Below are 70,507 nucleotides of genomic sequence, written 5' to 3'. Positions count from 1 at the left end.
AGCGGATTATCTGCAAGGCTTTTGTGTTCGCTCATTATCAGGCGTGCGAAGCCCACGGAGGTGTCTATGGAGAACATTTATTTTACTGCAGAGTGCAAGCGCAGCCAAACCGAGTCATGGTATGTCCCTCCAACATTGGCCTCCTTGCTGTCCCAAAGTGGAAATCGGGAGCTGCTGAAGTTGTGGAGTCAGAGGACCCCTAGCCCCGTAGACAAAACTTCACCCCTGCAGAAGGGGGAAGTGATGGCACGAGGCAGAAAGTGCCACACAACATTTCCCTCCTGCTCTTTTTACTATGAACCCAGCAAAACAGAGGAACTGCAAGGGTAGCAGCCAAGTTGCTGTTGGTAGCAAAAAAGACCCATAGCTACTGCTCCAAGACTTCCAGTTTCGGTCCTGCCTGAAAGCCAAGGAGGGTACAGGTCCCGCATTGCTCCTGTGTTTTGAAGCCAGGCAGATGCAGGAGGAAAGCCGGCCCTTTGAACGGAGGCGCTTCTGAGGCTCGCTTCACCAGTCCCCTGCATCGCTCGGAGCACAAAAGACCACGTAGCCAGCTGTTTTCTGTTGATAAGAAACCATAGCCAGGTAATCTGCACTCAGCGCATTGCCACTGTATGGAGCTGGAAACACAAGCGGGGGGAAGAGCTGCATCACAGGTCTTTGCTTTTGAACACCAAGGACCCCTCTCAGCTAGCGAGAGGCAGGAACCACGAAAGCCCCATAAGACGAGGATAAAACGAACCCCTTCTCCGATTGAACCAACTTATTGACTAAGACCCAGACCCCGTAATGCTGATGAAACCCGAGGGGAACGGCCCGATTCCTTCGACAATTCCCTGCGACAGCGGTAACATCCGCTCGCATCGAGGTGCCGTCCTGATCCAACCGGGCTGGGACTAGGACGTAACAATTTGACTCGATGCCAGCCGTCTTCACTTGTTAGTTATATGATGATGCGAAGAAAGTTTCTCTTGCCCCGGGCAGTAACCGAGGTACTTGGCATTTTGTCTCCAATTTCCCAGAGGCGGCGGGAACAGGGAGGGGGACAATCTGGTGCCCAGACAGAGTCGGGCCCTCGCCTTGGGGTCCAACCCCTGCACTTCTACGCTGCATTTGCAAGCCGACTTGGGCCCCGCTGCCTGTAAAAACCCCATGGCCCATAGACAGCCGCTCTTCTGAAGGACTGAAAGAGGAGGGACAGATTCCCATTAGTATTATGGCATTACGGTAAGGCCCAGAGACCCCATCTAAGATAAAGGGCTTGCTGGGTATGCCCTAGAGCATGTTAGTCCCCCCCAAAGGAGCTGACACAAAAATAAGACTCGCATGCACTATCAAACAGCGAATAAATACTGCAATGCAAGTGCCAGACTTCACACCTGGGTTGAGCCTGCTTGGAAATGCTGTAGCTGCTGCTGGATTTGGGCCACTAAAGAGTTCAACCGTGGTGTTGGATGAAGCAACTGGATCCGTCCTCGACCCTCCACGACGTCGCTACGTGCCACGACTCTCATTTCCCTGTAAACTTGGTCTTTACGAACGGGGAGCCCGAGGAGGTATTGACGTTTGCCAGCGACGCGTGCGGATGGCAAAATGCAGTGACCGGCCTGCTCCGAAGAGCCTGCTTGGATGCAGACAGAAGGCAGCTGGTTAGCGGAGGAGAGGGATGCAAGAGCCGCTAAAGGACAATAAAGAGATCATCCCTGGTAAGGAGACAGAAGGGAGAGGAGTGTGCTAGTGGATACTGGGGCATGCCAAAGGGAAGCACGAGGCTATCGACCTGCGCTGTCAGAAACACGCGGGCGACGCAACACTGCAGCACGAAACGCAAGCAAATCAATAGGACGTAACGGGAGAGAATAGCATGTGCATCAGATACAGGAGCTGCCCCCATAGAGATGGCTCGACTCCCTAACTCTGTGCCTTTAAATGGCTTCACCAGCCACCGTGGGTGTTCCTGTATAGGCCCAGAGCTAGATGCCATAAGGGCCTGGGCAGCAGGTAGGCGTTGTCGTGCCCACCTTCGGACCCCTGCCCTGGAATAGCATCCACAACACCCAGGTCTTTGCTGGGATGGCCCCTACTCCAAGGTCCATTAGATATTTTATCCGACAAGCATTTCCCATAGGATGCAAGAGCTGTTCAGAGGACCCAGGGATGCCTAGATCCTGGGTCCCAGCTGGGCGTACCTGCAAGGCAGGTGCCCCAAATTTTACTTTGGGAACTCCTGGCTCTAAACCAGCGATGCCAACAGAGCGTAGGCCCCTCTAAATTCAGCCACGGCTCAGCGGGGACCTTCAGGAACACAACTTCGGACTTCACCTGCTAAATCCTAATCCCACCCAGGTCTGAGTTGATAGCTTTTCAGATTTTTGCTGCCATCAGGAGATTTGCATCCTATTTCCAGGTATAACAGGCTTACCGGAAATAGAGCAGGCTTCACCGGATCAATACAATCTGAGGAGTAACAGGAAAGGTTTTTAATCTGGTGCTACATAAATAGTCCCAAAAGGGATGTAGTGGAGCCAGTTAAAAATATTAAAATCGGCTTATGATTGATTTCCATTTAAAAGTGTCATTACTGCCAGCATGAGCTCATACCTTGCTGGGGGCAATGAATGCTGGCCTGTGCAGAAAAGAGCTGGATATCGAGAAGGACCCTGTAAAATGGGGGATTCGTAGCTGAACTGGCCTATAACAGATGCTGAGATTCAGGAGACCGAACAGCTGATTTCAGTGCCTGCACTTTGCAATACTCGAATGCTCCAATTTGTAGAGAAATTAAACTATAAAAAAGCACCAGTAAATTTCACAAATAATCATTCAATAATCACCTCCCGCTTAAGGAATAGGGCTAGTCACATGATTTGCTGTAACTGTATAAATATATTCATCAAGGGGTCTGAGAGCACTTTATAAACCCACATAAGGATACAGGCTCTGCAGTGATGTTGCATTAGCCATCAAAGAAATGCAGCCACCTTTGGGGAGGAAGGCAGGAGCTATTTAACAGCATTTAGCAACCTTGCAGAGAGGTTGTTCTGTAGCTGCAGAAGGAATATGTGTATTCCCCAAAGTTAAATGTAGTTAACCACTGTTATCCTTGCTAATTGTCCTTCAGGCCTAAGGAAAGGGCTGCCCAGAAATGGTAGCGACACTGGCTACACATCTGACCCAGAGAAATGATTCCCCTCCCTCCGCATAATCCTGCTATAAACGGGTCTCTGTGGGCATTACCAAGAGAGGTTTTGTGCCCCGTCTTATGCACAAGTTCAGACAAAGTGATATGATGGTCCCTTCTGTCCTTAAAATATACGAACCCGAGTGCCAATCTGTGGTAGAGCGGGCTCTCTCGAGTGAAGACAGCATATAAAGCAAAGATGGGGGAAAAACACATTTGAAGATGACTGCACATATTCAGGACAGACCAGAAACATCAGTAACAGCCTTGAAGAGATGCTTCTTGTTTCATAAGGACTGGGAGAAAACTCTGAGCGAAGCCTTAGCAAGGGGAAAGCAAAGCCAGAGAGACAAGGGCGCTTCATATCAGCTTTTCCAAAAACGATGCATGGTCTTCAGAGGTCTTAGCCGTGTTCCCCCAGCAAAATCTCAGCAAGGACACAGACTCCCACTTGGCCCATTAAAATCATGCCAGGTGTAGCCAAAGTCCAGAGCATCCCAATAGTCCAGGGTGCAGGTGTTTGAGCGTGCCGCGTTGCCTCTTGTTCATGAACTTTGCCTGCTGGAGTGAGGAGCCCTCCATGATTAAATGCCTGCCCCCTTTGCTCAAAAGGCAAGGCAGCATCTTGCTCAGGTCTGTACGTACAGTACGTGCCTGCCTGGATCACTCACCCGAAAGACATCTTTTTCCAATGTTTTGCTCGGTCCCGTCGCTCCTCTCCAAACCCTCCCAACATCTGTCCTGAAGCCTGGACTGTGCCTCAACTGGGCCCTGGGAACCCCCAAGCTGTTGGGGAGCTCCCCTGAGGCCTCCTCGCTCCCCTACAGCCTCCCCGGTCCTCCGGATGTAAACTATAACTAAACACTCCAGCCCTCTGGCTATAACACAAATACAGAGGCTCCACACGCCTAATAACTCCAAGCCCCACCAGGGCTCTCAATCCTACCTCCAGTTAGGGCGATCCTGTTCCCTGCATCCTTGCAGCCGGTTAGCACCATGAAGTAGCAGCCACTAACCCCGGCCGCTCAGCTCAGCCGCAGAGCTCCTGCTCCTGCGGCAGCCAGAAGGGAACTGTGTCTCAGGCTCTGGCCTGAGCTGGTTTTAAAGGCCTGGCCCTGCCCCCTTCCGGTCATGTGACCGCCTGGTTGCCCCTGGCAACCAGGCACCTGGGTTGCCTGGGTGATTGGCAGCCCTGCCAATCACCCTCACAATCACGGAGCCCTTCTGTGACTCCGTGACACCTCCCAACATCTGTCCTGAAGCCTGGACGTGACGGTGGGGCAGGATATTCCAGCAGAAGTCATGGCACCACATAGAGAAGTAACAAACCCTCCCGACCTGATAACCCAAGGTTTATACAGTCCAGGGTCGCACGAGTCTTTTTTAGCCCTTTAGGGGCTGGGAGCACCTAGGCAGATGATTATTCATTAGGACCTCAGTTTTTCCAGCCCCATGAATGGGGATAGACCCCCAGTTTGTGACGACAGCCTGCAGTCGCTGTTCCTAGGCAGACATTATAATAGGTGGCCATATGGAAACACTGTCTGTTTGCTTGCTCTCAGCATACCAAGCTGCTCTCCAGCTGAGACCTGTCCTCTTCTTCCCCTGCCAGTCCCCGACATGGCTGCCCAACTGGCGAATAATTTTGTGCTTGATAAAAGCGTGAAATAGCAAAGGGCCAAGAACTGATCCCCACCTCCTTGATGAGAGCACCCCTTCTAGAGCTGAGCTGCGAGACCTCTCCGGTGCCTGCTGCATCACTGTGGTTTCCTAACCGAGATGCTGTATGGTACCAGCTCAAATGCCTTGGACCGTTTCTCATCATTGGCATCAGCAGAGCCTCCTGACTACACACAGCTGGAGCCAGAGGAGTGCAAACAAGATGCACGCGATCAGGGTGGCAGGAATCAACAGCTTCGTTAAGTCAACAGCAAATGACTGAAATTAATGGTAAGGGCAGAAAGACAGGAGTCAATCATGCAACACCAGATGCAAGGGCAGTTAGAGGCAGGAACAGCATTCACACGAGCGTTTCTAAACCTTCATGATACTGGTTATTGCAAACAGTGTCTGCAGCAGGCTTACCAGTGATATAAAGATGGGTTAGCTTGATTAATTGAGTAGGTCATAAGAATAAGTACAAGTAGTTCAGAAGTTTATAAGTTCATAAGTTCAAGTATTTTAATAGCTGTCTAACAAATTGTTTAGTGAGCAGTTTGACCTATGCATGAATAACTAATGCTAAATACAATTTTAGGAAACATAAGTACTCATATAGAAAGAAAACTATTCCGGAGTCGGCTTGACCCAACTGAAAAGAAGAAAGTGCCCCTGTGATGATCCCCATCGCAAGAGATAATTATAACTAACAGAAAGAATTGTGTTATGACTAATCTCATTGCGCGCGCAACTAAGCATATGTAGGAGGAACCATATAAACACGGAAGTTAAAAATTCCTCTGGGTAGCTCTTGGCCCTTAAGGCGGGAGTCTACCCTTCTGCAGAAGCAATACATTTTCTACTGGCACTCCTGTGTCTCTTGACTTACGTTATCACGGCTAGTGCCCACGACACAAGACCAAGCTGTCCTTTCCTGTTTGAGCAACTAACTCAGGTTTTGCTGACAATTTTGGCGACCCAGATGAGACCCTAGCTCTCCGGGCCTGAGCCGCCATCCTCTGCAGCAACACCCAAGCCGGCTACGGGGTAAGTTTGGGGGGTGATGGCTCTGGCCCGGAGGTAAGGTGAATTGGGTCCGAGACAGTAGGAGTGTCAGTCCGGTACCCTGAGTACGGTGTTTCTCAGGAAATAATTGGCATAATGCTAGCACTCCTTTTAAAATACTTGCTATTGGCTGTTTATATATGTGTTTCGTTGGTCTTGTCCAAGTGTTATAGGCCTGTCTCTCCCCCAGTTCCTCACCCCGGTGACACAGGCAATCCTAGTGGGTCGTCCGTCCGACCCTTTTGGGCCGGGAAAGCTGTGTGACGCAGTTTATGTCTCTGTTCGCGCACTGAGGAACCGATTCCTATCTCTGCTCTCTCGCTCTGATAAGTCCCCTTTCCTGTTTGGGGCACCGGTCAAGCTTGTGGTCACTTTGAGAAGTCCCCTTTCCTGTTTGGGGCACTGGTTAAGTCTGGTTTAAAAGTCGACTCTGGTATTCGGGTTTAAAAGAATAAGGGGTACCCCGCCGAGGGAGACAACATGGGACAAACAGGATCCGTCCCTGTCCCTCTAGAAAGTCCCCTCGGAACCGTTCTGTCAAATTGGGCTGAAATCCCGGGAACTAATCAGGTTAAGTCTAAATTAATCCAATTGTGCACAACTGCTTGGCCTCGATATACTTACCAGGACCCAAGTCGACAATGGCCTAGTCTTGGTTCGTTTGACCAAGAAGTTTTAAGATATCTTAGAGGGTTTTTAGAGAGCTCTCACCCTCGTCAGATGGATTTCTGGTATGTTTGGGCAAATGCGGCCATTATAAAGAAAAAAGATCGTAACAATAATAATCCAACAAAAACTGAAGCCCAGCATTTGGCCCCTCTTCGAGTTAGTCCAGAGAACGCTCTCGCAGCTTTACCACCTCCATACGTCCCAACAGCTCCCGCTCTGAGGAGGATGAATGGCGCCCGGCTGGATGGCCGCCTTGCCCTGTCCCAGATCCAGACTCAGCCTCATCCCCAAGGTCATCGTCGTCCTCAATAATGGAGAGCGATCTTAAAGTTATAGGCTCTCCAGTGGATAATCCTGCACCCCGAGCACTGGTTGATAGCTCTCCAATGTCCACCCATATGAGGAGCCAGAATAAAGCAAAGGTGCCTGCCTGTCTAGCCCCGTTGCATCAGTACCCCGTCCCTACTCAAGAAGGGGTCAGCTTTCCATGTACAACCCTCAGGACCTCGTTCTCTGGCAAACTAATACCCCCAAGTTTAGGGACGACCCAGAAGCGGTGAGACGCAGGGTAGAAACTATTATTGACACCCACAATCCGACTTGGACAGATATGAATCAGCTCTTGGACACTCTTCTTAGTAAGGAAGAGAAAGCAGAAATTATTAATCAAGGCAATTTGTGGGCCATAGAAGGCGATGGTCAGGACCGTACCGCCTGGCCCCTAAATCCTCCAAACTAGAACCCAAACGATGATTGCCATGGTGACAATGATTTGAGACTTTTACAACGGGCCCGACAAACCCTCCTTGAGGGATTAAAAAGAGCAGGGCGGAAAAAGGCGGATTGGACTAATGTCCAAGCCATTAAACAAGGACCAACTGAGCACCCCAGTGATTACTGTCAAAAACTTTTGAGTGCTATGATTAGACATGGTGGGGATTTTGACCCAAATAGCCATACTAACCAAACAGTGGTCAGTTCCGCCTTTGTCAGCCAGGCAACTGAGGATATAAGAAAGTACATTACTAAGCATCACCCCGACTGGAATACCACGACGCTCCCTCAGTTAGTTACCCTAGCTACTTATGTTTTTGACCGACGTCTGAAGTGCAGAGACAAGAGAAATTGAAGTTTAAGCAAAAAGAAGTAAACGTGTTAGCTGCCGCCCTCACCCAACACTTTCAAGCTGCGCCTCACCACAACTACAGCCAAGGCCGAGGGAGAGGACAAGGACAAGGAGGATTCCACCCTAAATCACCCCAAATGTAATCCAACAGCAGGGCCACGGCCAAATGACACCTGTAATTATTGCAGGCAGAGAGGACCCGGGAAGAAAGCTTGCCCGGTTCGTCCGCGGGGGCCCCCCATACCAGAGCCGACTCCGCGTTCGGCTGCCGCGCCGCCTGAAATTGACCATCGCCAGCGACTTCGAGGAGATTTACTTGAGTCTGATGAGTGACTACAGGCGGCGGGAGGCTTTTCCACAAGATGAATTGCAGAAATTCAGATGTAACCACATATAAGATGAAGTGTCCTTCTTCTGAACCGTACGTTAACATAAGAGTACGAGGCCAAGTGTATAAATGTTTGGTTGGCACTGGCGCAGATCTTTCTTCACTGGGTGTTTCCCCAGGGCAGGCTAATGTACCAGTAAGGGGGGTCAGGCGAGTAATGGGAATATCAATAGGCCTTTTTATGCCCCGTATAGTGGCCCTACCAAGGTCACCATCGGACCCTTTCCACTGAACATGCTTTCTTATTGTCACGTGGGTTACGTGTTGGTTTACTAGGAAGAGATTTATTATGCAAGCTGCGAGCGGTTCTGGAACGTAGCCCACCCGGTATTCAAATTACCATTCCTAGTACAAATCTTTTAGCTCTCCAGGCCATCCTAAGTGACGCAGAGCATTCTTCTCTCCCAGTGGACCTCCTAACTTTACCTAAATCATTGTGGGGCTGGACCCCCACAGCAGTGGGGCCCCTTAAATCTGCAACCACAGTCATTATTCAAACCAAGGCAGGTCCACCTCCATCAGTACCACAATATCCTCTGTCCAGAGAAGCAATAGAAGGTTTATAACTTCTGGTCCACAGCTATTTAGAGCAAGGGATATTAAAGGAATGCCTCTCGCCTTGCAACACCCCCATCCTCCCAGTTAAAAAACCCAAGCTTGGTCCTGACGGAAAACCTGTATATCGATTTGTACAAGATCCGAGCAATTAATAACTATGTTGCCCCACGACACCCTGTGGTACCCAATCCAGCTCCTGTCGTGACCACCATACCAGTGTCAGCAATGTATTATACAGTTATTGATTTGTGCGCAGCTTTTTTTAGTATCCCTATACACCCAGATTCACAATACTTAATTTGCTTTCACCTGGAAAAAAAAAAAGACAATTGACTTGGACACGGTTACCCCAAGGATATGTAGAATCCCCCACGCTCTTTTCACAAATCCTCCGCAAAGATCTATCTACAGTTACCTTATCCTCAAACACTGCTTTGATTGTTTATGTAGATGACCTCTTATTAGGTCATGGACTCTTGTAAGGAAGATACAAAAAACACCTGCTCTTGGCCTTGGCAGATAAAGGGCATAAGGTATCACCCTCAAAGCTGCAATGCTGTCAACCTAAAGTTGAGCATTTAGGTTATATACTCAGAGGAGGCACGAGAAAATTGTCCCCCAAGCGTTTACAAGCTATCCAAGATCTACCGCGACCTCAGAGTAAAAGGCAGGTCCGTGCACTTTTAGGTATGGCAGGATTTTGCAGGCCCTGGATCCCAGCCTTTGGAGAAATAGTACAACCCTTAGTCCAGGCCACTACAAATGAAGCTGAAGATCCCATACACTGGTCTAGAGATAAGAAACAAGCTTTCCACAGAATAAAGCATGCCCTTATGACTGCACCAGCCCTGGGTCTCCCTGATTACACTAAACCTTTTGTCCTGTACGTTCATGAGAACAGAGTCGTCGCTTCTGGAGTGCGAACGCAGCCCTGGGGAGATCGGCCTCGACCAGTTGCATACTACTCAGTTCAACTGGGCCCTGTCGCCCAAGGAGCCGTTGCGTGCCTCTGCTCCGTCGCCGCTGCTGCAATGCTGGTACAACGAGCCCAAGATCTGGTCTTAGGCCACCCGCTCATCGTAAGAGTACCACACTCGATTGAAGCTCTCCTCCTCCAGCATAACACTCAACATTTTTCAAACCAGAGACTAAACCGATATGAAGTTCTTTTGCTAACATCTGAAAACATCACCATACAACGATGCGTGCAACTCAACCCAGCTACCCTCCTGCCAAAGGCAAATGAAGGACTCCCCCACCATGATTGCTGCAAACTGGTTGAATTTGTAGAAAAACCCCAGAGTGACCTTAAAAGATCAACCCTTACAGGACCCAGATTATATCTTTTTTTTTTCCAATGGATCATCACCAGTCATCAAAGGTAAAAGACATGCAAGGTACGCAGTGACCACGGTGCAATGGGTTTGGAAAGCCAGGCCCCTTGCACCGGGTACCAGTGCCCAAGCTGCAGAACTTATTGCCCTAAGAAGGGCTTGTGAACTTACTGAAAATTGTTCAGTGACTATTTTTACTGATTTTCAATATGCATTTGGCATTTGTCACACAATCAGACAATTGTGGAAGCAACGAGGTTTCCTTGCCTCGAACAGACATGCTATTGCACGTGCCACTGAAGTAAAAAGACTCTTAGATGCTATTCTGCTTCCCAGAGAAATTGCTATTGTCCATTGTCCGGGCCATTCTAAAGAAAACACAGAAATTGCAGTTGGGAATAATAAGGCTGACGCAGCAGCAAAAGCTGCAGCCATTCAACCTATCCCTGATAACTATGATTCTCAGTTCTCTTGTATCATTTTACCAGATCTCCCCTCCATATATCAATACCTACAACCAGCAGAGGTTCAAACGTGAGAAACTAAATATGAAGGGAAAAAAGGAGCGGATGATGTTTGGAGAGTGCCTGATGGACGTCCTATCGCTCCTCGTGCCATTTTACGTATACTGGTCCAACAAATTCATCATCTTAATCACTCAAGAGCAGAAAATCTAGCACACAGTGTACTCCGAGATTGGCTTGCTCCCGGCATCTATGTAGAAGCTACCAGGATTGTAAATTCCTGCCCCATATGCCAAGCCCATAACCATTCGACAAAGAAAACCTCTCATATTGGAGGAAGACCTTGGGCGTATTTACCATTCCAACGATTACAAATTGACGACATAGACTTACCAAAAGCTTATCATTACAAAAATTGCTTGGTGATAGTTGACCAGCTTACAGGTTGGCCAGAAGCTTTTCCCACAACGCGACCAGATGCTTGTGCAGTAGTCAAAGCTCCTCTTAGAGACATCGCACCAAGATGCGGGCTTCCCGAAGTAACTGTGTCAGACCAAAGGTCACATTTCACAGAAAAGGTGTTACAGGAGACCTATAAAGTTTTAGGGGTTCAAGCACGGTTCCATACTCCTAGCCATCCACAATCTTCAGGTCAGGTAGAAAGGCTAAACTTATCCTTAAAAACCCTTTTAGGAAAGATCTGTGCCGAAACTAAATTAAAATGGCCTGAGGCCCTGCCTATTGTACTTTTTGCCCTTAGGACAAAACCATGTAAACCTCTCAAGCTATCACCGTATGAGTTACTATTTGGTCACCCAGCACCCTTGTATAAAGGATGGAAGAATCGGCATGTGAGCTTGTTAGGAGGAGATGAAAAATTAACCGATTATGTTAATCAGGGCTGCGACACTGGTGCAACCGGTACCTCGACCCCAGTCTTCACCCTTATAAACGAGGAGACTAGGTGTGGATCGAGATACACCAACGCAAGGATTCCCGAGCTCCACGTTGGGACGGGCCCTTCCAGGTTTTACTAACAACTCACACTGCGGTCAAGATTGCTGAGAAGGAAATTGGATCCACCACAGCCATCTAAAACCGGGACAAGCACCTGTAGCTGAATCAGAACCAAGTGGTATTCCACCTGTAAAACTTAAAAGAGCAGCAGGAAATATCTGGAAAATTCAATGAACAAAGAGACTCAAACTTTTCCTCGTTAGGGCTAAATAGTATGCAATATATACCCTGGGTTATCTTTTTCCTGTTTCTTCCCCCTGTCCTGATAATTTTCCTAGTACTTTGTTGGCTATGGAAGAAGGGGCGACTATAAGAATTGCTCTTTTGCTTAGGATTTAATTTTACGGGAATTACTGCTTATGAGAAAAACGTTGTGTTGCAACTAATACAATCATGGGCCAAAACACTTAATACCCCAAGTCTCACGGCTTGCTTACCCGTTCCCAAATCGATAGAAGATAGCCCACTCAGAGCATATGTAACGCCCCTTGACGTAGATAGGACCTTATCTAAAGGCCTTAATCATAGTAAATCTATAATATTAGCAGATTTTCACTTGGGAATAAAAGCAAGTATTTCTTGGCCAGCCCAATCACACAGCTTAGATTGTTTTAAACCAAAGAGTGATTCTGATGAAGGGAGTGAGAAATGTCGAGTTACAATCGTTCCTCTAGCGTCCAATGGATCCACTGCTAAAGAAATATGGAGTTTTGATTTAAATTTTTCACTTCCCTTTTCCGCCATACCTTGCGGAAGAGCAGCTACTGTTAAGACCAACTGGCCAAAGGAAGATCACTCCCTCCCGTGGGACCCTCTAACAACCCCGACCCCTCCATGGTGTATCGAACGAACATGCACTTTTAATAACACCTATGAGCCATGGAAAAAAAAAAAAAGATTAACCTCAGTCCCCTTATTCTTGTGCGGCCTCAAACTATTTGGAAATGTAACAGGACCATAACCGGTCCTCAACAGGTACAGTTCCCTAATTTCTATTTCCCAGCCATACAAGCACAGTTACAAGGTTTAGCATGTCATAACAGTTGCCTTGAGTTTAATAAAATAAATTTGTGGAATAATACTGGTGAAGCCTATTGGCTAAACATGACCTCTGACCTATTTAATTGGGAAATTGAGGAAGATCAGGAAACTTAATGAGAAAAAAGGTCCCAGATTTTGGATTATTTCTAGGGCAATAAGACTAGACAACAAACCCGTCTCCTGCAATGAGATCAGTGCCCCTGCCCCACCCGGACTCCCATGGGCTTGTACTGATGGAAAACTCTGGACTGAGTGTGAGGAAGCGGGGCCTAGGAGTGGCCGTGAACTCCCTAGCGCCCCTACCGTCACTCAAGGTGGACTCAGCACCCCCGGATTCTCGCCCACCACGTCTTTGATGATAAATAGGTTTAGATGGGAGGCTGCCTTTATCCCCGGGTGAATGGTACGTGTGTCCCTGCCCCTACTCCATATGGGGTGCCTCTGTGCACCCCTTGCCTTAAGGGCTATGCGTGCCTCCTACCTCCCCTTTAGCACACCCCAAGCCTCGCAGCTGTTCCCTGGGCGTTGTTCAGGCCCCTGCCCTCTAGCGCTCTCTCTGGCACCCCTTCGGCTCGTCCCGCCCTGGTGCCCCTCTCTGGCACCCCAGGCTTGTCACCCACCTGGCACCCCTGGGCCTGGCCCATAGCCGCCGCCCCATTACCGGCACCCCTGGGCCTGTTACGCTCTTGGGCTAGCACTCGGCCCGCTGCCCCACTCTGGGGCCTATGATGCGCTCTCCGCGGCCGTTGCCCCCTTCTGGGCCTACGCCGCGCTCTTCATGCGTGCTCGCTGCCCCCTCTGGGGCCTCGCCCTCTCTGGGGCCTATACTGCGCTGCTCGCGCTTGGGGCTCAGGTGGCCGCAGTCGTGCCTGGCCCCTTGACCCTTTTCTGGGTCGTTTGCCCCACTGGGCAAAATACCACCCTTATGGGCTGGGGTCCCAAACCCCACACCTCTCCGGCGCAAACAGCAGTACCCCACTGGCACCGCTCGCCCCACTCTGGGGCCTGTGCCGCGCCTCTCGCAGCTGGGGCTACAACCCCACGCTCCAAGTGCCTTTCTGGCACTCCTTGTGCTGTGCCCACAGTGGCACTATGCACTTGGGAACCCCCAAGCTGCTGGGGAGCCCCCGTGAGGCCTCCTCACACCCCCACAGCCTCACCCGGTCCTCCAGTTAACTATAACCGAAACTTGAGCCAACTGGCTACAACACAGACAACACAGAGCCCCCCCGCTCATAATGTAAACACCGAGCCCCCACCAGGGCTCCCAACCATACCTCCCTTTAGGGTGCTCCGATCCCCGCCATCATCACAGCCGGTCAGCGTGGTAAAGCCGTGACCCCCAACTCCGGCTGCTCAGCTCTGCCGCAGAGCTCCCGCTCCCGCGGCTACCAGAAGGGAACTGCTAGCCAGGCTCCGGCCTGGGCTGTTTATAAAGGCCCGGCCCTGCCCCCTTTTGGCCACCTGACCCGCCTGGTCGCCCTGGCAACCGGCACCCGAGCTGCTCTGGTGATTGGCAGCTCTGTCAATCTCAATCCCAGTCTCGGGGCACCTACGTGACCCCGTGACCCCGAGTTACCTGCAATTTTAAGTAATGTCCAATGCACCTTAGGAATAGTAACCTTGTGCCCACCTCTAGTATCTACCGGTCGGACACCTCCTGCAGTTCATAGTAAAAGAAATCGACGGAGCAACCCGTCAATTCCTCGATTTCCCAATGAAGCTTGGAGTCAATTAACATATGGTGAACAGGGTAACAAGGAGCTGGCATGGGGACTTGAAAGACAATTCCTATAAGAAATAGGAATTGCAAAGGCTAGAGTAGCACTAGCAGAAACAGCAGAGCAAACTGCAATATTAGCTAATGGATTCAGCTTAAATCGATCAACAACTACCGGCCACCTCCCGAATGACTCTGCAGAACAGAATGGCCATGGACGCTCTGCTTATTCATGAAGGGGGCTTATGTCACTATCTCAACTTGTCTAAAGAATATTGTTGTATAACTATTCCCAATGTTTCAATCCCACTAGACCACCAAATAGAGCAAATTAAGCAAATAGCTACTAAAGTGAATAAAGTGGCCTTGGCCAGCAATAACTGGCTCAGAAGATTAGCCGGCTCTTTTGGATGGACAATTAGTGGGCGGCTCAGTTCCATACTAAAACCCCTTTTTTCTGTTTTAGTAGTAATAATCATTGTGTGCATTGTTTGCTCATGTTTGTGGTGCATTTTAAAGGCCTTCCTCAAAATGCTAAACGTCGGGGTCTATGTCGAACTTAGACCATTCAGCCAAGGTACGATGACCTAGGCGTCAGCCAAGGTATGTACTGCAACCTAGGCTGAAAGCGGGGAGTTGATATAAAGATGGGTTAGCTTGATTAATTGAGTAGGTCATAAGAATAAGTACAAGTAGTTCAGAAGTTTAAAAGTTCATAAGTTCAAGTATTTTAATAGCTGTCTAACAAATTGTTTAGTGAGCAGTTTGACCTATGCATGAATAACTAATGCTAAATATAATTTTAGGAAACATAAGTATATAGAAAGAAAACTATTCTGGAGTTGGCTTGACTCAACTGAAAACAGGAAGACACCGAGGTCGGCTTGACCCAACTGGAAAGAGGAAAATGCCCTTGTGATGATTCCCATCGCAAAAGATAATTATAACCAACAGAAAAAATTATGCTATGACTGATCTCATTGCGCGCGCAACTAAGCATATGTAGGAGGAACCATATAAATACGGAAGTTAAAAATTCCTCTGGGTAGCTCTTGGCCCTTAAGGCGGGAGTCTACGCTTCTGCAGAAGCAATACATTTTCTACTGGCACTCCTGTGTCTCTTGACTTATATCATCACAGCTAGTGCCCACGACGCAAGACCAAGCTGTCCTTTCCTGTTTGGGCAACTAACTCAGGTTTTGCTAACACCAGGGCCTGGATGAGGAGCACGTAGGCCCTTGGCTCTGTATATTATGAGCTGTTTGGTACCTTAAGGAAGAGCCGCAAAATACCTACAACTAATAAACTCCCTTACAGCCCTCATTCCTTAGACCTACATTTACTCTCTGGCCACCCAAGAGGAACTGGCTGGCCACCTGAGCCGTCCTAGCCAAAGTCAGGAGTTAATCCACATTGGACTTCAAATAATTTAGTCTTCCCCAGCTTTCCATTAACTCCTAACTCCCGCAGATTGCATCCTCAACTCATTCTGCGTGCAAGTCCCTTACTACACCTTTTAAATAATTCTCTCCCAGCCCAACTGACTGCAGGGAGCTAGGAATTAATAGTTTCCATGTAGGAGGAAGAGAAAAACAAGTGAATCAGTCGCTGCTGTCAGTAATATTGATTCCAGCCCATTGGCTTTGCCCTTTTGCTTTAAGGGGAATACAACCAGATCACTGTGGACGTTTGGCCAGGCAGCATCATCACATCTTACTTAATACCTCTGCATGGGCGGATGTGACTTCCTCCAGACTAAAAGCAATTTGCTGAGCAGCTACCCATCACCTTCCTTCAGCCCTGTTGTAAGCAATGCGATAAGAAAGCCTGTAATAATTTAAATGAAGAAACCACAGAAATACTTCTCTGATCTGGCTGGAAACAAAGGGTGGGGTGGGGGGTGTAGCTGATACATAAACATGGCATGTATTGCATTTAAAAAAAAATCTACAACTAATAATCAAATGCAAAAGCTGATGTGACACTAATGCAAAATTGAAGAAAAAGAGAAAAAGAAAAGACTGGAAAAATTAGTCCTTCTGAAAAAAATCCAGTTCAGGTCTCTAAGCTTTTGATAGAAGATCCTCAGTGTACAGCATGCCGCCAGCACCAGGGCTGTAGCATGTGGTACAATAACCAAGGTAAAATTGGAAACCCCTTAAAAGTAGCCATCATATTTATGATTTTAAAGTCCACTCAGGTATTCTGAAGCTACTTTGAGAGATGGGGCTAGAGGGTTGTATAAGTTTATTACACTTTTTAAAGTATTTTTTATTCTCCGTTGTATTTGCCTGAAATGGCCCTCAGTATTTCAGACTATGCCCATCTGACAGAATTAAAAGTGAAACAAGGGTAACCAATAGCAAAGGAGTCATTTTTTCTCCTTTGGAGAGGACAAAGTTACACTCAGAAGGAAAATAGTTAAATATACACACATTATATTTTACACACACACACACCCGGTGGTAATGATATTTGCTCCATTTCACTGCCTGCTGGGATGACCATCCTAGCAAACAGGAATGCTGAGTCTCACATCCCAACCCTTGGTTTTCCAAGTCAGTTTTTTTCAAGAAGAGCTCACTTGAAGAAATGAGACATTTGAGTGAGTCTGCTGGAAGGGTCCACTGCAAGGATCGATCATCAAATCACAGTCAACGAGGTCTCATAGATTCAAGATGTAGGGTGGGAAGGGACCTTGTAGATCATCATGTCCGACCCCCTGCCCTGGGCAGGACAAAAACCTGGGCTCAAGTGACCCCAGCTACGTAGACATCAAGCCTCCTCTTAAAGCCCCCCAGGGTAGGGGCCAGCACCACTTCCCTTGGAAGTTGGTCCCAGACCCTAGCCGCCCCGACCGTGATGTCGCGCCTCCTGATATCTAACCTAAACCTGCCCTCTGCCAGCGTGTGACCGTTATTCCTTGTTACCCCAGGAGGCGCTCAGGGGAACAAGGTCTCTCCCAAACCCTGCTGGTCCTCCCTAGCGAGTTTAAAGATGGTCACCAGGTCCCCCCTCGGCCTTCTTGTGTGGAGGCTGAACAGGTTCAGGTCCCGTCGCCTCTCCTCGTAGGGCCTGCCCTGCTGCCCCCGATCATGCGAGTGGCCTCCTCTGGACCCTCTCCATGTTGTCCACGTCCCTCCTGAAGTGCGGCGCCCAGAACTGGACGCAGTCCTCCAGCTGCGGCCTGACCGGTGCTGCATAGAGGGGGAGGATCACCCCCCTGGACCTGCTCGAGATGCATCTGTGGATGTATGCCAAGGTGCGGTTGGCCTTCCTGACCACGTCCCCACACTGCCGGCCCACGTTCATCTTGGCATCAACGATGACTCCAAGATCCTTTTCTGCCTCTGCACTGACAAGAAGGGAGTTTCGCAGCGTATAAGCGTGCTGCTGGTTCCCACTGCCCAAGTGCAGCACCATGCACTTGCCAGTATTGAATCCCATCCTATTTTCGTTAGCCCACCCCTGTAACCTGTCCAGGTCCTGCTGTAATCTGTCCTTCCCTTCTGGCGTGCCCACCTCACCCCACATCTTAGTGTCATCAGCAAATTTGAGCAGGTGCTTTTTACCCCCTCGTCCAAGTCGCTGATGAAGATGTTGAACAGCGCGGGCCCGAGGACCGAGCCCTGGGGGACCCCACTGCCCACGTCCCTCCGGGCCGAGACTGACCCATCCACCACCGCCCTCTGGGTGCAGCCCTCCCGCCAATCTGCGACACATCTGGCTGTGTAGGCATCAGTGCCACAGTCACCTCGTTTTTTAATGAGGATGGGGTGGGAGACAGTGTCAAAGGCCTTGCTGAAGTCCAGAAAGACTACGTCCACCGCAACACCTGTGTCCAATGCTTTTGTGACCTGATTGTAGAAGGCCACCAGGTTGGTTTGACAGGACCTGCCCCTAATGAAACCGTGCTGGTTGCCCTAGAGCATCATCCCTGCTGCTGGCCCATCACAGTTGTGCTCCTGGATAATCTTCTCAAAGAGCTTCCCCAGGATTGAAATAAGACTAACAGGCCTATAGTTGCCAGGGTCCTTCCTCCTCCCTTTTTTTAAAGATGGGGACCACGTTGGCTGTCTTCCTGCACCTGGCCTGAGCACCATGAGCGCTCGTAAAGCTGTGCCAGGGGCCCTGCAATAACCCCTGAGGGTTGGAAGGGCCCTCAGGATGTCACATCTAGTGCAACCCCCTTCTCCAAGCAGGACCAGCCCCAACTCCATCATCCCAGCCAAGGCTTTGTCTACCTGCATCTTAAACACCTCCAAGGATGGAGATGTTACCACCTCTCTGGGTGACCTGCTCCAGTGCTTCACCACCCTCCTTGTGAGAGAGTTTTTCCTAATATCCAACCTCAACTTCCCTTGCTGCAACTGGAGCCCATTGCTCCTTGTCCTGTCGTCTGCCCCCACTGAGACCAGCCCAGCTCCATCCTCTTTGCAGCCCCCCGGCAGGGAGGTGACGGCTGCTACTCAGTTCCCCCTCACTCTTCTCTTCTGCAGACTAAAGCAGCCCAGGTCCCTCAGCCTCTCCTCACCAGTCCTGTCCCCCAGCCCCACAACCATTTTCATTGCCCTGAGCTGGACTCTCTCCAATGTGTCCACAGCCTTTCTGCAGTGGGGGGCCCACAGCTGGACACAGGACTCCAGATGTGGGCTCCCCAGTGCTGAAGAGGGGAGGAATTGCTGCCCTTGATCTGCTGGCACCGCTCCTGCCGATGCAGCCCAGGACGCCGTTGTCCTTCTTGGCACGAGGGCGCACTGCCGGCTCCTGTTCAGCTTCTTGTCCCCTGTCCCCCCAGGTCCTTTTCTGCAGAGCTGCTGCCCAGCCTGTCTCATCCAGCCTGTCCCGGTGCAGGGGATTGCTCCTCCTCAGTGCAGGACTTTGCGCTTGTCCTTGTTGAACCTCAAGAGATTTCTCTTGGCCCAATCCTCCAATTTGTCTAGGTCACACTAAATCCTAACCCAATCCTCCAGCGTATCTACAGCACCCCCAGCTTGGTGTCATCTGCGAAGTCTGGAGGTGCTGGTTAAGCAGCAGCTAGCCGTGCGTTGAATCACACCACGAACTGGTAGAGAAACAGTAGCACAAAAGGTCAGTAAGAACTGCAGGTTTGCGAGGATCCAAATCCATACAAGTGCCTAAAAACCCAGTAAGTCAGTGGGAGATGGACGCTTCACTCCCCGCTCTGGGGATAAAAGCCTCCCTGCCAGGGCTGCTGCATCTCCGCTAGCCTGGAATCAATTAAAACGGATAAGTCTGGAGACGTGGGGGGAAAGATACATCTGTCATTTTAAAACGCTGCATCCCTTAGTCTTAGCATAAAAGAACAATTATGAAGTCACTTTAATAGGAATAAGCCACTCGCTGCATACCATGCTGGAGCTGAACCGAAGCCCCAGGACAATGATCCCGGTCTCAGGCAGCCGATTTGACAGTGTTTCACAGTAAAAACAGCTTGGTAGCAGATCCTCCGCATTGCAAAAGCTGCACCCATTGCACATTTCTCCTCTGAGCCAGCTGTTTAGCAGGGCAAGCACACCTGCCCAGATGATCCCCAGGACGGAGCAGGCTGGGGTCTCTCTGACAGTGGGGGCACGTCCCTTGGAGGAAACCCTCCTCCTCCTCTTCCTCCTCTCCAGCTCCCCATCCAGCTAGATCAGCTTTCACACAACAAAACAATTCAGTGCGTTTCACATAACTTTATTATTCTGACTTTCCAACTCGTTAACTGCCCTGATCAGCAAATAAAAGCCTCCCGCGGCAGGCGAGGAAAGCGATTGAGAAAGCCATAAAAGCGGAGAGGAGAAAGCTGCCTGGAGCTAAAACAAGCTGGTGCTCCCATCCTCCAGAAAGCTCCCTCCGTAAATAGAGAGCGCCGACAGGTGTATTACATATCATTATTAATCATTGTTTCTGCACAGACCCATTCCTCCTTAGTTCATGCTTGCAATAAAACAAGCAGATTTGGGGTTGTTTGTTTTTTAAAGATTTATAGGCAGAGCTCACCTGGCCGTGCTTCCCTAGGACAAGGACTGAGGCCGAAGGAGGCTGCCATGCTTCGCTGGTAGGCAACCGTCGCCCCTGGCGTACGCGGAAGAGGTCTAAGACAGGTACTGGATGAATCCAGCTGTGGTTTTCAAGCCCAATTGAAGAGCAACGCAGCTTGTTACAAGCTTCACAGAGCCACGTGTTGTCCAAGCTGGAGCCCAACTCAGCTCACTGCTTGCTTCTCTCTCGCTTTGCTTCCGTCCTCTGGATCACAGCTACTTTGCGCCGAGCTGCACCCAGCGCCAGATGTTCCCTCCAGACCGGACAGGATCCCGCGCAGATGTTGTGCAGCGCGTGGCATGGTCCTGTTAAAGTGGCTTCACAGCTGCTCCTTTCTTCTGAGGCTGGAGGAGTTTTAAAATGGCAGATGCATCTTTACCCTCGCCTCTCTGTGGAACAACTTCACATCATTTTCGCACATCTTGTGGTAGCACCATCACGAATCCCCCTACACAAAATATTCTGGAGGATACAGCCTCTTTCCCCTGATACGGCTCATCCATTGTAACCTCCTCTTCTTGGTAGCGGTTTCTAAGCACGTCAGTCCTGAGCCGTCCAGTCCCCGCGTCTGGACATCCATCTTCCCACTTCCTTCTCAGGATCTTACACAGCTCTCTCATGTGCTCAATCTCTTGATGTGCCTGGCACGTGCTCCTCATTTCTGAGCCCTAAAGCAGGGATGACAGCACACAAGTTTTGTAGATGTGCATCTTCACCTCGCCGTTATTCCACGCTCCCTTCTGCAACAGCCCAAACTCGGTAGCTGCTTTTCCGATTCTGTTAGCCACCTCGGTCCGAAGGTCGGGATTCCTGCTGATCCCGCAACCCAAGCGGCAACAACCTTCAAAGACACGCAGAGATTTATCCTCCAGAGCAATATGGTACTGGTTCTTCCACCCTTTGGTATGTGATCAGTCTCCTTGAGACTAAATCGCCATCCCAAAGCTCCTGCATAACTCAGAAAATCAGCCCAAGAGATTCTGCAAGGAAGATGCACAGTGGGCAACCAAGGCTGCATCATCTACAATCAGGAACTCTCTCCTTGGGGGGGTTTTAAGACCCGGCTGGGATGATGTAGTTGGAGCTGGTTCTGCTTGGACTAGATGTGACCTCCTGGGCTCCCCTCCAACCCTAATTTTCTACGATTTTATGACGGTCCAGTACAGGAATGCTAAATGGCAGACGCTGTACCTGCAGTGGCTACAACCCCATGCACTGAACTTCTCTCGTGAGCTTCACTTCACTCATCGCAAGCAGATCAAAAGGTTGGGTGGGCAAAGCGGAGAGTTTGCAGCTGGTAAAGAGCGGCATGCCTCCACTGAGCTCAGCGGTGGACGCCAGCCCGGGAGATGCTCTGGATTCGGGCACAGTGGCGTCGTAGTTCAAATGTCTGCCCCCTCCACTGTGTGAATACACACTCAGGGCTTGAGGAGCTGGGGAAACCTCTGCTGGAGAGGGGGTCTGGAGGTCTGCCATGTCACAGATTGCCTCCCAGAGTTTAATCGCCCCAAATGGAGGAAGAGTCTGCCGCAGGGATCTCAGGACTTTGAAACCTCATAACAACAAGAGATGGGAAATCAGGAGCGACAGAAACAGCGCATCATGCACCGAACCAAGACCCCAGAGCTGCCCACCCTGCACAGAGACACGCGCCCCAGCTGCAACAGAGTCTAGCAATCCTGGACCAGCCTCGTCCACCATCTCCAGGCCCACAGAGAAGACAATCATCCCGACTGCGAGGGACTGCCGACGATGAACGCTACAACCCTTCCCTGGGGAGCTCCAGGAGCAGAGTGCAATGTCCGCTTACTCGGAGGATGCTCCCACTTGGCTGTGGGCACCTTTGCAATAAGTGTCTGCAAAGGTGATGGTGCGCTGCCCACGCCCTAAGGGGCAAAGGGGCCAAGAATCAGGCCCTGCAAATATGCACATAGCACACGGGCTCTTTCTAGCCTCTCTGCTGGCTGCCATAAGGGGAGCACCCAGGATTTCTCCATCTAGCCCTTTACCTTGGCGTGTCTCACTCTCCCCCCTGCAAACCAGCGTGGGCTTTCATGACAGCCCAGTAGCTGAAGAGCAGCGAGCTGGAAAGCAGCAGGGTCCCATGTGCCCGGCTGGGGAAATGCTTCACTTCAGCTGGCGTTCCCAAGCCCGGGTTTAAGTATTCCCCGCAACGTCACCGAGCCTCATGAATTCCTCCCGTGTTCGCGTGGCTCTTGCATCCATTTCTACCAGCCTCCCGGGGTAATTTATTATTAGTTAAGAATTAATAGACAGTTGGAAGTATAGTGTTACATTTTTCTCTTATCTGCTGGTGCTCAGAAGCGTTTCGTGCAGCAGATCAAGCATTAAATCTGTCATGTAAACACATTATTTTGTCATGTAATGCATTATGATTGCACGCTTCCAGGAAAATGAACAGCTCTTAATGGCTCGTGTTTGATGTGCACTGTCAACAAAACTCAGGAAGAATTTATAAAGGTGTTGTACTTTAATGAGCACCTGTTTAATAAGTGTCGGTGTATAACTCAAAGTGTAGCTCTTAGAAGAGGCATGCGGTACAATGAATTTCAATGTGAATGATAAAGCTTGATCTAAATCTCCAGGCTCTCTCACAGGAAAGATAATAAGATACAGGGAGTTGTTTATATGCAATAAATCAAGGCTGCCTCTCATTTTCGCCTGGAATTTTCCTCTCTCCTTCATCAGGATTTGTGAAGCTACAGACATCACCCTGGAAAGTGCCACATGGTATTATTAAAGCCGAAAATTCATCTCTTTGGCGGGGGGGTGGCAAGTCAACCGTGCTGGGGAAACGGATGAACAGCCGGAGCTGGGAATACGAACCGGTGAAGGCCAGCCCTGCTGAACAGGCGGCCACCGTCGGGCCTGGAAAATCGGCAGAGGGAGGGCATTAACCGGAGGGCCCGGAGAAGCACCGGAGAGCGGGTCGACATCTCAGCACGTTGCATTTTGTTTGCTTCCTATAGCAGAAGCAAGGGACCTGCGCTCTTTGCAGCAGTAGGGGTTTTCTGCACATCTGTAAAAATGCAGGCGCAGTCACGACTATTCCTCGAGTTGTCTTGAGAGCTAAGGGTCGCTTCTCCAATAGAGAGGACTCCATAAATAATACCCAGAAGTGGTTCAGCAATTGAGTCCTAGACAGGTCGGGATTTCCCGTCCAAAAGGGGGGAAAAAAAAGTGTTCAGGACTAGTACCCTCAGTGCTTTATCCTCCCCTCCCACACGAGAGGTGAAGAGCAGATCTGATTTTCAGGCACTGGTCTCTAGATAAGGGCATGTATGGTTTATCGGCTTAATTCACGTATCTTCTGATGATCTGTTATAGAGATGAAGCACTCGACAGCACTCTGCTCTATGAAAGCGTGCACTGCCGAGACCCTTGGTGCCTGGGGAGGGGAGGACGATTTTTATCATCCCATTCCTCCTTGTGCATTTCTCTCATGATCACCACTCAAACCTAATAAAACGGCTCCATTTATCACTGGCGTCGGAGGGTTTTTACTTCCTCTGAGCGCTGACGGATGAATGCCTACCCTAATGCAAAGCGGCGGAGAGCAGGGTTAGGCAGGAGATAGCGACGGCCGATTGCAGAAAGTGCATCCCGACTTCTTCCGTGGGGACATCGCTCATTTTGATGGGAAGAGACAACAGCGGAGTAGGAGGCGCTGCAGCCTTATTGCTTTGTGGCGTGCATCTCTCAAGTCTCCGGGGCTGCGGAGGAGGACTGGACCGCCTCAGTCTCGGGAGGGGAGGGGAGGGAGGACTCCAAGGGACCATCTGGTGCAATTCCCCATTCTCTGCAAGCCCCAGCCCCTTGTGCAGAAGCTGTCCCCCATCAACTGGTTTGTGATAGGAGCCGACCCCCAGGTGATGCACGTAGATGAGCTATGTAGCCATTTTGTCCTGTTTTGCAAAAAAATAAAAATAATTTTTTCATTTAAAAATAGCATTAACCCCAACACCCTGGCCAAAAAGCTCAGCGAGGGATTTCTTTTCAGGAGAGAAAGTCCTTACAGAAGGGATAGGCTCCATCTTAGCTGAAGCCAGCAGCTGGCACAGAAAACACATGAGGTTTGGGGGCGGATTTTGAGCCAGGAATTGGGAGCAAGCTGGCAGGTGTGCTCAGGTCAGGCAGAGACAGCTGCTAGGGATGTCTCTAGGAAATGGTGTTGGCAGCTCAGAGAAGCTGCCGGCCTCAAAGCCCAGCACACACAGAAGGGGCACTGGCCTCCTGGAAGCAGCCTCTTCCAGGAGAGACAGTAGCCAGAAGTCATCAGCAGTTTATAGGATCCCCGGCAGCATTTTTCAGCGCAACACAAGTACCCTGGGCAAATTCCAGCTCGTCTAATTAGATCTTCCCTAAGTTCTCCCTTGCTGCTTCATCTAGTTACAATATTCTTCATTTCCTGCCCAAATCTCCTGTACCTTCCTCGCAGGGATGTCGGGAGGTTTTGCTAATTGATGTTTATAAAGTGCTTTGAGAGCCTGCGATGAAAGGAACTAAAGAACAAAGCCGGGTCTATGTTTAAGAAGCAGCGGAGGGAATTTTAGCAGCGAAATCATGGGGAGAGGGGGGGGGAAAAAAAAACAAAACCCACAAGCAAATTAAACGAAAGATAGGAAAGGCCAAGCGTGCTGGAGGATGCTGCAGAGGAGTTGTGTAGGCTCACGACTCAGTGCATGATTGATGAGACTTTCTGGGATCCTCAGTATCTGAAGCCAGCTTTTTGAACATAGATAGAAAGAGAGAGGCAATAAGCAAGAAGCTGGATGGTGCAATTATTTTGTTACCAAAAGCAGAGCGAATAAAAAGCAAAAAAAGGCAGCTCTGAGATTTGTGCATTAGCTTCCAAGGATGACTGAGATTTACAAGATCTGGTGCAGCGAGATGGGAATTTGGGACCTCAGATGGAAGACAGCTTGAAACAAAGTTTTCATAACAAGGCAGACATGAAGGGGACTGTGGTGGATCATCGTCATGTCCCCCCCCCAGATAAGCTTAAAAACTTTGATGGGTTTCTCTCACCATAGGTGGCTCTAGGGTGATTTTCAAGTGCATCCGTCCACCTCTCGACATGCAACAGTCCTGGGGCCTTGATCCAAGACCAGGAAGGGCCACCACCAAAGGGGGGTGCAAGCAGCAGCAACAAATTGGGGGCCTGGAAGGGAAAGATTCATTGCTAAATGCTCGAGCGACAATGTGCTATCACCCACTGGCAAGGGAGAGAAAGTGCTGAACTGTCCAAGCCAAAGCCCCTCATCACAGGACCCCAAAGCACAGGAGCTCCTCAAAAATGCAGCTAGCTCACACTGCTTCTTGCATGCAGAGAGTCACAATACAACCCCGAGAGCAACCAGCACTGCTTCTGGACACCATCGGCTGACCCCTTAGCCATTACTCAGCCATGCACCCGCAAACCCCACTTCTGCAACGGGACCCCAGGCTTCACCCCCAGCGACCATGACCTCGGGCCCAGCCCGTCAAGCAGCACTTAAACGCAGACAGATGGCAACCACGGGCATGCAGCATCCTCTGTCACTTCAGGCTTTCTACACTGATGAGACAGGCATTAAAAACACTTCAGATGCAACAGGAGTTACGGCAGAAGGAAGGTTATAAACCGCTGCGCGTCACGTCCGCTGGAGATGGAATAAGTAACGGGCTTAAAAATCGGCAGCCAAGGAGAGCACGCCAGGCCTAGGAATTTAAAACCCTCTCGCTGGGAAGTGAGTTACGTACTGGAGTAGATTAGCAAGGCTGCAACATCCCCAATGCCGGAGTTCAAGAGCAGGACAGGCAAGCATGGTCTAGGTATACCCAGGCCAGCCTTGGGCAGGGATATGGTCCAGCTGCCCATTAACTGCAATCTGGTGGTCGGGGAAGGGCCTGGGAAGCCAGAAGTTACAGCGCCTCATTCCAGCATTGCCGTAACTCGTGAACCGACCTGGGTAAATCTCTCCCCCGTTCATAACCCTGCTTGCTGCAGTGGCTCAGTGCTTTGCAGGTGGGAAGAGAGACAGGGTCCATCTGCATTGCAGCCCTGGCGTGTCCGGGGAGGGAGGCCCCTGTTTGCACGTGCCCAACCCAGGAACAGCCCACGGCAGGTCTCACACCTGCTAGGGGCAGAAGAAAATAGCACCGTGCAGCCCGTGGGCGAACCTGGGTGGGAAACATGCTCCCATCAGCTCATGGGGACAGTGCTACAACCCAGCTTCTGTTACAGCCCAACCACCACCGGAAAGCTTTGTTCAGATGAGTGTGCAAGGGAAGAGCCTTGGTGAGCACGAGCTTTCCACTTGCAGGGCGGGTCCAGAGAGGATGGAGCTGGGGGTGGCACAAGGAGCAATGGGCTCAAGCTGCAGCAAGGGAAGTTGAGGTTGGATATGAGGAAAACAAACAAACAGTCTCCCTAGGAGGGTGGTGAAGCAGCGGAGCAGGCTACCTACAGAGGTGGTGGAGTCTCCATCCTGGCGGTTTTTAAGCCGCAGCCACACAAAGTCTTGTCCGGGATGATGCAGTTGGGGCTGGTCCTGCTTGGAGCAGGAGGCTGGACTAGATGCGACCTCCTGAGCTCCCTTCCACCCTCATTGCCTGCGATTTTATGACTGTCCGGTACGGGAATGCTAAATGGCAATGGCTACAACCCCGTGCACTGAGACTTAGCTTTCAAGCTTCACTTCACTCATTGCCAAGCAAAATCAAAAAGGTTGGGTGGGAGAAGTGGAGAGTTTGTCTGTATGTCTGGGTTCAGCATGCATGGGCAGGGCTTACAGAAGATCATCCGCCCCGATGCCCGGTGGATACAGTACTGATCTACTTTAAGTGCTGGTAAAGCTCCCCCACACCCCAAGAATTTGACCCCTGGCTGGGCATCGTGCTGTATTTGTGCACGGATCTGCCCAGTGCAACCTCACACACAGACTAGCAGCTCAGCCAGAGAGTTCAGGGGCCAGACACTTCCACAGAGCAAACCAAGGACCCGGCTCTGCTAACGAAGCCAACGGCAGGATCGCACCGGATCCCGACCAGCCCGCAGGGCGCAGGGACAGGAGCGAAGAGAGACCCGTTACAAGAGACCTCAGAGTACGAGTCCCAGTTCAGGGGCTGGAAGGGACACCCTCCCTTCACCTTGCAGGACTCGCTTTGCAGACTGCACTCCTGAGAACGTCTCCTCAAAGCCCTTTGGTTAGAATTCAAATCGACCTCGATGCGATTGCATCAATGATGACCAAGTTATTAATATTAAACGGTATTTAGTGCTCCTTAGCCACAAATGAATTGCAACAGCATGCGTTTTTTAACATGGGTCATTGTGGACATCTTTGGCATTCATGAGGCCGCGATTTGCATGTTGCCATCATTACCTCATCGTACCCTCCATTAGGCAGTGGGCAAAGGGCACAAGGCACCAGGGGGGATGCAAAAAACAGCATATATGGGTAGGTCAAATGAGATATTGATTCCTTTTGCATGTGAAGCAGTGTTAAGAGGGTAGATGATACTGGTGGTGTCTTCTCCCTGCCAGGGAATTTTACCCAATAAAGCATTTAATCCAAAGAGCGAGGCTTCAGGTGGTGTTGGTGGGCACAGTGGCTCTTAATGAAGCTCAATGTGATCCTTGCTGACTATAGTGATTACATTGACTATGTGATCCTTGCAGTCAACATAATCGTTATAGTCGATGTGATCCTTGCACAGTTTAGACTTCAGAGGGGCAGATCACCAGCTCTGCTGGCACGTCCCAGGTGCTCGTTTCCAACCATGGGCCAACTTGAGCTCTGCAGAGTCAAGACAACCCAAACACCATGCATAATTCACTAGCAGATAAAGGGGGAAAAACAGATTTCGTCTACGTTAAATCCTTGTTGTGCATATAGGAATGAATATGAACAGATTTAAAATTAAGCAGCTTAATACGCTGCTGGGCAAACGATCCAGAAGTCCAATAAATAATTCATCCTAGCAACATACATCACGGTGCTGTCAGATCTATGACGCAGATCATGTCAGGGGTCTTGTTTTGTCTGAGAGAGACAACTTAATTCAGCGCAAAGTGAATAATCCAAAATCCCATAAATGATTCATCACTGGATTAAGAGCTATAAGATTTCTTCATAGAAATTCTCTGCCTCGTGTTAAATATGCAAACGAGGATGCGGTGCGTATCAAGTATGGGGAGGGCTCGGCAAAGGGGACACCAGTTCTGCTGTTCTCGAAAGCAAGCCAGAAACCACAAAACCTGATTGCATGTGAACCTAGGCAAGGAGAGGGGCCGACTTTGCTGGGCAAGGAGAGTACACGGCCTCCTACGTATTACCACGGGGCCAATAAAATGATGTGCTGAAAGATAGCGAGCTTCTCTTCTGACTTCTCTCCTGTCTGGGTAGAAGTCCATCCTGGAAATTATAATTATTACACTAGTCTGAACAAAAGGCTCAGGCTGAAGAGGTTGCTCAGCGCACATCCGAGTGCACGCGTGGGCAGGGCCGGACAGCCTGGCCCGGGCCCTCGACCGCCCGGACAGCACCATGCAGCAGCCTGTCCATCTCGCCAGGACTACACGAGCCCCCTGTCCCGACAGTAAAGGACTATTTTCTTGTTGATCTCCGTGTGCTCCAAGCACCTGTTGCAGCCAGAAGAAGAGGTATCGTTCTTACGGCAATTTCCTCCATTCAAAAAAGTGTTGCCGTTAGCGGTCTGTGCATTTTATGGAAGCTGGAACTACCTGGAAACGCAAGGGTGAAAACCCAACTTTCTCTTCACCATTTTCCAGCAGGGAGAAAGTCCTACTAACCCCTATTTCAAGCTAAGCAAGTGCGCGTGCATACTTCCCTTTTATAGTTTCTTTTGAGAAACTCTGCCTCTCCCATGGAAGCCAGGCATTTTATCATGCTTTGATTTTTATTTATTTATTATTTTACCTACACCGGAAAATGTTGGATTTCCCTCTCTCAAAAGAGATGTCCATTTTTTTTAAAAATTAAAAAAATATATATAAAGATTTTGAAGAACGTTGCTAACACCCCTCACCCCTTCATCCCTCTCCATTTTCAACACAAATCCCTGCTGGGTTTCTGGGCCTCTCTCCCTGGAGGTCTCCTTTTTGGGGCTGAGTACTAAGGCTATTTTAGTTAGAATCATAGACAAGGAGGGTTGAAGGGACCGCAGGGGTCACATGTAGTGCAACCCCCTGCCCACAGCAGGACCAGCCCCAACTCCATCATCCCAGCCAAGGCTTTGTCTACCCGGGGCTTCAAAACCTCCACGGATGGAGACTGCACCACCGCTCTGGGTAACCTGCTCCAGTGCTTCACCATCCTCCTGGGGAGAAAGTTTTTTCTAATATCCAACCTCAACTTTCCTTGCTGCAACTTGAGCCCATTGCACGTGGTTCTGTCCCCAGTGGGGGCAGGTGACAGCCCACCTCCATCCTCTTTGCAACCCTTAAGGTAGTTAAAGGCTGCTATCAAACCCCTGCTGAGTTAGCAAGAACTCCTTGGTCCCTATGGAGGCCCCCCAACCTCTGTAACTCACTCCTCCCTTTTGGTCCAACACAGCCCAAGCCTGGTCCTTTTGACAGCAGGCTGCAACGCGAGGGGAGAGCACCACGGCCGGGGTCAGAGGTGCATGCTGCTTTCTGCGGTCAAGTTATTCCGAGCTGGAGAAGCAGGGCGAGAGATGCAAATCATTAACTGACTATTTTTAAACCCAGGCAAGGGCCTTCAGCACCAGAATTTGCTCTTCCTGGAGGTTGCAAAGCAAAAAGGAATAAGGGGGTAATAAATAATGCAATGCGTGACTAATGTTAGACTGTCACGGAGCACTTCAGGATGTGAGCGCACAGCCGAGATTTGCAGGCACAGGGATATTTTAGGGTTAGATGAATTGCAAATGAAGACCAGCACAGCCAGGAGGTTGGACTGACCCAGAGTCTGCTGAAGGCAAGGGAAGAGTCCCAGGGATCAGGCCAGGGAAACCCCTTCCTCCACCCTCACCCGAGACTCGGTCTGTGTTGGCTCTGGCTGCCGCTCCGCCGAGCATCCGCAGCTCGTGCGCACCATCTGCTGCCGCTGCGGTGAAAAAAAACTTCATTGTCGTCATGTCCCCCCATCACATGCTGTGCCAGTCTCACGCTGCGGTGGGATTTATTCCCATCTCGAGTTTCCCCCAGATACCGAACCACATCACTTCCTTCTGCTTGCCCTGCTTCAGATGCCAGTTATAATCCTTCTTTCATGTATATTTGACAGAAGAAGGAGCAATGGGCTCAAGTTGCAGCAAGGGAAGTTGAGGGCGGCTATTAGGAAAAACTCTTATTAGGAGGGCAGTAAAACACTGGAACAGGCTTCCCAGAGAGGTGGTGCAGTCTCCATCCTTGGAGGTTTTGAAGCCTTGCCTGGGATGATGGAGTTGGGGCTGGTCCTGCTTGGAGCAGGGGGTTGGACTAGATGTGACCTCCCTTCAACCCTCGTTATCTCCGAGTCTACGACTAGCCTTAACAAAATAATTAAAAACAAACCCCAACCAACTAAAGCCAAGAAGCAAATGGCTAGGATACACAGGGACTGTCAGAGCTGTTTCCTACGATGCGGGGTTAGCGAAATCTCATATTCATGAAATAATCTTTTCATTCATCCTTCCGGTTTCTCTGCAGAGGATGGGGGTGGGAAAAATCAGGACTCGTGGTAGAGGAGATCTCTTTTAGTAGACCAACTATATATTCCTATTTAAAAGGCTGCCTGCCCTCTTGGCATTTTTCTTTCCTGTTTTCTCATTATCCAATCCCATTCCCCCAAATATTAATATCTCAGCTTTTAATTACTTTTCTATCCCTCCTCTATGCTTAAAAAAAAAAAAAAAAAAAAAAAAAAAAAAAAAAAAATCAGGAGTAAGGCCATTATCTCCCTGCTTCAGGCCTTCTTTAGCCAATTAAAATGGGTCATTTCAATACAGACAATCGCCAACAAGTGCCAAGGTCCACGTAAAACCAGGACTTAGACCCAAGCTGAATCCACGGTTAATTAAGCACATTGCTTCATGCAGCCAAGCCGCCCTCCCTTTAGACTCCCCAGATATAATCCTGGTCACTAGTCTGAACAAATTAAAACCCACTTGGGCCCAGCTGCAGCCTCCCACTGCGATGCTTGTAACAGCAGCAATACATTTTTTCGACCGGGAGGATTTTTTTCTGCCCCTGACTTAGAGGGAGCGATCTCGTGGGATCCTCAGGCAAGCGCATGGTCACACTGCAGCCGAAAAGGACTGCATGTTAATGCAGAAAGGAAATGGCTATGCAAATGTAGAGCAGAAGTGCTGTTATTACCTCTCCTCTTCCTCCTCCAGGTAGCCGGCTGGAGAGGGAGCAAACAGCCAAGCCCTCCATCACTTTGAGGGGGAAAGGCAGCTCCTTTTGATAGGTGCCTTTGGCCTCCCCTTCACCCAGGGCCATGAAGCAGGCAGCTGGACGGAGCAGCCCCATCACCAGCCCTATGCGAAACAGCTCCCTGCCCCCCCCGTTTTCGGTAACACCGACCCTTTAAGCAGCCACGAGAGAACCGAGAGCGTGGAGCTGGGTACAGAGAAGACCAGGGGGAAGGGGTGCAAACTGAGAGCAATACCTACACAGGACTCTGCCCTCAAAGCCACAGGAATTCCTGTATCCCGAAAAGGGCCACGTTGCAAACAGATCAGCAGCATAATCCATTGGCAAACTCCTCTGAAGTCTGCCTTTCCCAAACAAACCCCCCCAGGGTAGCACAGTGCTAATAACAGACCCTTCCCCTTCCAACAGCCCTGCTTTAAGGCACTTACCTGGGTCTCTCCTGGCAGCCACACATCCTTTATCTTCTGTAATACCCACTCAAGGGCTCATTTGACATCCAGAAAGCAGTGACAGGGTTCCCAGAAGCTAAGGACTCATTTTCAGATGGGCTTCCCAGCAAGCTGCTGCTACTTTTGCCCGGGGTTTTCACTAGGCCCAAAAGCTGCGTTTCTTTGGCTCCCATTCTCTCAAAGAAAAGCAGCTTCAACCTTTCCTTGGAGGGCCTCACACCTGGTATCAATGCCTGGTGATTAGCTCAACAAATATGCCCCACCTGGCTTCGTCAGGGTCCAGCCAGCTGCCTTTGCAAATGCAGATCTGAGCCTGAGCAACTATCCAGGGTGCAGGGGGAGACCCAAGCAGAAACTTGTTAGGTTTTTATAGCTTCTTTGCTGCATTTCTAGGAGAGCTCTTACGCGGGGCAAGGCAGACTGCTTTCTGTCCCCAGTTTTGTGCTACTTTCTGAACCTTTGGCGAGAAAATGTTAGAATTAAATTTGTTGCATGGCCTGGTTGAGATGGAAGAGGAGACAGGACCCAAAGCAGGGGCTGCTACAGAAGTACCTCAGTGTTGTATATTAAGACAAAACCACACGGTTATTGTTACGGCAGAGAACGGACTATATTCTATGTCGGTGCCAATTGTCGCAGCTCCTGGGATGGTCCCTGGAGCAAGGCCAGTTATCCCTGCAGATCTGAAAGCTCAGGTTCAACCTGAAATACCCAAATGACTGGCTTGATTATCAAAGGCTGCTTGATATTCACTTCTGGTGTCTGAAAAATGGCACCAGGGTTTTGGCAGGCTCCCCTCCTCCAGCCCTAACGCGTGTGTAATGTTTGCACTCGCTGCACCGCATTGCCGGTGGATGGGGGCACGGAGAGGAGCTGCACCGCTCTGCTCCTCCGGTCCGGCAGACAAAACCAGCTCAAATGATACCGGAGTCGAGGCAGGGGGCCCGATTCTCTGCTCGGCTTCGCCTTGCTGCCGTCTCACCGAGAGGCAGAGCAATGCCCTGGGCAGGATGGATCGGGAAATCGGCGCCCATCAACCAGAAGGAGCCAATCCCGCCACATCCACGCCAGCTCCAGAAGGCACTGGCGGTGCTTCAAATGCATTGTTATTCCCCTATGCCTTCACTTTCCTGGGTGTTTGTGCCTGAAAGCTTGCAAAGAACAATTTTTTCCAACTATTTAGTGGGTCTAATAAAAGAGATCACATCTGCCCAAAGAACCTGGTCTCGTTATTCCCCTGGCTTGGCTATTTTGGGTTCATCGCAGGCAAACTCATCCTCTCTCTGGGCTGTGCAGCAGACTCGCCTCCCCTCTCGCATCTCAAACAGATCCCGTCACGTTGTAAGCCCATGTTCAAGTGTATTCTGCCTCCCACACAGACAAAAGGAAGGAGGTCGTATCTCTGGAGATGGCTGCAGTCGTGCGAATACCCTCCGCTCTCTGGCAAGCTACCAGTCAAGCTGTCCTGCAATCCTACAAGGGCTGTGGTTTCCAGGAGAGGAGTCGAGGAGAGGTTTAATGGTGCAACTCTTCCATTGCAAGCAAACCTGTGCCAGCATTTACAGGGATTTGCATGGGAAGGGAAGAGAAGGCTTTGACCTTGGCCTGATGATGATAGCAACACGGCAGGCGGATGCCAGCGCAGCAAGGCAAAGGTTTCTGTGTCCATTTAAAGCCCCCCAGGTGTCCCCTCCCTGCGCTAGGCACATAGCACCCACTGTCCCCTAGGAGAGTCCCCTAATGCCCCTTAAATGCTCTCCCTGTGCACACCACCCTGGGCACCTCCTCTACCGACACCATCCCTCCCGAAAGCCCCTGGGATGCCACCGTCAGGAGATCCTCTCCTCCCTTCACCCCGTTCGAGCAGTGCTATGAGGAACAGAAACCACCTTGCAGCCTCCGGTGGGGAAACATTGTGGTCATTGATGACTCAAAGGCTTTCACAATGCCAAGGTTGGGCTCACATCTTCGTTCAGAAAAGGCTAATTCTCACGAACCCAGCCTTTTCTGGGAATTACCATGCGTGCGGGCCATGCTCAGGGCCTCGTCTACACGCTCTCGCTTCAGACCAGTGCTGTTCGTGTTGCGATTTTCACTCCAGGTATAAAAGTCATAGGTTAATGAAGTTTTGCACTGGTTATTTTTTACACAGCAACACTTGTTGATCACCCAGGGGCTGCCTCTTGCCTGTTTGCCCCCCCACAGGCTGCATTCAGGCAGGAAGGTGAGTGCAATAAGGGGGAAACAAAAGGTAGCAGTAAGACAGGACCCAGTGCAGCAGCAGCTGTTAGTAGCAGGCACGTCGCTTTAAACCCCTAAATGCTTCTTGTGGCATCAGCAAGACTGCCCTCACATGTTAAGGTTACTCTGAAGCAAGGGGATCCAGGTCTGGGGCTTAAGAATAGGAGACATTTACTGCGCAGTAGCCTAATAACACCGCGCAGTAGCGTGCTGGTCAAAAACGATGCTAATTTGCTCCTGTGCAGCGTTATTTAGGCTACTGTGCAGTAAGCATCACAAAACAATAGTGTGCCACCACTACTGCGCATTTAGTTAGCACTTCATCAAGCAAGTACTAAACTACATGGGCATTAACTACTGTGCATTAATGAACGTGTAGATGCGCACAGCGAGAGGCAAAATTTACATCCAGACTTTAAACTCTTCACAGTTGAGGCGCCTGGGTTTGCACCCATTGTAGCTGCCAGGAAGAGCGAGGAAGTTGCCTTTATTTCTCAGCAGAGCACAAAGGAGCTTCTTCTAGATGCCCGTGGCTTTGCGACACTTTTCCCAAGGCAGCGGGGTCTGCCTCACAGAGCGAAAAGGCCGTTTTCTCCTTCTACGCCACTGAAAGCTTTCTCCGGCTCTTCAGAGGGCTTCGTGCTGTAACGAGAAGCACCATGATTAGCTGCGCAGCTGACAAAGGCAAGGGGGAAGCACGCCAGGTCAGATCCCAGGGGCTTGGGTTACACCCGTGGAAGTGGAAGAGAGAAAGGAACCGGTGGGTCAGATCAGCTGCTCGAGTCGGCCGGCGTAAAACCGGTCCTGGAGCCGTGCCGATGCTTGCCAGAGCGCCTGGCTCCTTTCCATGAGCCTGCAAATTGTGAAAGGTCGATTCAAACCATAGCAGATGGTGTAAGCCGATCGTCCTTAGGATGTCGACACCGCTGCTCTGTGCCGCTCTCGAGCAAGCCCTGCCAGCCACGCAGGGAAAGGAGGCGGTGGAGCCACCCTGGGGATACCCCTCACTGCAATTCAAGGCCACGACTTCTCCCATCTCCCGTGGCCAGAGAGAGCAATGAATTACCCTTTAACTGCGGCAAAACTCAGGCCTCCCCTCCATGTCCTTTTCTCTCGGCTCTGGACAGACCAGTGCAAAAGCGCGAGAGGAAATTTAAGCCGGGATAGATGGATTCTCCTTGCACCCAGATAATGCTGAAGGGTTACACCGGATTTACACCTGGGCAGGCAGGAAGAGAGGCAAGTCTCTGGGCAATGTGTCCCACAGGACCAGATGCAAAGCTGACGTGGGTTATGCATCCCTCAGAGGCTGCCTGGAGGACCCCACGCGGAGCCCTCCCGATGTCTGCCTGCTACCCCATCGGGGCACAGTCTAGGAGGTGCAGATTGGTTTTCTGGAGGAATATGATCTAAAGGTTTTGGTTTCTAACACAGCCCGGGGAATCAGGATAGGGGCCCAATCCCACACCTCCATTTCCTTTAACAGGATCAAGATTGGATGCATTATTAGGAATTACCCCATGATTACCTTTCTGTAACGGTCAGCTGATAGCTCCTCTTGCGTTGACCTACAGATAAGGCAAGGTTCGTGTTAACGTGACGAGGAGGAGGGGGGTCACAGGTTTCCAAGCACGGACTCAAGGACAGGATTCCAAGTGCTATAAGCTTTGCACAGACAAAGCAGAAAATAACGAGCATTACCTGGCTTGATTTGCACCCGCAGCTCTCGCAAGCGCAGTGGAATTGCCCCTCTTGTTAGACAACGTCACTGAGATCAGAATCAGGCCCCTGTAGCACCGACTGCTTCCCACCATAGCCCTGCCAGCGGTGAATTCCTCTGCAACTCTTCTCAATAATTCAGGGCTGATGCCAGGACAGCAAACCCCAGCAAAAGGCAATACAATCAGCACACGAATAAAGGACACTAAATATTTATAAACAGCTTTAAGGGGCTGAATTATGCATGGCTGTGTGTAACTAATCATGCTCTGGCCTGAAATGGGTTCACGTCCCTTGTAAGGAAAACCCTTGATGAGCACTTTGCTATACAGCGAATAATTCATCAGGACGTTTTTGACTCCTGGAATAAAAGAAGCGCAGGAGGGAAACAGCCTGCTAATGTCCCGACCATGCACCGGATTGAACATCGGCTGATAAATAATAAATACTGAGGCCTGATCCCTTTATCCCAGTGACTTCATGTGCTGACGCAGGGTTACAGGCACTGGTCCATTACCTTCAATGCAGATACAGAAGTGGAAATCAAGGGTAAGTCAGAGGAGAAACCGACTCTGGGCAGGCATCGATTTTTTGTTTCCCTTGAGTTACTCCACGTATACCCCACTACTACTAAATGCCATTTGACTCCTGGACCCATTTGCATTACACCATTTCCAAGAAGGTATTCTGGTGCAGGTTCTTCAATGGACACAATAATACCAAACAAGACGCCTCACCCTAAACTGCTCCTTTTCCTGGCACGGAAAATACCTTAAGCACAACTTTGCAAGTCTGGATCTGCGGTTCCATGTTGTCCTTCCTCTATTTGGCTCCCAGATCACTACAGCCTTCATCTCCTCTCACCTTCATATCAAGGGAGACTTCATTAACTAAACAAGTCTGAGTTTAGAATGGATTTGCTCTCTTCGGTGCATTGGCTATTACTGGCCTTCAAACTTTAGCTCAGGCTACACCAGCTGGGGAAGAGATGTTATACACACCCATGCCTTGGTAGCTGCCTCAGGTTCCTTATGCCTCTTATGGAGCCTGGTGCCTATCATACCAGGACCTTCAATGCATGCACCTAAGCAAGAGTATGGGAGCAGAGGCTGCCCTTGACCTACCATCCCCTCTTTAAATCCCTGAGCTGGAGTCCAAAGGCCAGACCAAGTCCAGATGTTCAGTGCTGTGATGCTTGTAGCTTCTGCCAGACAGCAATAGATAAGAACTGCTGCTGACTGCCTACATGGTTCAAAGCATCATAGAAAATGAGGGCTGAAGGGAGCTCAGGAGGTCACCTCTAGTCCAACCCCTGCTCCAAGCAGGACCAGCCCCAACTCCATCATCCCAGCCAAGGCTTTGTCTACCTGGGTCTTAAAAACCTCCAAGGATGGAGACTGCACCACCTCTCTGGGTGACCTACTCCAGAGCTTCACCACCCTCCTGGGGAGAATTTTTTCCCCTAATATCCAACCTCAACTTCCCTTGCTGCAACTTGAGCCCATTGCTCCTTGTCCTGTCATCTACTGCCACGGAGAACAGTCCAGACTAGTTTCTATCAGGGCAATGTCCCTTAGGATTTCTTCAACCAAGGAGTACCCACAAGGCACTAGGGTTTTGAGGCACCTTGTGGGTACTCCTTGGTTGAAGAAAATACCACCATGTTGTAACCTGCAGAGTAAGGTGGTATTTTATAGGAGCTACCCTGCCACGAGTAGCCCCACCACCAGGCCTTCCAGCCAGATGCAGTTTACCATCATCCCCAGGACCAAAATATGCACACACAAAAAAGTGCACATGAAGCTAATGCAGAGCATGACAGCAAACACATGACAGTACTTACATCTCCACAGGAAAAGTAAGAGCAGCATCAATGCGAGAAGAACTGCCCCTCCAGTGGAGAGGGGTAGCAGTGGGATCCCCTGCTCCAGCTGAGAAAGAAGGGAGGGGGGAAACAAGCAGAAAAGGCTTTTAAACAGCACATTGGTTCTGGCATGTTTAAAGAGGGCCTGGTAGCTCTAACAGCAATATCTGCCATCAAGCTGGCAGTGTAAACGGCAAATGCCCAGGGAACAGGAAAGCAGGAATCCTATTGCAAAACTGCATGGCATACTTTGATGGGCATCTGGATTATTTATTGCCAAGTTTCTTTGCTCTCTTTCTGCACAGGTAGGGGTCTGCTCAAACCAGAGGCAATATCCATTTTGCAAAACCCCAGTGGGTGGGCTTGGGTTAAGCAAAACCCAAACAAGAGGTGGTTTGGATCAGAAGGCCAGGCCCTGTTGCAAAAAGGGTGGCTCTCTCAATGAACAGTGGCGCTAGTACTTCCTTCTGGACTCCCCCGGGAAGAAGGTCTTGTCCAGGGGCTGCAAGACAAAGCCATCCTTGAGTGCTGTTAGCTGAACCTCAAGCCCAGATCACCCAGTGCTCGTCCTGTCAGAGCCCTCCCCTGTTTCCATGACTGTAGGCAGCCCAGGCTGCATCTCAGCGGTATTTGCAAGGCACATGAAAACCCATTGCCTTTCACTCTGGACTGGAGTGGCCTTCAGGATCACTTTTTCTGGCAGGTGGCAGCAGTTCTGGGATGAGATTTTGCATCCAACAGCCTCTCAACCCTGCCAGGACCCCCAAACCTTATACTAATCCATGCACAGATAGCCCTCTGCCCTCTCACTTCATCAGTCACGGGTCTTGCCAAGCACCAGCGAGGACAAACCAAGAGAGAGTGCTTGGGACCACTGGGGAATGGAGAGGAGGAAAGAGGGTAAATGACATGAGATATGACATCCCAGCCCGCATTTATGGCACCTTCCTCAGCAGCATCTGGTGCTGGTTACTGAAGGCAGATAGCTGGATTGGGGGGCTGGTAATTCCTATGTGCCCCTGGACCAGATTAAACCCAGCACCTCTCTGTTTTGCCTACAGCGTGTATTTAGGCTAAACGCTTCATAAATCACTGCTAGGTCAAGCTGGCTTTTAGTTCGTCGGACACTTCTGAGACATGGAGGAGGCTTTACCTGTCCTGGGTTATCTGTGTTTCCTGGGGGCTCACAGTGTTGTGGCTCTGGGGAAGTCTCTGGTAACAGAAAAAAACAAAATGCTAGATCTAGACTCAGTGCAATTGCTGTTAGACATTCGTCTTCTCACCGTAATTTGCAGAGGCCGATAATGTTGCAACTGTCACAGGAAAGGCCTGTAAGACCAAGTGTTTCTCCCCAAATCCAAGACTCCTCAGCAATACTGATGTAACTTATTCTGTCTACCTGCTCTCCTACTATGACCCATGTTACCAAGCGCCTTGCAATCTCTTATATACAAGAGATATACATCTCTTATACATTTGTCCTTATAACACCCTGTTGGATAGGAAAACACTACTGTCCTTGCCTGCAGAATGGGAAACTGAGGCAGAAAAAGACCTCTGAGGGCTGAACCTAGAAAGATTCCTAGGTGCCTAAACAATAAGTGAATTCATATAGGAGTTAAACACCTAAATACCAATCTGCAGCTGGCTCTCAAAGTTTCGCAGGTCATGCAGAAACCCTTGGTGAATCAGGGAATCCAACAATGATCTTTGGATCCGGTGTTACTGTCCAAGGCCGTGCGTAGACAAAATGACGGGTGGGGGGTGTGCATGACACTTTAAAGTGGGTTAAATGCTTTTGCACCGCTTTAATGGTGCCAGCGTTTGCATGCGTCAGCGGCACAACTTAAGACGAGGGCATACACCAGCCCTTAGAGGATAATTCAGGGGCTCCACAATCTTCAGTCACTTGTGTGTATTTGCATTAAAAATGAAGCCCAACAATCTTGCTTTTACCTCGGTCTGCTGCCAGGATACAAACAGGGGTGTCTCTTGTGGAAAATGGAGTGTAAGAAGTATAATCCACAGGCATCTGCTCAGGGGGGTCCTGGACAGCGGCTGGCAAATCAGTCCCTGAAATTAAAAATAATCATCAAAAGAAAGACAGAAATATTTAAAAACATTGGTCCTGGGTGCTGGCATGGGTGTGTTGTGTTTGTAAAAGGTGACAGCCTTCCATACCTGTAATGAAGAGACTTTTTGTCAGGCAGGCCAGATTACCATCATAAAACCGCGGGATGAACGCTGGGACAAGAGAGAAAGTCAAGCATTTTCTCTAGCAAACAGGGGTTGGGGATGCAGAAGGAAACAGGCCACGTGATCTAATTGTGGAGTCAGCGCTACGGTGCTTTCCTGAAGTTTTCTGCTTCACCAGCATGTTTTGCTGAGCATTTCGAATCCAGATGATCACTTACAGGGGAGACGCTGTCTTGGTTACTTGTGTTGAATTTTAGGCTGCGCATGTTCGAAGGTGTTATGGGCTTGTACAGTAACCTCCATGTGTCATTCTGGATGGGAATTTTGATCGTTTCTGGCCAGATGAAGCCCAGGGAAGGAAAGAAGACGATATAGCATGTAGTGACCAGAGTCATGTCCAAACTCCAATAATTAATTCTTCAGTAAAGACCCAGGCTTGGATTTCAGCTTGGATTTAGGGCTCAATTCAAACAGGACATCCTTTCCCTTTGCTACCACTGCACCAAGGCATAACACATCTATGGGGCATCCTCTAGAGCTAAGATGAATGGGAGGGATACGCTCTGGGCAGGGTAGCTGTCAGTCAGCTTTTCCCATACAGCTCTCCCCATCCCTCTTCTCTTCTAATTTGAAATATATCCTGCTCCCAGTCCTCAGCTGTTCCTGAAGAAGCCCTGACAAAGAGGGCTAATGGCTTACATGATACAAGTGTCCACCAGCTCCTATTCACGTGTCTTATCAGCGATGGAGTGACAGGGGAGGAAGAGGGGTTTCCACCGAGAAGAGAAAGACTATTTAAAAAAGGGCAGCATGCACCCATTACAAATTTGAGTTGTCTGCACCAGAAAACAAGAACTGAACGAGCCATGGGAAGCTATTGAATACTTTGGTCCTGCTGCGTGGTGCCGGCTGATATCACAGCAGTGAGTTTATGGAGGCTGGAGCCTGACTTGCTGGGGCAATGTCACTCTTGAAGTCTGGATTTCCTCTGTTTTTATGCCCTAGTTTGCTGACCTTTCTGCAGGGGGGCTATTTACTCGTACTTGAAAAGGTGGTTCAGTGTGGAGCAAAACCTAACAGCTTTTAATGCACCTGGAGCCACTCCAGCCCAGGGAAAGCAAGAGGATGCAGGTCATTAGCACCAGAAACGAACCAAGCCGGGTAAAATCTTTGAAAATCCTGGCTTAGCTCTGAATATTGCCCACTGCCCTGTCCGGCACGCACGGCTCTTCCCACCACTCACCCTGCCGTTCCCACAGCCAGCGGGAAAGAGTCTGGACCAACATGTCCCCGGCACACACGGGCATTGCCCAGGGGGACCCCAAAAAACCAGTCAGCTTCATACAGACTTCCCTGCTGCCCCCACGACACCTCCTGGCACCCCCGCCCCTTGCATCCCAGCGCGAAGGAGCAATTACTGCCGGCTATGCTACCTACAGCCCGACGGGCGAGTGAGCTCCGTCACGCCGTAGCTTCCCGGCCAGGCCTCGGTCGCCTCCAGAGCAGTCGTCTGGGGAGCAAGAGTCGTGTGCAGGAGAGCCGGGCCCGTTGGGAAGGCAGGAGGCGTTGCTGGGTGGGTTGTCGCCACTGCGGGAACCGGGGCTGCTGTTGTTGGAGGACGAGGAAGAGGACGACGAGTTGTGACTGCTGGAGAAGAAAGCCAAGAAACCAGGTCAGAATCTGCTCAGCTGAGCTTGCGAACCAGACAAAACGGAAACTGCCCGTTTCTCTGAGCCGCTGTGAGGAGAGGCCGAGGAAAATGGGCTGATTGAGCCTGCAGAAGGAAAGACTGAGGGGATTGAATAGCAGCCTCCACCTCCCTGCAGGGGCTGCAAAGAGGATGGAGCTGGGCTGGTCTCTGTGGGGGCAGATGGCAGGACAAGGAGCAATGGGCTCCAGCTGCAGCAAGGGAAGTGGAGGTTGGATATTAGGAAAAACTCTCTCACGAGGAGGGCGGTGAAGCACTGGAGCAGGTTACCCAGAGCGGTGGTGCAGTCTCCATCCTGGGAGGTGTTTGAGACCCAGACAGACAAAGCCCTGGCTGGGATGATGTAGCAGGGGTTGGACTAGATGTGACCCTCAGTGTCTCTGATTCTACTTAAGGACAGAGACAACATCACGAGAGGGGATGCAGTGACCCCTTGCAGCCCTCCCTTGGGACAAGAGGTGTATCCTTAGAAATGGGGGAATGGGCGGTGAGCGCAATACGACATGTAGCTGAGCCCTGGGCGCCAAATTCAAATCCTGCCTCCAGAGCTGGTGAGTATTTTTCAGCGGGCTCCAATGGATTTTAGTCCAGGTCTCAGGAGGACTGGCACTCCTACATCTCTGATGGCAGCATCTCACTGCAGAATAGGTCTCAAGAAGAAAACTTCTCAACAAGTCATGTATCTGATTTGCCATCAGTTGGCAATATTGGCCAGCACTTCCAAGAGCCCTACATCTACAGCATTCAACTTCAGGAATCCTATTTCCATGCTAGAAACTGCAATTTCCTAGCAGCTGTTGCACTGAGAACTGAGGGGGTACATGCACGTAGCCATGCGATGCATCCTACTCCCAGAGGATAACTCATAACTATACACAAGCCTTTGCCGTGTGTGTAAAAAGAGTCAGCGTCTTTGCACAGGATAGTTTGTCATGTCTGGGAACAAAATGAACTTGTGCGTTCTAGCACCGTACCGACCTGTATGGAGAGCACCTTCGGTCGCGAGAGCGAAATCATCATTTTCGGCCCTTTCAGTGCTTGGAGGCGCATCTACGTAGCCTGGGGTCCCTGAAATGAGGGAAGATGCTCATCCAGAACACGCTTGTTCAAAGGCTTCCCCTTGGTGTTCAAAACCGCGGTGCAAATCTGGACATCTAGCTAAACAGAGGTAAAGCTTACAGACCATATGTGCCTATGCCATCGATCCCACAGAGGTGCTTAGCTGTAGCATTTCATTTCACCGTCTAATCCAGTGATGCATTTAAATGCATAAAGCTGCGGGCATAATTAACTGTCCCTGCTTTTAAAGGTGGACCCCCGCTGATGACTGCATAGCTGCACATCTGCCCAAAGGAGTCGTGTCAAAATGAGGTGTGAGCAAGATCAGAGGAAGAAAGAGTTGCAGGCAGCACTGGGCACAGACAGTCAGAGGGAAAAGAAGCTGCTGGCACCGATAACATTGGCGATGGAAACCGCGGATACATGAGCACGACGCAGAGCGATGTGCAGTGCTTTTTGAGTTGGAAGCAATGCGGAGAGAGTCGGCCCTGGTGCAGCGTGGAGCAACACCTACAGCTTTTAATGCACCTGGAGCCACTCCAGCCCAGGGAAAGCAAGAGGATGCAGGTCATTAGCACCAGAAACGAACCAAGCCGGGTAAAATCTTTGAAAATCCTGGCTTAGCTCTGAATATTGCCCACTGCCCTGTCCGGCACGCACGGCTCTTCCCACCACTCACCCTGCCGTTCCCACAGCCAGCGGGAAAGAGTCTGGACCAACATGTCCCCGGCACACACGGGCATTGCCCAGGGGGACCCCAAAAAACCAGTCAGCCTCATACAGACTTCCCTGCTGCCCCCACGACACCTCCTGGCACCCCCGCCCCTTGCATCCCAGCGCGAAGGAGCAATTACTGCCGGCTATGCTACCTACAGCCCGACGGGCGAGCGAGCTCCGTCACGCCGTAGCTTCCCGGCCAGGCCTCGGTCGCCTCCAGAGCAGTCGTCTGGGGAGCAAGAGTCGTGTGCAGGAGAGCCGGGCCCGTTGGGAAGGCAGGAGGCGTTGCTGGGTGGGTTGTCGCCACTGCGGGAACCGGGGCTGCTGTTGTTGGAGGACGAGGAAGAGGACGACGAGTTGCGACTGCTGGAGAAGAAAGCCAAGAAACCAGGTCAGAATCTGCTCAGCTGAGCTTGCGAACCAGACAAAACGGAAACTGCCCGTTTCTCTGAGCCGCTGTGAGGAGAGGCCGAGGAAAATCGGCTGATTGAGCCTGCAGAAGGAAAGACTGAGGGGATTGAATAGCAGCCTCCACCTCCCTGCAGGGGCTGCGAAGAGGATGGAGCTGGACTGGTCTCAGTGGGGACAGATGGCAGGACAAGGAGCAATGGGCTCCAGCTGCAGCAAGGGAAGTGGAGGTTGGATATTAGGAAAAACTCTCTCACGAGGAGGGCGGTGAAGCACTGGAGCAGGTTACCCAGAGCGGTGGTGCAGTCTCCATCCTGGGAGGTGTTTGAGACCCAGACAGACAAAGCCCTGGCTGGGATGATGTAGCAGGGGTTGGACTAGATGTGACCCTCAGTGTCTCTGATTCTACTTAAGGACAGAGACAACATCACGAGAGGGGATGCAGTGACCCCTTGCAGCCCTCCCTTGGGACAAGAGGTGTATCCTTAGAAATGGGGGAATGGGCGGTGAGCGCAATACGACATGTAGCTGAGCCCTGGGTGCCAAATTCAAATCCTGCCTCCAGAGCTGGTGAGTATTTTTCAGCGGGCTCCAGTGGATTTTAGTCCAGGTCTCAGGAGGACTGGCACTCCTACATCTCTGATGGCAGCATCTCACTGCAGAATAGGTCTCAAGAAGAAAACTTCTCAACCAGTCATGTATCTGATTTGCCATCAGTTGGCAATATTGGCCAGCACTTCCAAGAGCCCTACATCTACAGCATTCAACTTCAGGAATCCTATTTCCATGCTAGAAACTGCAATTTCCTAGCAGCTGTTGCACTGAGAACTGAGGGGGTACATGCACATAGCCATGCGATGCATCCTACTCCCAGAGGATAACTCATAACTATACACAAGCCTTTGCCGTGTGTGTAAAAAGAGTCAGCGTCTTTGCACAGGATAGTTTGTCATATCTGGGAACAAAATGAACTCGTGCGTTCTAGCACCGTACCGACCTGTATGGAGAGCACCTTCGGTCGCGAGAGCGAAATCATCATTTTCGGCCCTTTCAGTGCTTGGAGGCGCATCTATGTAGCCTGGGATCCCTGAAATGAGGGAAGATGCTTATCCAGAACACGCTTGTTCAAAGGCTTCCCCTTGGTGTTCAAAACCGCGGTGCAAATCTGGACATCTAGCTAAACAGAGGTAAAGCTTACAGACCATATGTGCCTATGCCATCGATCCCACAGAGGTGCTTAGCTGTAGCATTTCATTTCACCGTCTAATCCAGTGATGCATTTAAATGCATAAAGCTGCGGGCATAATTAACTGTCCCTGCTTTTAAAGGTGGACCCCCGCTGATGACTGCATAGCTGCACATCTGCCCAAAGGAGTCGTGTCAAAATGAGGTGTGAGCAAGATCAGAGGAAGAAAGAGTTGCAGGCAGCACTGGGCACAGACAGTCAGAGGGAAAAGAAGCTGCTGACACTGATAACATTGGCGATGGAAACCGCGGATACATGAGCACGACGCAGAGCGATGTGCAATGCTTTTTGAGTTGGAAGCAATGCGGAGAGAGTCGGCCCTGGTGCAGCGTGGAGCAACACCTACAGCTTTTAATGCACCTGGAGCCACTCCAGCCCAGGGAAAGCAAGAGGATGCAGGTCATTAGCACCAGAAACGAACCAAGCCGGGTAAAATCTTTGAAAATCCTGGCTTAGCTCTGAATATTGCCCACTGCCCTGTCCGGCACGCACGGCTCTTCCCACCACTCACCCTGCCGTTCCCACAGCCAGCGGGAAAGAGTCTGGACCAACATGTCCCCGGCACACACGGGCATTGCCCAGGGGGACCCCAAAAAACCAGTCAGCCTCATACAGACTTCCCTGCTGCCCCCACGACACCTCCTGGCACCCCCGCCCCTTGCATCCCAGCGCGAAGGAGCAATTACTGCCGGCTATGCTACCTACAGCCCGACGGGCGAGCGAGCTCCGTCACGCCGTAGCTTCCCGGCCAGGCCTCGGTCGCCTCCAGAGCAGTCGTCTGGGGAGCAAGAGTCGTGTGCAGGAGAGCCGGGCCCGTTGGGAAGGCAGGAGGCGTTGCTGGGTGGGTTGTCGCCACTGCGGGAACCGGGGCTGCTGTTGTTGGAGGACGAGGAAGAGGACGACGAGTTGCGACTGCTGGAGAAGAAAGCCAAGAAACCAGGTCAGAATCTGCTCAGCTGAGCTTGCGAACCAGACAAAACGGAAACTGCCCGTTTCTCTGAGCCGCTGTGAGGAGAGGCCGAGGAAAATGGGCTGATTGAGCCTGCAGAAGGAAAGACTGAGGGGATTGAATAGCAGCCTTCACCTCCCTGCAGCGGGGCTGCAAAGAGGATGGAGCTGGACTGGTCTCAGCAGGGGCAGATGGCAGGACAAGGAGCAATGGGCTCCAGCTGCAGCAAGGGAAGTGGAGGTTGGATATTAGGAAAAAAAACCTCTCTCACTGGTGGAGCACTGGAGCAGGTTACCCAGAGCGGTGGTGGACTCTCCATCCTTGGGAGTTTTTAAGGCCCAGCTCAACAAAGCCTTGGCTGGGATGATGCATTGGGGCTGGTCCTGCTTGGGGCAGGGGTTGGACTAGATGTGACCCCTGAGGTCCCTTCCCACCCTCATTTCTATGATTCTAAGAATAAGGTATCAGCTCATTAGGTCAGAAATGAATCCACATAAAACCAGCTGGAAAAATGATCCCTCCCCTCTTCCCAAGGAAGAAAAATCAATTTTTTTCTCAAAAAAGGGAAAAAACCCAAAACCAGGCTACTCGCTACCCTAAACCCAAAAGGGGTCTTTGGTTTTAAAATAAAAGAAATCAAAAGATTTTGCAGGAAAGCAGTTGCTTCCCCTGAGCTGTTTTATTTAGTAAAAATCTGCACTATTTGGTCAAAAAAGGCGTTTGAGGGGGTGGTTTATTCATCTTCCCCCAGGTGACCCACTGGCAAAAAGCAGCGGGGTCCAATTCTACGAGCAGGCATCACCCTATTGACATCAGGGGATGTGCACCTCTTTATCCTGGGTGTTAGCCAGCACCCATGCCTTACAGTCTGCGGTAGAAAGGGATTTCTCTCTCCTCCCTTCACCCTCCCCATTAGGCTTCCTACAGCAGCAGTCCCAGACTCGTTTGCCCACCCTGGACCCTCATCCACCATTTAGTTGCAGAGGGTCCCACAGGGATCCCCAGGCTGGATGTAGGCTCCTTCCCATGGGCCCATGAATTGCAGTTTGGGAACCACTACTGTGTTGGAGAGTATTCCCACATGGTCCCATGTAGGTTAGCATAGATCGTGTCTTTGGACAATAAGGAAAGCTGCAAAGTCTGTGCCTGTTTCTTTACAATGCATGAGGTGAGGCCACGATGTCTTAGGGTGATCTCTCGCCCCCCGACAAAGACTATCTCATATTCGAAAGCTTGTTAAACTTTATTCCAGTGACATAGTTGGCCCAATAAAACATATCATCCTTGCCTCCCCCATGATTTCTGAACCATCTAGCTATAACACAAGCTTTTCCTGGACTTCTTACACCATGGTCTAAAACACCCAGTCTAAACCGGGGCTGTCCAATGACTGGTTTTTTGGTTTGCTGACCATGCTGACAGATGAAGCGTGGGGATCTGCTTCTGGTCAACCTAAAATGAATTGGTGTCCTGGGGTTTTTGTTGTGTTTTCTTATGAAACAACCCGGGCTGCTTCTATCCAATGTAAAATATTTCATTTCACTTTGGGGTTTTTAACCCCATTAATCCTTCTTTTTCTGTTGCATTAAAATGAAATGGCATTTTTTTCATCAAATGGAAAGCTTCACAATAAAAAAATGGAAAACCTGCCTTCAAAGCATTTCTAAGCAAAGCCTTTCAGCTTTCCCACCCCGCTCTTCCCTTATTTTTTTCCAGCCAAAAGAATTTGATGAATTAGATCTCAACTTGCAAATAATTTCAGTCCACCCCAAACTGTATTTTCCTGGCAAAACCCTTCCCGCCAAGAAAATTCACCCCTCCCTAATCTCACCGTCACTGGTAGCAGGATGGACTTCTCCCCATAGACTCAGAGGAGGAAGATGCATTTCTTACCTCTCTCGACCTTCAACTCCAGGTTTCGTTTGATGTCATTGAACCAGCCAGGGACCTCTATACGGCAGCAGTATACTCCCCTGTCTCCTTCCTTCACGTTCCTTATGGTCAGAGACACGTCCCCCATGTCCAGGTGACCCGTCAGCTGGTATCTCACAGACTTCGAAGATACGACCCTCATCCCATCGGTGCGGATAATCTCACTGTTGCACTTTGAATTTGGACAGCTGCCCCGGCCCCAGCACATGACGGAGACATCACTCGCTCTTGCAACATGGTAGAAGCAGGGTAGCCTGATGGACTGCCCCGTCACCCCTCGCACGACAGTATGGGACGCGGCGTGCGCTGGTGAGGAAGAGCAGGGGGAGAGAAAGCCAAGATATAATCTTTATCCCCCGAAAACACTTCCCATCTCCAAGGGTGGCAAAACACAGTCACAGGTTAAACCCGGAGGCTGCGGGGCCTCCATTCGTGGGTCGTTAAGCCATCATTGGTGGGGATGGTTTGCATGCACTTGAACTTGTTTTGGTGCAGAGGAAAAGACTAGATGACCTTTTGATTTCCTGACCAGCTGCACATGCCTGCCGGCATTTGGGAAGTGCCTGTATGTCATCTAAGGGCCTTGGCTGTTTGAAGAAGTGGTTTTATTGTGGCGACAGAAAGGCTGGGCTCCTGGTGGCTTCCTCATGCATGGGTGGGTGCATGCATGTTGGTAGCAAATAAAAGGCAATCATTTTTTTTCCAGTAGAACTGTGCCATAGAGACCAGGCTTTGGAAAAGGGGATTTGGGACGTGTTGTTTTCAGCTCAGAGCCTGGCTTTCATCTCCAGCCCAAACTGCTCAGGACTGAAAGTTGGTATCCATTTGGCAAACTTGCAAGTCTCCAACCTCTTCCAAAAAATGCAGAGATGCATCACTCTCAACGGTCACTGATATGCTATCAAGTGGGGGCAGCCTTCAGCACAAGCGTGAACGGGACTCGGATTTGGGACTCCGCTCTAGGTGCGAGATATCCGACCCACTCTGCCACTACGCGCAGTCTGAAAATGCAGTCACATCCCCTAGGCCAGCCCAGGCTGGCAGTGGGACCAAGAGGACCAGTGGCCTGTCCTCTTCATCTCTGAGCCGCTACGGCCTGGGACTCTTCCCCTTTAGGGATGCAAGCGTCCCTTCTCCTGGGCAGCGCAAAGGGAGCTCTGCAGGGCAAAGGTTTCAGAAGTTACACCCCCATGTTGCATCCTCTGCCCACTGGAGAGCAGAAATGTGAGTTTACAGAAAAGGAGCCAGGCACCAGCGTGTCTCAGCTGCTATTTCCTAAAGAGGCTGGTACTAGGCGAGCTTGGCCCTTGCGGTTTTGAGTCAGCATTTCCTTTCTGGGTTGCTAACACCCCTGACAGTCTGACTCCAGGGCAGCCTGCAGAGAGATCCTACATCGCTTAGTGCAGGTATTGGAAAAGGATGACCTGCCGCAGCACAAATGTCCATGTGAGCCACCTTACCTGCTGCTTGGCAATCTGCAGGGCAGAAATCATCTGAATCCAAGCGCCTTTTCATTTAGCAAATGGCATCCTGGCAGCTCGCACCACGGCGTTGTAATCTTAGCCTCCTGAAGCGACGGCACCGTGGCGTGCACTCTCTTTTATAAACAGGGACCTGACTCCTGGAGCCAATAGCCCTGTTGACTGGCAGTGAATCCTAAAAGTAGTCCCCAAATTCATGGGGTTATGCACTGTAAATGCTACTTGCTGCATGTATGGGAAACCTGGCAGGTATAAGTTGTTCAAAGAACAAATGAAGTTAATGATTGCTCAGACCGCATAAAATACCCGTGCCTCTCAGCAATGTTTGAACCTGTGACTTTCAGGGTAAAAAAGCATTTCCCTCTTTCGGCTCCCTCAGTTGACAACTAGAGTAGACTCCTTTGCTGCCATGTAGCCTAGGTGTGGAGGAGGCAGACGTGCATCCTAGTGTGAGTTATACATGAGGTGGTTGGAAAAAAAAAAACCACACATTTTTTCCTTGGAAATTTTGCACTGAACCCCTTTCCTTTTTTATGCTGGAAACTTCTGATTTGTGTGTTGAAAAACCTCCATTTTCTCCTCTCTCTAGAGCTCTCACTTTGCTTAGAGAAAGCCAGATCCAGCAGGAATAATGAGTTCTCGAGAGAGTAGGCTTGTAAAAAAAAAAAAAATCAGCCTGACAGCTTGTTTTGCCATGTTGAACGTGGCAGTCCCAAGCTGTGAAAATGCTGACCGACGGGAACATGGGCGAGAGGTTACAAGAGACCATTCGGACACTGACCCACGCTCTTCGTATCACATTATTGAAACAAGCACAGGAGGAGAAATCTGGCTGACAGTGGGGAGGGTACAGGGCTCCTATCACCCTCCAGAGTCAGGTCCATGAGCAACTGGAAATATTGTGGAAATCCCTGGGCTGTGGAAATGGCCTGAAGCTGCAGATAAATCATGGGGTCATCTTATTTTGCTCAGTGAAGCTTGATGGAGTTGGGGGAAGAGCATGAACCAAATCTCGTATCTCGGGGTTTTCCACCCACATTTCAACATTTCCTTTCTGGTCTAAAAGGGACTGCAAAGTGTTGGAGCATAATTAACTGTTTGGGGTAGGTTTCAAAAAATAAAAAAACCCAACAAAAAACCCAATTCAGCCTTGGAATAACTCTGCTCCCATTTTACTATTAGGAGTTTTTCTATTTACATAACTGGAAGCAGAGTTGTGCAACTCGCTCAGTGAAAGTCGCCCCTAGCTGAGAGCTTTAGAAAAATCCCTCTTCTCTCTCATTTTCCAGAATGATTATTCTTTTTTATATTTAAAGACAATTTCTCTAAGCCTGTACCCTGTCAGCCCCACTTAAAACATGGAGAAGGGAGGCAGGGAGGTAAAATGAGTTCTTTAGAAATTCAACATTAGCAATAAGGTGAGATCATTTTCATCATTAAAAAAACTCTACTTAACAACCCACGAAATCTACACACAGGTTTTGCAGACACAGGGAAAATACCACATTTCAGTAACTAACACATTGCTCTGTATTGGTACTAATTCCTGTAATTTTAAGAAACGTTTTGAAATAATACACACAGCAGAGCAGAGTTACAAACAAGAGGCATTCATTGCTTGCACATTGTATGCATACTCCAGGCACAAATAATGCTATGGCATGCGTGTGTGTGTGTGTTTGTGTGTGCGCGCGCGCACGTGCGTGTGTGCACAACGCTATTTGTGCCTGGAGTACACACACAACTTGCAAGCAATGAATGCCTCGTTTGTAACCCTGCAAAACATAAGTGAATCACCCTTTGCTTGCTGAGGCAACGCGCCGTAAAGCCGCCAGCACTCACCTATCCACATCTGTATCAGTATCCAATGCAGCCAGAGGGAAGGGGACATGCTGGTGGAGGACAGACTCCGGGAAGGTCCCCACCCGGAGAGAACCAGCTTTATACGTTCGATGCTGAACGAGCTCCACAGCAAAGTCATTTCTCTATTCTCAGGCTTGCCCCACCCAGGCGCCTCTTCTCGGGTCTCCTGGAGATGAACCCTGCTCCCTTCCAAGTCACTCGCAGGCTGCCGCCAGAGTCCCCTTCCTCGCTGGTTGTTTCCCTGCTCTTCAGGGCTCCTCACTCGCTCCCGGTGTCCTTGAGCTTTTCATAATCACTCAACCCAGTCTGTCTATCCCTTTGCCTTTACCCCGATGTCCCCTCCATTGCCATCTCCTGTCTTCTTCCACGGTGCACTCCAGGCATGGCGGCCTCCCAACACCCGCGCACCAAGCCACTTCCTACCCAGAGGCAAATCCCTTAACTCCTCTCCTGTCACCTATGAATATCAGCAGGTGTAGCTCTTCTTGATCAATTGACCACACTAGTTTTGGGGGCCTCCGTGATGGGGATTCCCTTGCCTCAAGGTTTGCCTGGGAGGACTGGAATCACAGAAAATGAGGGTTGAAGGGACCTCAGGGGTCACATCTAGTGCAACCCCCTGCTCCAAGCAGAACCAGCCCCAACCACATCATCCCAGCCCAGGCTTTGTCAAGCCAGGCCTTAAAAACCTCCAAGGATGGAGACTGCACCACCTCTCTGGGTAACCTGCTCCAGGGCTTCACCACCCTCCTGGTGAAAAAGTTTTTCCTCATATCCAACCTCAACTTCCCTTGCTGTAGCTTGAGCCCATTGCTCCTTGTCCTGTCATCTGCCACCACGGAGAACAGCCCAGCTCCATCCTGGACTGATCATCGTATACAGGAGTTGAGGCCAAATGCACACAGAGATGGGAGCAGCAGGCTACGCTGGACCGTTTTGCTTCTCATGGTCAGATCCTGCTGCTTCACCCAGACTAAGGGAGAGAAACCCTAGGCCCTGTTCCCTTTTTGGGTCCTAAACAGCTTCCTTGAGCTTGTGTGGGGGAGGGTCACCTGTCATAGCACCCACCCCTCTTGGGGCTGGTCATAGCAGAGCTCCCTCTGCCTCAGCTTCCCTAAGGACCTCTGAAAGCTTCTCAGGGCTTAACGGGGCAATGTTGCAACAGGACTTTCTGTCTCAAGCCTGCCTTCCCTTTTGGGTTTTCCTAGAGAGATGACCCCACAGGTCCCCTTCTCCATATTCCCAAGCAAGACACCAATGGAAACATAAAGGCGAGTCCTGCTGGAAACACACCGTCCCTCTCTGCTGGCTGTGGGTCTCCATTCTTGCCCTTACCCGGAGCTGTGACCCTGAGGCCTTGTGTCCTCCAGAGCCCACCACAACCACGCTTCATCCTCTCCCCAGCCCCATGTGAGCTCTCCCAGCCTTTCAGGGGAAAGGCCCAACTCCTTTCCAGTTGACCCTCATCACTGACCCAACCCATCTGATCTGGACTATCTCTCTGCAGCCAGCCTGTGGCTCAGGGAGTCTCTCACATAAGTACGGGAATTAAAATCAGCAATTTACCATGATAATTTCTGATCATTGTTATGATTAGTAATGGCTTTTAAGGTCATAAGGATCCTTTCCTGGTGCCACTTCTCTCAAATCAATGATCACGAAACCAAGTAGGTTATTCACTTTAATTTACCTGCTCCAAAAATACCACTTAGGTTAGATTTCCCACATCAACATTTGGACCAAGTCTTTTAACGAAGGCTGTGTTGATTGGTATCAGGAGATATCTGGCTCTCTCTGACCTTGCACTTTTAGGAACTCCCAAGTGTCTTGATTATCATTTTTAGGAGTGATTTTAAAACGTAGCTGAGCAAAACTATTCTTCCCACCTAAATCGCATGAGTTTGCATTGGTTAGGTTGTGTTCTGTTGCACGCCACTGCAATGCACCGTGGGACAATTACTTTAAAAGATGAATATGCCTGGACATAGTAAAAGGGTCCGGGTCATGCATCTAATCTCAGTTCTATTAACTGTGACACCACAGGAGAAAGTTCACAAGCCAAATTTTGGTTCCTGTTTACTTTGCTGTAAATCCCAGTTACAGCAGACTCATGTCACAGGAGTTTATTTTGGATTTATGCTGGTGTGAGAGAAGAGCAGGACCAGTTTAACATATTTTGCAGGATCAAAGGCATAGCCATCCAACACACATTACTCTCACAGAGAACAGTAGCAAGGGAAATTTATTAGTAGCTCTCCAGCATAGCTCGAGGTTTTTAGTTCGCTAGAAATCTGGAAAGGAGATGCCCCTACCGTGTGCAACCCCCATTGCTCTTTGGAAGGTGCTGGAGAAAAACCCAGCATGTGTTGTGCTTGATTACACTGAACCTGAAGATCCAAAGGTAACAATGGTGCATATTCAGAGCCCAATCCTGCTTGGCTCCGAGTGCCTCCTGGAAGACAGAGAGTAGGAGCACTCTCTATGCTACTGACCTAACTGGAAGGATTTCATCAGTTCCTTAGAGGCAGTCAGCACTTGCACCATTGAGCCCTCATTGGTAACCACTGGGCATATCTACACGTTCATTAATGTGCTGTAGTTACTGTTCATTAAGTTTAGTACTTGTATAACCAAGTACTAAATCAATGTGCAATAAGTGATGCTACTGCGCAGTAATGCTGGCACATGGCTCGTGGTGCTAGCTGTGCAGTGGCTTAATACTGCTGCACGGTAGCATATTAGCATGATTTTTGCCATGACATGCTACTGCACAGTACTGTCTTGTGTAGATGTGCCCACTGAGGGTATATCTTGAATGATCAAAAATACAGTTAAACTCCTTGTTTATTGCAATGTTCACTTCAACAGACCCCTCTTCATATCATTCCCATCACTGCTGCCACAAGCTAGTCATCTCTGCAGATGGCATGGCAGGGTTTCTAGCTGCCATCCCAACTCCAGCAGTCTACATCACAGTAGCAACAAAGCATGTCAAAAGATACAGAGAAATATGGAAGCACATTGCAACTTTCCCCTTTGCAGGTGTGCAGCTGCTTGGCAACGGTCAGATGCAAGAAGTTGTCATTTGCATTGGATGAAAAGCTGCATATATTTGGCCCATGATTAGAGAAATGGATTCGGAGACCGATGATTTGTTGCACTATGCGAGATGGACGCTGCAACTGGAAGAGACTCATCAAGTTTTAGTCTGTACCTAATTGGTTCTTCTTGCTTTCCTGGAGTGAGCACAGTAGCACCTGAGCAAACCTCTGCACCTTGCTACTTCCATGTCTGCTCAGGGTAAGAAATGATCCTTCAAAGTAGCCAGTGGCACAAATAGTTTACAGAGCAGCATAAATTATTCTAACTTTGTAGTAACTTGCCAGAGTATAAGGGCAAGCAGGTGATTAGTCTTTAGTGTATCGTGTAAACATTTTCCTCTGCATGGAAATCGCTTTCTAGCGCACTTCGGATTCCCTCGTGTCCTGTCCTGGAGAAGGAGACTGAGCTGTAGAGGACACAAGAAAGCAGCACCTTTGAACACAACTAGCCTAAAATAGACAGATGGAAGACCAGCTATCCAAATTAACCAATCCTGGGAAAACACAAACTGGGGCATTGCTTATAATTAAATGTTAGGAATAGGCAATTGCTCTACACTTATCAGACACACTGGACTTGAAATACTTATGCTCCCTATGGCAAATTATGCTCCCTATTGCAAACTAATGAAGGGTTTTAGAAACCATGATAGTTAGGCTCATTTTTGCTTCCAAAGCTGTGACAAGGATGAGGGCCAGAGGAGGCCACTCGCATGGTCAGGGGGCAGCAGGGCAGGCCCTATGAGGAGAGGCGACGGGACCTGAACCTGTTCAGCCTCCACAAGAGAAGGCTGAGAGGGATCTAGTGGCCTGTTACAAACTAGTCAGGGGGGACCAGCAGGCACTGGGGGAGTCCCTGTTCCCCCGAGCACCGCCAGGAGTGACCAGGAATAACGGTCACAAGCTGGCAGAGGGTAGGTTTAGGTTAGATATCAGGAGGCGCGACAGGTCAGGGCGGCTAGGGTCTGGACCCAACTTCCAAGAGAAGTGGTGCTGGCTCCTACCCTAGGGGTCTTTTAAGAGGAGGTTAGATGAACACCTTGCTGGGGTCAGTTGACCCCAGTACTCTTTCCTTGCAGGGCAGGGGGTCAGACTTGATGATCTACTCAGGTCCCTTCTGAGCCTAGAAACTATGAAACTATAAGTAGGAATAATAGCTTTTCTTTTTGCACTGCTGTTTCGTATTGCTAGCTTTCCCGTTAGGAAATGGTCAAGTAAATTACAGTACGCAGGGTCTGAGCAGTCAGCCTGGATCCAGGAGTCTGTTCTGAACGCTTCTTTTTTTAGCAAAAATACAGAAACTTGGGGATCTAGCTACTTATTAAAGCTCCAAGTGAGAGTGCTTACCTTACAAGGTTCCTCAGCTTCTGCTTCTTGGGCAAATGTTCTGTGTACACATTCAACATGGAAAAAACAAAAAGCAACCCTCAGGGTTCTTAAAATCATGAGGAAAACAAGGCAGCAAGTTCAATTAAGGAGAAAAAAGAAGGTCAAGTGCAAGGCATTCAGTAAGGGAGCTGTGAGGCAACTCCGCTCATTACGTGAAACAGCCATGTTAAAGGAAGCCAATTCACTCCAGGGTTAGCCCATTGGGAAGCTGAGTGTCTCCAGGTTAGAAAGTGTGCCCAAGGGTGGTAGTGTCTGGAGGCACACTAAGCCACAGCATGGCTGGGCGAGGGGTGCAACTAGGGCATCATGGAGTTAGGTTGGGTATGTGCGTCTTCCCCGGCTGCTGTTGACCAAGTCCTCAGGGAGTCAGAGAAATAAAACCATCCTGTCTTTGAACTGGTGATGGACTTACTTTTCAAGAGAAAGAAAGCAACAGCTAGGATGACTAAAAAACCCAGAAAGATGCCGATTCCAATATATATGCCGTCTTTGCTGGGATCTGCCCCCACTGTCTGATGAATGACAGAAGATGCATTCTATCAAACATAAAAACAGGGATATCAATGGTTATAATAAAGAAAAAGAACAGAGTCAAAACCATCCTTGTGTCTTGCAACCATATGATAGCAATACCCTTCCAATGGCTCACTCACATTGAAATGATGCATTATTTCCATGGGGACATTGTGATGGTTACATAAACTGTGATCCATGCTCTTCAACAGATAGGTGTTGTTGGGGTTTTAAAGACATCAAACGAGACTTGAGGTTTGGTCTTATTTGCATTGCCAGCTAACCTCAGCATTCATACCTAAATTCTCAAGTACAGGCAATGCAACTGAGCTTGACAGTTTAAGCAATTGAAGAAATAGAAATATGAACCTAGTACGGGTTGATGATAACTTGCTGTACTGGATTGTTATATTAAATCGGATTTAAGCAGCTTCCAAAAATGTTGTGGAATACTGAGTATGCTTGATTATTCTCAAAATGTATTTCAAACAACTGAGGTATCTAGTTTGCTTAAGTCCCTTTGGAAATCCAACAGGATATTATGGGCATCTTTGTGCACTTTTACATACCTTTGAAAATATAGCCCAAGTTTTATTTTCCCAATCTAGAGTTGGGGAACAGAAGGAAGAGGCAGTTTTCCTCTGGTGCCTCTCTTCACAGGGCCAGCAACTAGCATAACTCTTTTCTAAGGCAATCAAGATGTCTTATTGTAAGCAATAACAATGCACTCTCTCCCAAAGATGCTGAACATCTTTAGTTTATATCTAATTTACCAGGATTAAGAAGCAAAAAATAGCTCATTGTGCAAAAAGCCTATTTTTGTTTAGTTAGAGCCAAATCTTGCAGTCTTTATTCAAGTCTTGGTCTTGAGAAGTGACTTATGCCTCTAGTGACTTCAGTCTTTCCTCAAGCAAAAGTCTTTCAAGTGAATATGATTTCTGTCTCAGTAAGTAAGAACCCCAGGATGAATGTCTTATGCATGTCACAAGAGTTGCTTAGTTTCTAAATCCCTGAGATACTTCCCAGGCAATGGCCATTATTTCCCAGTCTAAATATGAACACTCATCTGTGCCAGGCAAAATAAAGCATTACAGAAAAGGACCTGTATGGATGGTGCAGTTGTCAATCAGGTCTGATTGCTCAGTATTTGTATGTTATATGACAACGGAGATGCTTACGTCTGGAGGGACTTCTGAGCTGGAAACCAATAGCCACGTCGGTGAGATGGTAGAGGATGATTCACTGGCATTTGGAGCAACTGAGTAGAGATAAGGTAAAGCAACGCAGCATTTAATACAACTAATACTTCCTGTTTTCACAACCACACGGCGCTTGCTTCTCTGAACATCTCAACTAAACTGGTACCACCAGATTAAATAGATGGGCTTTGTATCAGGACCTTGAAAGAGGTCTGAAACGTGTGATAAACACGGTGCTGCTTATATCAAACTACTTCACAGTGCGGTCATGTAACATTTCAGATGATTGAGCTGTGAAACCATATCCCTCATACCCTATGCTAGGTCTATTCCCCAGCTGAGGGCACCTCACAACATTTAAAATGCAGAGATGCAAAATGTAAGGTCTTCTCCACCACGGTTCAATGAACCCATCATGCAATTATCAAATAAACCCACAAGGAACAAAACAAGTGCATGGATCCCAGGGCTCAGCGTGGGCTGCCCAAGGCCCTACAGCTCTATTGAAAATCAGCTCCTATTTAAAGAAGGGGAACTCCAGATCAAGTGACCATGCTGTCCAAACTGCAAGCTTTTGCTGACTGCCCCTGTTCTAGATGGGACTTTCTGCTTTCCCTCTTCTCTAGGTTTGGGACAGTGTCGAATATCCTGACATCGGAGAAACATCTTCTGTCCAATTCTTCCCCCTTCACAGATGTGCCCCCTGTAAGTAAAAGGGACATGTGTGCTCATAAACAGCGAGCCCACCCAGAGCAGAGGGTGCTCTCTCATCACAAACTTGTGAGGGCCGAGATGGCAATTTGTGCCGCTGGTGCTAAAATAGAGACTTTCCAGTCTGAGAAAGCTTTCACTTCCTCCTCCAAGAGCGAAATATAAACTATGTTGTAATACTTCATCCTTGTTAAATGGACAAAATCCAGGTGGATGGAGAACTGCAAATGGCACTTCTAGTTTAAAGCTGAAAGTCAAAGTTCAGAGAATGAGACATACAATTCAGCTACGTAAAGTTCAGCCGCTGAATTCACCCCATTCATTATTTGCCATTCTGGAAACCCACTGCCAAGCAACTTAGTTATGCTATGGAGATGGAGGATGCTGCTAAGTGTTACCTGAGGTGCGTTCAGTGCTGTGTGTGGAAGGGCCTGTCGTGGAGGTTGTTGCTGGTGCTAAAAACAGAACAAAATAAAACCCATGCATGCTACAACTGATGGCAGCTCAAAAACCTCCTAGGAATAAAAGCAAACCACTGCTGACAAATATACACATCTTGTATGCACCTGGCCTGTAATAAAGTTAAGAGAGTAGAGAGACTATCTTATCATAGGAGAACAGAAAAGCTTGACTTGGTGAGTTCACCAAGGCAAGGGCTGAGTGCTCCCTACCAAGGGTGTAGGACTAAATGCTTAATGCTAAAAAAGACACAAATCCCAAACCTTCTGTAGAAGTTTCCAACGCCAGGAAGGCAGAAATGCTAATTAAGCTCATGGACAATTCTGGCACAAGAACAAACGGGCAGGCCACATAGAAATTGAGGTCTAATAACGTTTAAGATGGAGCTCGCTAAGTTTACAAAGGGGATTAATAGAGACGGCTGTCTGAAACAGCAGGCAACTGGACTTAGTGACTCATGAGACTCTCTAAGAAGGAGAAAATTACTCTATCATTCTCAAAAGCAAAAGGGAAAAACTGCAGCAAAGGAGAAGTGAACGGATCATGGATAGACTACTGCCTCTTTCTGCCCAACTAGGCTAGGGTTTTAGCTGCTATCTGCCCTCACAGCATCCACGTGGGCTCAACGTAACATCATTAGTAATCGACTAGTCCCCAGGGATGTTGGAAAGCCTCTAGAATTCCACTTTTTCCAGGTCAAAATTCTGTTTGAGATAGAACTAAAGGAAATCCAAAGTCCTACAACCTTAGTTGTGGAAATCAGTATGTTTTTATATCTGTAATTTGTTAAAACAGCAGTTACAAAGGAGCATCCTTGAGATCTGAGGAAATGAGTCACTAGGTCACAGTTACTCAAACTTCACCCTTCATGGTGTGCACAACCAAACAAGCCCACGCAAATGCTCGCCAAAAGGTAATATGCACCACATGTGGAGAGCCACAGAGGGTTCAAAACACTGCAACAGCCCTCAGCCCACGCAGAGGGCTGAATTCATCCTTTGCATTGGCTTCCCTGGAGTCAGACACGTTCTGCCTAAGTTTGAATTGGGCCCAGGGGGTTTGATGGGGATGCTGCTAGGTGAGGGGATGTGCAGAGGTTCGGTGGGGGAAAACTAGTCTAGCTTTGTAGGAGCAGGCAGGGAAATCAGGCTTGGCCCAGAAAGAGAAGAACGTGACAGTCTCACCTTTAAGGCTAGGGATAGAAATTACACATAAACTGATATAAGTGATCAGAAACTGGGTCACGTCTGTAACACAACAGAAGTTCAGTGCACATAAAACACTTTCAAAATCTTGCTGGGATCCTATGACCCCAGCTGACTTCCTGCCCCTGGGACAGCGGGCTGGACTCGATGATCTTCCAAGGTCTCTTCCGGCTCGAATGTCTATGAAATCTATGAAAATGGCCAAAACCAGTTTAAGATAAATGTGGATAGATGTAGCATCAGACTGAACTGATTTAGGTTAAATCTGTTTACTGAACTTACGTCCCAGAATCCCTCCAGATTCAAATTAACTCTCAACCCCCCCAGTATCCCAGGATGCTTTGCACCTCTCTCCCACAAACTCCCCCACCTCACAGGGTGGGTGGGATAGCCTTGGTCTGGCCAGCGCATCAAAGAGAAATGCTCTAGCACCCCTTGACTTCTGACTGCATTTCTGGAATCAGAAGCGAATGTCTGTTCCCACGTTTATCGGTTTAATCTCTGCAGCTCAGACTAACCTGTGAAGAGTGAATTGATTCAGCCTCTGGCTTTTCAACTGTCTATACTCAGCCTAAGAGCTGATTAACATTTCCAAGGCGTGAAGTAGTCCATGTTGCCCAGTCTCCTACATTGTACAAGTGGCACCAACAAGTATGCTAATCAGAGTTGAGCACCATAGGAAAAGTGATCCTATTTCTATCATAATCAGTGCTATTGACTGCAAAGAGGCTGACCCTGCTCGTACAAGGGAGAAGAGCTGTGCTCACCTCTCTCAATCACAACGTCCACGTTGGTTTTCTGATCATTAAACCAGCCATGGATTTCCACACGGCAGCAGTATGTCCCTGCGTCTGCTTCCCTTGCTTTCAGGATGGTGAGGGACACATCCCCTCTCAGCAGGTTCCCACGTAACTGGTATCTGTTGTCCTGCTGCTGTGTCACCCTCCTGCCGTTTGTCCAGAGAATTAGGTCTGAACACTGAGAAGTAGGACAGGGGCCCCGGCCCCAGCACATCGTGGTGAGATCGCTGTCTGTTCTAACACTGTAGCGGCAGGACAAAGTGACATCCTGACCCACCATGCCTTTCACTGGAGATCCCGAGACCGAGAAACCTGTAGACAAGGAGACAACTGGAGTTGAGAAAGGGTATGGTACAAAAGTTAAGGAAGGTCCCAACCCTGCTGCCCTTCCAAGAAGTTCCCCCATGATGTGTGTGTTTCCCCCTTCGAGCACTGGTATGCAGCAGGACTGATTCCTGGTCTGAACAGGTGCGGTGGCTCCGATGCCATTGTCCAAAATGCATCTCTGCCCAACCACAGAAAGCACCGCGTCCTCCAGCCAGGAAGACGAAAGCAGAACAGCTCTTTGACCAACACAACCCATTGTCCTACAGCAGTTCTTCTATTAGGAACGTGTATCTAAATCAGTTTGGCTGTATTTTAAAGCGTGGGTCCATGAGCACTTACACTGTGAAGCAACAAAGCAATAGAGAAAATACAGAAGTCACTGTGGAAACTACCCACCATCCCTGCAACTCTTCAAAATATGCCAGACTGCATTCCAGTTTCGATGTACCATTCTCTTTCTCTAACTGGATTACACAGCTGACCAGCTCAGATCAATGGGTGTTACAAAACACTTTTAAATTGTCCATAGCCATTGAATTAATCAATAAAACTAACATCAAAGGTCTATTGTATACAATGATGTAGCTAGCATATAGCTATTTGCAGAGAGATGCAGCCTACTAACACCAATCTGCAATTATTCCACGGCTTTATGTACTTACCCCATTCTCCAGTACAGTCACTCCTTTGTGCTAAGTTTGTTAATCAAAATCATCTGAGATCAGATAACCCAGGTAGGACTCTAAGTCACCTCTTGGATGGACACCACTGTACCATGAATCCACCAGGCTACCCAGGTGAGCTTTGGATTCTTCCCACTTACATTACAGATAAAACAGTGCTTTTAATGTAATGGCGCCTAGAAACTCAATCAAATGGAAAAAAGTGGTACCAATTATCTACATTTTTCACTAGTGTTAACAGCTTCCCAAACATTTTTTTCCAGCTGATATAAGTTAGAGTTCATTTAGATGAGAAAAGGAGCTCAAATGTTGGTGGGGGTTAGTTACCCATAGCCAACTATGTCCTCTTCCCTTGTGAACACACATTTAAACATCTTTCCTCTTCACTCAGCTGCACAAGGTTGACGTGTGTGCATTAGCTCTTTTCCTAAATGAAACCAGCTACTTCTCTAATAAACCTGTTTTTGCAGGGACTTTAACACAGCAATATGAAAGGTCAGTTCTGAAAACATGCCAGATTAGTAGTTAATGCTAAAAAGGCATGAATCCCAATTCTTAACCAGCAACCCAGTCTCATAAAATCAAAGGGAGACAAAGCCTGTAGCCACATGTCTGACACAGCCAGATCATACAGCACCATCCGATTTTGTATAGAGAGTTTTGGACTGATAAGAGTAGGTTACTCATTCATTATCTTCACCACGGTGGCTGTCAATGCTCCCTGTGGGTAAAGCTGGTCATCTATCATAGCGTTACATTAGAAAAAAAAGCAGCTTTGTTATGGCAGAAATGAAAAAATTCACTCTCTTCCCTAAAAAGTCACAGCTGGCTGTTATCATCATCGACCAAATACTTTGTTTGACAAATCCACCCAAATATTACTCTCACTGAAACAAGAAAAGTCCAGAACAGGGTACTGATAAATGCCTTTTAAGTGAAACTGTCCTATTGTAAATGCTTTTCTAAAAGCCCTGGCTTCCTCCATCTCTATTCATCTGTATATACGTTGAGTTCTACACAGAGACCTCTCTGGGAAAACTTTCCATGGTTTCTGCTTGGAAGGATATGTTTCCAACCCTTGTTTTTTATTTTTAAAAACTGGATGCTAAACTAACTCAGCAGAGGTCTACTGACATTGTGCACACTGCAGTCTCTCTGAGGCATCACCATCCTCGCTAGAAGGTATCTCATCCATACAGAATTACCCTATAGCAAGATCTACATACTCGTCACCAGGCAAGCAGCATCTGCTATGTTCTTCTCAGATTCCCATGTAGTTACCTGAAAACAGGACCAGAAGAAGCCACTTCAGGGAGAAGCAGAGCACCATGGTGGTGAGAGGAGACCGAGGAGAAATGTCTCGTTCAAGCTTCGAAAGGACACTTAAACTTGTTTCCAAAATGAACTTCAACTTTCACTTCCCCTGCGTCACACAGGAGGTGTCAGCTACACTTGGCCCAGCACTTAGTGCTCATACTAATCAGGATTGACTTTTCCTGTATGAAGTCATCACTACAGTTTATTCAGTCTTCACTAACTATTAGCCGTGGCTGAAAGGGTGTTGAGTGCTTCCACTCAAAACACGAACTGCTGGGCAGCGTTTCAAGAGCTGATTAAAGCCTGCTGCACTGTCGCTTCTGAAACAGCACTGAACAGTCCCGAGTCTGTGATGTGCTAACTTACGCTGGCTGCTGAACTCAGGTCAGTACTGCACTCACTAAAGCAAAACCTTGATGGCCAAGGAGCAATCGTTGCAAATATAGAAAAAACTTAGCTGAACTTAGCAAGCTAAATAAAGGAGCACAAAGAAAATGTGTCATGAACTTATTGCAGTATAAAAAAAAAACCCTGACAGAATATGACCAGGATGCAAACCTAAGAGCAGCATAACTTTTCACAAATGTGAGAAAACAGATAGAATAACTGAAAGGGCTTCCCCTCTTTGAATAGGCAGCATAAGCTGCAAACCATCGTGACATCAAGTAGTCGTATTTTACCAATTGAAGTTTCATTTCCACAACCAGATGTGAAGGAAGTTTCTTTGCTTTCCTCTGGTCAGGTCTTGCAAGGGTGCTGCTGTCTTCTCAGTCTCTTTTGGCTGAAGGCCAGTTACAGTGACGTTTCAGGTAAGTAACTAGAGGATCAGTGTATTGTAAGATCCTATCCAAAAGCATGGCATTAGTGGGTTTCATCCCACAGAATTTACTGTAAAGACCAAGTCACCAATTTCTCACATGCCTCTGCCATGAATTTAAAGTTCCTAAAACTTACTGGACTGACTACAAAGCACTCAAGAGTGGGAATGTGAAACCCATGACCAACGCCTCATGGTTTCAATGAGGCAGTGTGAGTGTCATAGACAATGAGGGTGGGAAGGTCACATCTAGTCCAACCCCCTGCTCAAGGCAGGACCAGCCCCAACTACATCATCCCAGCCAAGGCTTTGTCTAGCTGGGTCTTCAAAACCTTCAAAGATGGAGACTGCACCACTTCTCTGGGTAACCTGTTCCAGTGCTTCACCACCCTCCTCGGGAGAACATTGATCCTAATAGACGACCTCAATTTCCCTTGCTGCAATTGGAACCCATTGCTCCTTGCTCTGTCATCTGTAGGCATACACCGTTTGGTTTTGAAGTTTAAATATCACAGATCCTAATGCCCATTAACAAACACGTTTAGACTCTGGGGCTAGCTTAAACACTTGCTTTATACAGAAGGTGCAAAGTAATAGAGTCCTCAGTTGAGGAAATTTTGTTCTGACAGTCTAACACCAGCATTGTCTCGAAACCCATTCAAACCATTGTTTAGCTTCAGCACAAAGCACAATTGTGACCATCCCCTCCCCTTGCAGCTGTAGCAAGGCAGTCAAGGAGTGAATGAGCACAAAGGGATTCAGCTGACTACGGCAGGCTAGGTATGTGGCCAGATGGTATTTGGAAGCTTGCATGGCTAGTGCTCTGGGATATATTTTTGAGAGTAAAGGGTCTGATTTGATTTCAACTGAAATGCGTAGCAGGTTTCCCATTGATTTCTGTGGGGAACACACCACGCTCAAGAACTCGTTCCAGGCAGTCTGTCGGCTCAGAAACCATTTTATTTTCCTTGCGCAATACATTCATTTTTTTTAGCTGTAACTTGGTGTCACTGTAATGACACACTGAGCTCAAGCTAAAGAGGGTGAAGTATTTTAAAAGTGCACGCTTTACTAGATTTCCCCAGAACAAAATGCATGATCAGAAAAATCTCAAGGGCTTTTGAGGTGTGACTGGTGTTTTCATCTGCTTGCAACTAAAGTTAGATCTTTCCTTCTTCTTCTGCCTGTGTATTTGTGGGGGATAAGTCATAACAAGATGGGTAGGAGTACATCGAACTTCCACAGCCCCAGTGGAGAGAAGTACTCAAATGTTCTTTCGTGGACAAGGATGTGGATACTGAACCAAGGTGACATCGTGAAACGTATGGAACCTCTACAGGACACGGAAAAATAGTTATGGGGCATGTGTGTGTGTGTGCGCGCGCATGTGCACGCGCGCGCACACACACACACACACACACACACACACAGAGGGCGTATCTATATATCTAGATAGAGACAGACAGAGACATATATATAATGTTAGCTGTGTTTTTTGGAACATCCTAGCTCCTGCAAATGACAGTTCCTGTTCATAATGTGGTTCTGGGTGGCCTCTATGTTCTAGTTTGTTTTTGTTTTTGTTTTTTTACAAGAGGAGGAAGGACTTGACACATGTTTCCGGAGTAATGTGTGCTTACTCACACTGAACTGAGGGGAAAATAACATAAGCGCTGTATGTATTCCAAGCCTGACCCTGCACCAAGCGCTGAGCCCTCTCTGCTTCTGTTGGCTCAACTGGGAGTTGAGGGACGTCAGTGCCTTTTTGCAGGCACTCAGCATCACCAGCCAAGAAGGCAGCACAATGCAGTACAACTTCTGTTTCTTGAAATATTCACAAGAATAAACCCCTCAGCTGTCACACACTAGTCAAGCCCAGACCGTCACCATGCCCATGCATCCCTGCAGCACAGCAGGGGACAAAGCAAGGCAGAGACCAAGGTAGATATGAAAATGGACAGAAGCTGCTCACTTCTCAGTTGCTTAGTCATTCTGGCACTTGCTCATGTTCCACATAAGAAATAGGTGTTTGCAGTCCGAGGTGAACAGCACCTACTCCTAGATGACGTGAATGAGTTCTCAGAGCCCGGGATCAGCTAAGCAGACAAACTGGTCAGCACCTGTGAAGTCAGACTTGTTCCTTTGATGAAACGATATTTCAAACTTTGGCTTTCAATTTGCTCCCGATTTTGGCGTGCTTCCCTCGCTCCAGCTGGTTATGCCTTTTCTTGCTGGTGCCAAAGACACCCTACACATGGCCAGTGCAGAGGCTAGCACAGCAAGCAGCATACTTTGTGCTAGTTTTGTACTTTCAGACCAGTGGTTTTCAACCTGTGGTCCGCTAACCTGAGGGCTCACAGTCTAACTAAGGGGTCTGAATTCGCAGACTAAGGGGTCCTGATCGATCAAAAGTATGTGAATATACCCACACTTACAATTCAAAGGGGTCTGCACCTCCACTCACAATTTTTTAGGGGCTTGCAAATGAAAATACATTGAAAGCCATTGTTCTAGGCAACTACCAGTGTTGCCTTCCCCACTTATGGTGATTCATTAAATTGCTGTATCATGCATCTTTGGTTCCCACATGACTTCAAATCCACCAAGCCTGAGTGGTGTCCTGGCTTCTCAGATGCATTTGTGGGGTTCAGGCTCCCTAACTACCACCAGGCCATGAGATGCGAGACCCCACAGGCCCAAGCCCCATGCCCAGATTAGTGTTGAACTTGCTGAGTCTCCCCAGAGACTGGCACCTGGTCTTCCCAGAGCTGCATTCACACGGGTACTCCAGTTATAGTTTTGGTCTGCAGGGATCAGCTGGTAATTGAAGCAACCCCCATTTGTGTTCTGGTCAAGTGGGAACTCCCTCCTTGCACAGGCAGCAAGCTCCCCTCTGACAGTAGTTCACCCTAGCCAGAGAAATCTTTCCCTTGTCTTGTATGCACAAACTTGGCTCTGACCATGAAGGTGGGACAAGTGCCACAAGGCTGGCTGAACTTCATGTGCTCTACTCCTACCTCAGTTCACAAGAGCCAGTAAAGCTGGTCAAAGTCAGCTGTCCTTGCAGCCACCTTGCTGACTCCTCTTATTTTTGCAGCAGGAAAAAGATGCTCCTTCTTCGCTCTTTCAACGCAGCCCTTCAAGCTCCCAAAAGACTAGTTTGTATTTGCTCTCAGCAAAGGACATAATAGATGGTTGTACACCAAATGGGGAATCTAATCCACGAGCAGGTTTACAAGTCATAAATCTCACAAAATAAACTTAAAATCATGTGGTGACTCGAGACTCATTCCCCAAACCTTCACACACACAGTTTGTGAGGACAGGCATGCTGCTCTTTAATTTATTGTATAAATGTTTTCTCTTTGATGGATCCCATGTTCCAGAATGAACTGGACCTCTCCCTGTCCTGAGCAGCTAAATGAGACTAGGCTGTAGAGAGAAGAATAGAGACAAAACAGAAATGGCTTAAGAAAAACAGAGCAGGCCAGGCAGCTGAATCCACCAGGAAAACAAAAAGTATAGCAACACTTGCTGAACAGGAGTTATCATAACTGAGAATTTCTAGGCATCTCCTGTCTGAAAGTCTCTTGCTTGGCATTAGAGAACTTCTTTCCCAGACCTGAAGGACATTGTGTGCCTGAAAACTTGCCTAAAATCTCTGTCTCTAATTACAAAGCTTCTCAAATAAAAAACGTAATCCAGAAAACTTTGCTTCTTGCTTATTTCTTGGACCACTGCAACTACAACAATACAAATATACATAGTCCAAGAGTAATATAAATGGTTAGGCTCATATTTTTCCTTAACTGACCAATAGTAATGATTTGTTTAATAAATCCCTTCCCTTTCTGCCATTTTATTTGCTGTTTTCTCTGCCGATATAAAAAGGCAATTGCATGGAGTCTGAGATGCTGTAGGACTATCTGTCCAGTACTGATAGTTAGAAAAGGGATAGCTAGACTGCCTTCTTACAATGACAAACAAAAGGGGTTTGTTCTTACCTTGCCAACTTCCTCCTCCTACGTCTGTGGTGTATGTACCCTGTAAATGATAAAAATAGGGTATAATATTTACTGGAATATATATTCTGAGAAGTAGTGACTACCAGGAAAAGCAGCAAGGGAGAGGATTAAAAGGAAATTAAAACACTTTAAACATTAGAGGGGAAATTCACACCCATGGGTTATCCCCATGAAAGTGCTGGCTGAGAGCCTCCAAGAGATAGTCCTGGCTGTAAGTGCCTCAGATCTGAAGTTGTTTGGGGCACTTACAGCCAGGACTATCTCTTGGAGGTTCTCTTGGAGGCTCTCAGCCAACATTTTCACTGGGGTAACCCATGATGGTGAATTCTTGTTCTTATGTTTAAAGGGTTTTAATGTCTATTCTTTAATGACCAGTGAGAGCTAGAGTGCAGGAGTGTGAAAAGCTAACAGCAGCAGCTAAGGAAGTGAGTCAGGCAGCGTGGGAACGAGACAACTCCCCAGCTGCTGGTGATGCCCAGAATTGTGGGCAAACTAGAGAAACAGAACTAATAAGGTCCTCTCTGCAAATTACTCACATTCAAAGATACCCACAGCCACAACTAGGATGACTAGAGCTGATGCACCAATGCTCATTCTAATGTATTCCCTTCTCTTACTGGAGTATGCCACTGATGAGGGAGGGAGTGAGGTAGACGCATTCTGTTGAAACAAAAAACAGAAGTGTATTAGCAGCAGTAACTGAAATCATCTATACATCTTGACAATCACCCTGTCCTTGTTCAACTATGTAAGAGGTGAGGCACCCAGTCTGAGATATGGTCCTGTTTCCAATGAGTTGCTACATCTGGAAACTTGGATCCGGAACCGTAGAGATCTGTGTTTAAGTTTTAGGATACGAATTTCCAAGGACGCTGCTGAAGCTGGTGTGATTTTTCCCTTGCTAAGATGGAATGAGAATAACAGAATCAGTTCCCTAGGCTTTGTCAGTGAAGTGTTAGTCGTCAGCACTTTTTCTCAGGCATACTATATGAATAGTTCTTTCTCAATCTGAAAACAGCACTGCAGAAAATGACCTGGAGGAACAATGGAGTCACGACATAATTTGAACCATTTTACATTGATGCATTAAATGACAAGAGAGTTCTTTACATCTCTAGGGGTTACTGATTTGGAGTTTGAAGCCATGCTGGTTTGATACTGGAGTATGTTTTGTGGGCATATGAAGCTGCTGGGCAAATGGAAAAAGCAAACAGAAACATGTGAATAACTACTCTTTGCTTCTTTGCATCCATTCAGAATTTTATTTGTAAAACATTCTATTTCCCCATAAGAAATACAACTAACTTACCAACCCCACTGCTCTGAATGTGCTTACTAGGAAGCTGCTGACAGTAGAAGGCCATGCTGATGTGCTGGTAGAGAGGATTTCACTGGCAGTTGAAGCACCTGAGTAGAGAAAAGGTGAGCTGACATCACTTAGCACAGCTAACCGTGCTTTCCTTCTTCACAGCCACATGACTCTTGCTTCTCTGATTATCTGACATGCCCTTATGAAAACAGATGGGTTTTAGATCAGGGAGCAAATGGTGCAAAAGTGCAACAGGAAAGAAGTACTGCACAGTATACCCAAACAAAGCCTCAAATGGTCCAGAGCATATTTGTAGCACTGGAGCTGACTAAGTTGTGAAACATTCAAAAAAGCCACATGTAGCACATATCAGTTTGATGTTGCTTCCCCAGATCAAAGCAATTTGTAACATTTAAACTGCAGGGCTACTATCTCAAAGAAATACACCATCTGTCCCATTCTGAGGTTCCCTTCTTCATGGTCATGCCCATTGCGAAGAAAGCAGGCATGTGTATGCTCAAAATAAAAAGTAGCCCATGAAGAGCACAGGACCAAAAACCCATGAGTGCCAAGATGAAGGCTTGCCTCTCTGCAGCCAGAACAGGGATATAACAGTGTGAGATAGCTTTCATTTCATTTTCTGTTTCCATCCGCAGAAATAGAAGACGTTGGTTATGCCATGACACTATACTTCTCAAACTGACAAAACCCAGATCAATAAAAAACTGTGTATGCCATTTCTGGTTTTAAGTTTGAAATTAAAGTAATGAGAATGAGATGTCTTATAGACAAATTATCTTGACTGCCAGAAATTTTTCTAGCAAGGCCCAGCAGACACCTATAGACCTCCCCCCAGCCTGTCCTATCCCCACCTACCTAATATCTTGAACTTAAATCCCATGGGAACCTATTTTATACCACAAACCTGAGCGTAAACAAGTATTTAAGGTCCAACAAAACACACATAAGCCTAGAACAAAATACTGACATGCACGAGCCGAGTTACTCCTGTGCTTATATGTTGACATCATAGCATCCTCTTTCCTCATTTCTACATTGTAGTTACAGGCTTAGTTCTGATCACAAGAGGTTCGCATAATTTATCTACTGCATTGGTCCCATATGTTACGATGTTGCCCTTTC

General features: G+C 48.7%; 2 protein-coding genes and 2 long non-coding RNA genes across 5 annotated transcripts; all 4 read right to left on the bottom strand.

Annotated features, from left to right (window-relative positions):
- Positions 1–22,860: 22,860 nt before the first annotated feature.
- LOC149856095 (uncharacterized) lies at positions 22,861–32,281 on the bottom strand. The gene is made up of 3 exons (XR_016438386.1): positions 32,106–32,281; positions 25,320–25,452; positions 22,861–24,196 (listed from the first exon to the last, which is right to left on the bottom strand). It is a non-coding gene; the product is annotated as an uncharacterized LOC149856095 (long non-coding RNA).
- Positions 32,282–34,837: 2,556 nt separating this feature from the next.
- Positions 34,838–51,827, bottom strand: LOC149856094 (uncharacterized). Its single transcript, XM_090064779.1, has 12 exons — positions 51,489–51,827; positions 48,127–48,471; positions 45,990–46,199; positions 45,036–45,125; positions 43,787–43,996; positions 42,833–42,922; positions 41,584–41,793; positions 39,907–40,023; positions 39,104–39,162; positions 37,930–38,017; positions 35,896–35,935; positions 34,838–35,009 (listed from the first exon to the last, which is right to left on the bottom strand). Exons 1-12 carry the CDS (start codon positions 51,625–51,627, stop codon positions 34,937–34,939), a joined length of 1,671 nt encoding a protein of 556 aa, XP_089920905.1. The 5' UTR covers positions 51,628–51,827; the 3' UTR covers positions 34,838–34,936.
- Positions 51,828–53,275: 1,448 nt separating this feature from the next.
- On the bottom strand, positions 53,276–64,678 carry LOC149856093 (hepatitis A virus cellular receptor 1 homolog). 2 transcript variants are annotated; one of them, XM_090020444.1, is made up of 7 exons: positions 63,178–64,678; positions 60,854–61,198; positions 58,821–58,877; positions 57,691–57,770; positions 56,412–56,535; positions 55,958–55,997; positions 53,276–55,017 (listed from the first exon to the last, which is right to left on the bottom strand). In XM_090020444.1, exons 1-7 carry the CDS (start codon positions 63,224–63,226, stop codon positions 54,924–54,926), a joined length of 789 nt encoding a protein of 262 aa, XP_089876570.1. In that variant the 5' UTR covers positions 63,227–64,678; the 3' UTR covers positions 53,276–54,923. The 2 variants fall into 2 exon arrangements, with proteins under 2 accessions (XP_089876570.1, XP_089876572.1); XM_090020446.1 differs by lacking the exon at positions 58,821–58,877.
- Positions 64,679–64,853: 175 nt separating this feature from the next.
- Positions 64,854–69,467, bottom strand: LOC149856092 (uncharacterized). Its single transcript, XR_016438320.1, has 4 exons — positions 69,365–69,467; positions 68,592–68,715; positions 68,035–68,074; positions 64,854–67,462 (listed from the first exon to the last, which is right to left on the bottom strand). It is a non-coding gene; the product is annotated as an uncharacterized LOC149856092 (long non-coding RNA).
- Between the last annotated feature and the right edge of the window lie 1,040 nt (positions 69,468–70,507).

This window comes from Crocodylus siamensis, chromosome 10 (genome assembly GCF_052110815.1).
Source record: "Crocodylus siamensis isolate JL-2025a chromosome 10, ASM5211081v1, whole genome shotgun sequence".
Taxonomy (NCBI): domain Eukaryota; kingdom Metazoa; phylum Chordata; order Crocodylia; family Crocodylidae; genus Crocodylus; species Crocodylus siamensis.
This window is presented reverse-complemented; position numbering and strand designations above follow the sequence as displayed.

Coding starts and splice junctions, on each gene's coding strand:
- LOC149856094 (XM_090064779.1), bottom strand. CDS start 51,627: ATGACTTTGCTGTGGAGCTCGTTCAGCATCGAACGTATAAAGCTGGTT. Junction 38,018..39,103: donor ACACAGATAACCCAGGACAG/GTAAAGCCTCCT, acceptor CTTCTTTCTCAG/CTGGAGCAGGGGATCCCACT. Junction 35,010..35,895: donor CAGCTGACCGTTACAGAAAG/GTAATCATGGGG, acceptor TTCTCGTTACAG/CACGAAGCCCTCTGAAGAGC.
- LOC149856093 (XM_090020444.1), bottom strand. CDS start 63,226: ATGGTGCTCTGCTTCTCCCTGAAGTGGCTTCTTCTGGTCCTGTTTTCA. Junction 61,199..63,177: donor TCTTCTGGTCCTGTTTTCAG/GTAACTACATGG, acceptor CCTTGTCTACAG/GTTTCTCGGTCTCGGGATCT. Junction 55,018..55,957: donor AAGCTGAGGAACCTTGTAAG/GTAAGCACTCTC, acceptor TGTCCTCTACAG/CTCAGTCTCCTTCTCCAGGA.